Below are 72089 nucleotides of genomic sequence, written 5' to 3'. Positions count from 1 at the left end.
ATTCAACAGAAGTGGAAGACTCCATTATGGATCCCCATTTTAATAGATTGGTTGAGGAAATAATGAGGACAAATACACAATATTTTCTACAAGTAATGGCACAATGTGGAGCCAAGATCTCTTATGATTTTGACATGTCTCAAATAATGGAAAATCGACCTTTGCAAGAACCTCAACTCAACATGGATCAAAGGAGGCCTAATAGTGAAGGCAATAGAGGACCACATCTTGTGCCTGAATCACCATCATCTTTGTTTTAAAAACATGAGGTCCCACATACACATGGTCAAGCATATGATACTCACCTTCGCAGACCATTATGGAAGTCTTATGCAGAAAAATATACTCAATCACATACCAATGCTAAGGACCAACCATCAAAGCAATTGGATATCCAAAGGCATGCTCAAAATTTGGACACAAGGAAACCCCTTGTCAAATTTGGGGGCAACACATTAGAACAAACTCATGACATGCTTGTGGAGTATGGTATACATGGACAAAACAAAAATTCCATTCCTCATCATGACTCTATACCAAGTGGTCCCTGTATGTTGGTATATGATGAAGCGGTGACAATGTATGTTGTCATTATTGTCAATAGGTGAACCGATATGAACTGGTATGAATATTGGAAGTGTTTATGGTCAACCGAGATGGAGTGGACCGGTGTTGGGGTTCACTAAGTGTGACTACCGGTTGGTAGTCTCTGTTCAGCTCTAGGGTTTCTGGTTTGGCTTATGCGGTGAAACCGATGACATTCTGTGATGAGTTAGTTAACATATAAGGATGAGATCATGATTCCATGTCAGTTATGTGCATGTGAAGGATTTCTTTGAGGATCTTGCGTGTGAAGATCAAATGCATTGAATGTCTACCTCGAGAATGCGCATTGTTCTGAGCGGTGTATGAAGAGTGCGTGATGGGTTACTAATTTCCAGATGCGGTGAAGATCAGATGATGTAGAATGACTTGAGATCTGTTTTAGATCACTTCATTCTATGCAATGGATCTAATGGTTAGGATTGGACTGCTTGTAATTGTAAACCTAAAATGTTTAGGGTTTAGGGTTTATGATATCGACCTAATTGTTGTCTATATGGTCGATGATGTCTGTTATTGTAAGTGTTGGTAAATGATGTGTCTGTGTCTGCATGTTGTGATACTTTCTAAACCAAAGTGTGGAACTTGCAGAGTGTGATTGCAGAGGAGAGGAGCTAAAAAGGATCTGCCTTAGCAAGCAGTGATGTTATCAGATCAAAGCTTTACCTATTGACTTCTAACCATTTCAATAGAAGGAAAATCCCTTGACCGGGTAGCTTTAACAGGCTTGTTGCAAATCCTCTAACCAAGTGACTCAAGTTCATTGAGTTCTTTAAATCCTCTAGCGAGGTAACCTTTAACAGGGTTTATAGCCATCCCTTAACCGGGTGATGTCTAACAAGATCGGTTCCTAACAAAACCTTATTGTAAAGTCTTTAACCGGAGTAGGATCCTAATAGAGCGAATTTCAAAAGAGTTCAAACAAGCTTGTGGGTATTCATCCCCACCGTGGTTTTTCCCATTTGGGTTTCCACGTGAAAAATCTATGTGTTATGGGTTGTGAGTTTTCATGTGATGATTGAGTAGTTTTTTATTAAGTTAGTTATGCACGTAGTACTAAATGATTGTGGTATTGTTGATACAACTCATGCTTGATTATATTAGGAAATACTCATCAAGATTTAAGATCTGTTAAATGTTGTCTGAAGTATCTGTGTTTAACCGGTATACTCATGGTTAAGTTCAGTGGTGAAGACAACCGGTCAACATTGTTTTAATATGATAAAGTGTTGAGAAAGTTTTTGTCTATATTGATTCACCCACCCCCTCTTAGTACTAGTTAGGGTATTATTTGTTCATCATTATTCATCAATTGGTATCATAGCAACTCAAGGTTCTTGGTGATATAAGCTTAACCGCTTGAGGCAAAATATCCTGCTTTAATGATGAAGAGGGAAGGTCCTAAGTTCAATAGGGATAAATTCAAAGTATGGAAGGATGAAATGAAGATTTATATCAAGAGTTTGGGTGCTCAACACTAGAGCTATGTTGATAATACCTATGTAATCCCCACTGGCACTCTAACCGATGATAAAAAAAGAGAGATTCAAGAAAATGGGCAAGTCATGGAAGCCCTTATTAGTAGCCTTTCTGATATTGAGTTCATTGATGTACAAGATAAGGACACTCCTAAGGATGTATGGGACACACTGGAAACCATTTATGGTGGTGATGAGCATGTCAAGCAGGCTAAGGAAGAAAGCCTCAGAGGAAAATTTGAAGACATGAGGATGGTTGAAGGTGAGACCATTCAACAATATGGCATGAGGATCAAGACTGTGGTTGGAGATATCAAGAGCACTGGTGGAACAAATGATGATGCCACCATTTTTAGTAAAGTTATGAGATCATTGTTATTGGTCTATGCAATTAGGGTTGCCGCTATTTAGGAGTTAAGGTCTATCGACAAGACAAAGGTATCTCTAGACTCTATCATTGCAAAGTTGATTGCATATGAATTGAATAGCTATGATGGTAGTGTTCAGAAGATAGAGTCAACCTTTAGAGCGTCTATTTCCTCCGTACCAACCAAAAAAGGAAAAGAGGTCAACACCAGTTATGAATCTAGGCCAAATAGAGACATGGATTGTGAGGAGATTCTGATGGAGTTTGAAGCTCTTCTTGCCAAGAGACTTCCAAAAGGCACCAAAAAATACAGAGGTAAGCTTCCTCTAAAATATTTTTCCTGTAATAAGATAGGATATATAGTTGTTAACTATTCTAACAATGACAATAAGGATAAACCAGAAAGGTTTAGAAAGTATAAAGAGGAGGTAGGAGAAATTGTCTTGTTGCAGTAGATGAAGGTGTTACTGATGAAGAATCTGAGGATGAAGAGAATGAGGACATAGTGTTTGTAGCTATAAAGGAAGAGGTGTCTGATCAGAATTCCCTTGTCTCTCGCATTGACAACTCTAATGAGTGGATCATTGCTAGCGGATGTTCTCACCACATGACTGGTGACCGGAGAAAGTTCCTATCTCTGGAAGAATATGATGGATGTGTTGTCAGGTTTGGCAACGATGCACCTTGCATGGTGAAAGGAAAAGGATCCATCTCACTAAATGGAAAAAGAAGTGTAGATGATGTTCACTGGGTGGAAGGCCTTAAGCACGATCTTTTGAGTGTTTCTTAGCTAAATGACAAAGGACTCATTTCGGAGTTCAAAGGTGGAGTCTGTAGAATAATTGGAAAGAGTGGTGAACTTATTGCCACCGGTAAGTAGACTAGTGGAAACTTGTTTTAGCTGAATGCCAAGATTAGTCATTGTCTGATGGTGAAGTTTGATGATAGTTGGATATGGCATAGGAGACTTTGTCATATGAATTTTGATAATATTGTAAAGGCGAGTAAGATCAAGGCAGTAAGAGGATTACCTTTGCTGAACAAACCGGAGAATGCTTTATGCAGAGAATGTCAACTTGGGAAGATGTCTTCCTCAACATTCAAAGGTAAGTATTTTTCAACAAAGAACTTACTTGATCTTGTGCACACCGATTTGTGTGGTCTGATGAAAACTAGAAGTATTTAGGGAGATCGATATTTCATGATTCTTATTGATGAATGATCAAGAATGATGTGGGTCACATTCTTGAAAGACAAGTCTGAGGCGTTTGGAAAGTTCAAAGCCTTCAGAGCATTGGTGGGAAAGGAGAGTGGCAGAAGAATAAAATGCCTAAGAAATGATCAGGGAGGTGAATTCACTTCTGATGAATTCAAAAAGTACTGTGAAGAGAACAATATCAAGAGGTAGTTGTCTACCCCAAGGACAACACAACAGAATGGCATAGCAGAAAGGAATAACATGACTATAGTTGAAGCAACGAGAACTATGTTGATCCTAGGAAAGGTTTCTCACACTTTTTAGAGAGAAGGGGTGAGTATTGCAGTCTATACCATGAACCGGGTACTCATCAAGAAAGGTAAAGGCAAAACCCCCTAGGAGTACTGGAACGGGAGAACTCCCAATGTGAGTTATTTCAAAGTGTTTGGCAGTAAGTGCTATATCAGGAGAGGTGAGCATCTGAGTAAGTTTGATGCTAAATGTGACGAAGGAATATTTTTGGGATATTCCACTAAAAGAAAAGCTCTCAAATGCTACAACAACAGGACTCATAAATTTTTTGAGAGTATCAATGTCAGGGTTGATGAATCCCCTGAGGAGCTTGAGGAAACCTGCAGCAAACAAGCAGAAGATAAACTAGGTGTAGCCTTTTGGGAATCAGTTAAGAAGGAAATTGGTTGCAAACCTGAGAAAGACCTCAGTGTTCCTATATCGATAGAAGCTGTAGTAGGTGAAGAAGAAGATGAAGTGGAAGAAGAAGAGGAAAAGCAAGCATAACCAACTAGGGTCATTCCTAGGTATGTGGAACTGCATCATGATCTGAAGCAGATCATAGAAGATAAAGAGGCAGGGATACTCACAAGGAGAAAGGTGAAAGAAAACTCTTGCATGATTTCAAAATTTGAGCCTAAGACCACCAGAGAGGAACTTACCAATGAACACTAGATAAAGGTAATGGAAGAGGAGCTAGACCAGATAGAAAAGAATGCAACATGGTCCTTAGTACCCAAGCCATAACACAAGAATGTAATAGGTACCAAATGGGTCTTCAGGAATAAGCTAAATGAAGAAGGCACAATGGTAAGGAACAAGGCAAGACTTGTATGCAAGGGATATGCTTGGGAAGAGGGAGAAGACTATGGAGAAACCTTTGCCCCAATTGCTAGACTGGAAGGTGTCTGAATGCTACTTACATTTGCAACATTCAAAGGATTTAAGGTATACCAAATGGACGTGAAGTCTGCATTCCTGAATGGAATCCTAGAAGAAGTGTATATTGAGCAACCAGATGGATTTGCTTTGTCAGAAGATAGTGGTGTGTAGATTACACAAGGCCCTGTATGGATTGAAACAAGCACCAAGGGCATGGTATGAATGGTTACACTCTCATCTTGTGAAGATAGGATTTCAGATAACAAGTGAGGACAACAACATCTACCTAAAGTCTGAAGGTGATTAGATTCTGATCTGTGAAGTATTTGTAGATGACATAATCTTTGGAGGAGATGATGAAATGAACCATGCATTCACAGATGAAATGAAGAAATAGTTTGAGATGTCTCTGGTTGGAGAGATAAAGTTCTTCATTGGTCTACATATTCAACAGATGAAGGAGGGTATCTTCATTACCCAGTCCAAGTATATCAAAGAGGTATTGAAGACCTTTGGCATGGAGGAGAGCAAACTGGTTGGAACAATGATGGTGACTGGCTGCAAACTGACAAAGGAGGATGTTATAGCATTGGTGGATGAGAAGGAGTACCAGTTGATGATTGGTAAACTGAACTATGTGGTGCACAACAGACCAGATATTTCTCATGCAGTGGGCATAGTAGCCCATTTTCAGAAGAGTCCAAGAGAATCCCACTTGGTAGCGGTAAATAGGATTCTTAGATACCTGAAAGGGATAGTTGATTATGGATTGTGGTATCCATACAATGGTGACTTTGGTCTCAAAGTGTTTATCGATGCAGATTGGGCAGGTAATGTGGACGACATGAAGAGCACAAGCAGTGGAGTGTTCTTCCTTGGTGGAAGACTAGTCTCATGGACGAGCAAGAAACAGAGCTGTATTTCCCAGTCTATAGCTGAAGCAGAGTATGTGGTAGCTTTTATGAATCACACTTAGGCAATATGGATGAAGCATGTATTGAATGGCTTCAAAGTGCCCATATCTTAACCGGTGAGTATTTTCTGTGATAATGCTAGAGCAATCAATATTTCCAAAAATTTGGTATTGCATGCTAGGACAAAGCACATTGAACTCAAGTATCATTTCTTAAGAGAAAAGGTTATGAATAAAGATGTTGTATTAGAACATGTTTCCAGTAAGGAGAAGCTAGCAGACATATTCACTAAGCCCTTACCGAAGACTACATTTACCTATTTGAGAGGTGAATTAGGGGTTCTGCCCCTTCATGAAGTAAACTAAAGTTGTGTGATCCACATCAGTCGGGTACTACCATGTTAGATCTTACAGGATTGATGTGTTGAAGGATGCTACTCCATAGGGGGAGCAACATAGTTGAGCTTGGAAGCTTGTGCCTCCACTTTGGCATTGTTGTCAAAGGGGGAGAAGATATCTTATGAAGAAGATATATTGTTTGGGGAGAAGATATTGAGAATGTACACATTGACCAGTCCATATGGTGGTGGTAGTGATTGTTTGAAACTGAACCGGATGTTACTAAGCAATGATACACTGAGTATTGCCATCAATGCCAAAGGGGGAGATTGTTGGCATATGATGAAGCGATGACAATGTATGTTGTCATTGATGTCAATAGGTGAACCGATATGAAGATTGGAAGCGGTTATGGTCAACCGGGATGGAGTTGACCAGTGTTGGGGTTCACTAAGTGTGACTACCAGTTGGTAGTCTCTGTTCAGCTCTGGGGTTTCCAGTTTTGCTTTTGCGGTGCAACCAATGACATTTTCTGATGAGTTAGTTAAGAGATAAGGATGAGATCATGGTCCCATGTTAGTTATGTGCATGTGAAGGATTTCTTTGAGGATCTTGTGTGTGAAGATCAAATGCATTGAATGTCTACCTCGGGAATGTGCGTTGTTCTAAGCGGTGTATGAAGAGCACGTGATGGGTTACTGATTTCCAGATGTCATGAAGATCAGACAATGCAGAATGACTTGAGATCTGTTTTAGATCGCTTCATTCTATGCAATGGATCTAACGGTCAGGATTGGACTGCTTGTAATTGTAAACCTAAAATGTTTAGGGTTTAGGGTTTATGCTACCAACCTAATTGTTGTCTATAAGGTTGATGATGTCTATTATTGTAAGTGTTGGCAAATGATGTGTTTGTGTCCGCATGTTGAGATACTTGCCAAACCAAAGTGTGGAACCCGCAGAGTGTGATTGCAAAGGAGAGGAGCTGAAAAGGATCTGCCTTAGCAAGTAGTGCTATTATCAGATCAAAGCTTTACCTATTGACTTCTAACCATTTCAACAGAAGGAAAATCCATTGACCAGGTATCTTTAACAGGCTTGTTGCAAATCCTCTAACCAGGTGACTCAAGTTCATTGAGTTCTTTAAATTCTCTAGTGAGGTAACCTTTAACAGGGTTTATAGCCATCCCTTAACCGGGTGATCTCTAATAGGATCAGTTCCTAATAGAACCTTATTGTAAAGTCTTTAACCGGACTAGGCTCCTAACAGAGCAAACTTCAAAAGAGTTCAAACAAGCTTGTGGGTATTCATCCCCACTGTGGTTTTTCCCATTTGGGTTTCCACATGAAAAATCTATGTGTTATGGGTTGTGAGTTTTCATGTGATGATTGAGTAGTTTCTGATTAAGTTAGTTATTCATGCAATACTAAATGATTGTGTTATTGTTGATACAACTCATGCTTGATTGTATCAGGAAGTAGTCATCAAGATTTAAGATATGTTAAATGTTGTCTGAAATATTTGTGTTTAACCAGTATGCTCATGGTTAAGTTTAGTGGTGAAGACAATCGGTCAGCATTGTTTTAATATGATAAAGTGTTGAGAAAGTTTTTGTCTGTACTGATTCACCCCCCCCCCCCCCCTTCTTAGTACCAGTTAGGGTATTATTTGTTCATCATTATTCATCACTATACGCAACATCATTATAGACCTCCTCCATATGAACATATTTATGATCAATACCATCCATATATGCAACATGCTCCTCCTCCACCCGGTGGATCAGGCATAGGATATGGTCCAAGAAGTCGATCTCCACCTAAGAACAATTTGGAACAACAAATAAAGGATTTACAAAAGAAAATGGAGGACATAAATACATTGAAGCCAACTTACACAATGAGAGACCTATGTCTCTATCCATTTGACAAAAGCATTCCAATGCCTCCTTTTCCTACACATTTCGTGACACCTAAGTTTGATAAGTACATAGGCAAAGGAGACCCTAAGACACATTTAAGATAGTTTTTCATAGCTTGCATTAGCATCAGAAGAAACATACTTGATGAGATTATTCCCACAAAGCTTAGGTGATCAAGCTATGGAATGGTTCTCTCAACTCCCACCTAGAATTAAGTCATGGGGTGATTTAGTAGAGGCTTTTATCCAACATTTCTCATACAACATAAAGATAGACATATCAGTCACCGCTTTGTGCAACACCAAACAAAAGGATGAAAAATATTTTTCATCATTTTTACAAAGATGGAGAAATCTAGCCAGCAGATGCTCTTGTGAAATTCCACAAAAATAAATGGTAGAGATGTTCACCCAGAATGTCAACAAAGACAATGGTTATGACTTGAGAAAAGCTTGTTTTTCCACCTTCAAGGACATCATTGAAAAAGGCTTAGCAACAGAGAAGGTCCTAATTGAACAAGGAGTAATTAAGATATTCAAAGAAAACAAAGAGGACTTTAAAGGAAAAGACAAGCCAAGATTTTGGAACAAAAACAAGAACACAGTAAATGATGGTGTTGTTGATGCTAATACAGTGCGACCCAAAATTATTCTTTCTGGATCAAGTTCTACAAATAACCAAGTGAATACTCAAACAACTTCCAAACCACGAAGGAAATATACCCCATTGGGAGAACCACTTGAATCAACTTTCAAGAAGCTAGTGGCAAACAAGATCATAACAATTCCTGACAATCCTCCATATGAACCAAAGGTCAAACCAAATTGGTGGAATGATGATGAGTACTATGAATATCATAAGAGAAAAGGACATAAAATAGGAAATTGTCATCATTTGAAGAATATCATACAAGATCTTATTGATAGAGGTGACATTGAGATCGAAGGACATTCATCCAATCAAGAACATGAGATGCTTAAGGAACCATTCACTAAACATGACAAGGGAAAATCCAAAGCCACAAATGAGCAAACCAACTATACCAGAGTGTCCTATAACTATGATTCAACTGTTAATCACATTTTGATGGACAATTATGTCTCTACCATTATCATAAAGGACAAAATGCTTGAAAATTCTACCCAAAGACCCAAGGTTGTCCTAAAAGGCATTGGACCTTCTTCTGAATCTACCTCTGAATGTAATGTCACAACTCATCAAGGAAAGGTCACTTTGCAAGGTTCTCCAGCTAAAAACATCACTTCCTCATCAGCCAAACCTGAGTACGACATAGTAGAATGATTAGGGAAGACGCCCGCGCTTATCTTCATCCTTGAGCTTTTACACATATCCCCTGCACATAAAGCCATTCTTGATAAAACTTTGAGAGACACTACTGTCTCCACTGATTTGAACGTGGACCAATTTCAAGTCATGGTGGGATACCTGTCCATTCCACATTCCCTTACATTCACTGAAGCTGACGACGCATCCATAAGCCAACCACATAATGCACCTTTACACATTGAAGCCTTCCTACACAAACATCGAATAAGACGAGTCCTGATAGATGGAGGAGCTGGTCTCAATATATGTACATTGAATACTCTTAAGAAATTGGGATATTTTGAAAAGGCTGTGAATGCTACAAACAAAATCACCATTAAGGCATATGATGTGTAGCGTCCTAAAATTGTGACACTTGCAATTTCGACTGCATTTCGGTCTTCACGATGGCGACGCAACACGCAACCTGAATGGAGACCCCGAAACCTGATTATGACACTGAAAACTGCATTTTTCAAGCACCCTGGCCTGAACCTCCTTACACCCTGCTGTCCCGGGAGGTGGGACCAGAGCGCCCAGTGCCCTGGTCCCCAGGACCATGGCGCCCAACGCCCTGGTCCCTGGGTCCTATTTTGGGCCCGGTCTCTTTTGGACTTCGGGTCTTTTTTTGTTTGCAATTTGGAAATTAACTTTCCCTGGTCGGCCTAAGGTCGGGAAAATCAGTCTATCAGCCCTAAATGACAAGTATATAAACTAGATTTTCCTCTTTCATTTGATATGATGGAAAAGGCGTGGAAACTATACTCAAGCATTCAAGCATTCCTTCAAGCAATTGATCATTTTAAGTCTCCATTCAAGGCTAAGTGTTGCATTCAAGACAAGGATTCAACCATTGAAGAGGAGATCACATACTACATGCTACATACAACATACTACTACAACAACAACATACAACATCTATACCTTCGCACATAAGGATACAAACATCCTTAGAACAAGGTATTAGTACTTGTTTTACAGTCATTTACATTTACAACACTTGCTCATTTCTTGGTTAATTCCAAAACTGGGGTTTGACCTAAAGGCAAACCCCTAATCCCTAACCCCCCAATCATCTTCGCTTTTCTGTGTGTAGGTTGCAGGTACGCGGCTGAAATTGAAGATCTGGAATCCTTGTGCAGAGACGAACAGATCCCCCTTCGTTTCGCAGATTTTTCGGAGGACCGTGGCGCCAGGCGCCATCGTCCTGACAACTTTCGCTCAAATTTGCAGGACAGCGCCATATCGACATTTTACTGCTAATTCTAGGTCCGCAGCTTCATACTGTATTCCTATCTCAGTTTATAAGCGAATCTTTCTCACTTTCTATGCATTCCTAGCTTAATTCCTCTATGCACATTCTTTACAAAAGAGGGTAGCCTTGCTGTCTTAACCCTTGAAATGCATTTAGCATCCAATCTTGCATTGTGTGGGATTGGATCTTGTGGGTTTCAACCCCTCTTTTGAATGTAAAGTCTCTCCCCTAAGTGAAAACCATCAACCCTAGCGAATCTCCCTTCTCTCTCCTTGGAGTTGGAAGAGGGGAGAGCAACTAGGGTTCGATCGTGATTTTCCGCTTTACATTTTGGTGAACCCGATGTGAACATTCTTTCTGATTATTCATGGTTAGATCTGAAAATTGGATTCCTTGATTACATTTCCATGTTTGATCTTTTGCAAAATTTTAGAGGTGATTGCATAAAAACCCTAAAATTTCTTTTTAGTAATTAAGCTTGTGAAATGTTTAATTGTTAATGCTTGTTTCATATCTGCCCTGCTATTACAAATTATCAATTCATATTTGTGCTTTAATTTTGAAAATTAAGTGGTTAAGTGTCAAAACCCTAATTTTTGAAACCCTCTTGATTCAACTTTTGACTGACAATTTGACCGATCAAAACATCTCCAAATCAGCTGTAACTTTGGATTCCGCAATAAAATCACAATATCTTTCATCCCTGAAAATTTGGAAAAAAGTTGCGACGACCGTGTGCACTCCAAGCGCCATCGTCCCCGACATTTTTTCCGAAATTTCGGGAGCTAGATCTTACTGTATTTTCTTGCTAAAATCCAGAATTTTGGCTGATTTTATCAATTTTAACACCTTCAAAATTAAAGTCAAAGTTGGTCTAGGGATTGCTTGGATTAACGCTTCTAATCATTCAAAAATCATTGAAACTGAAATTTTGTGTCAAAATTGTGTTCTTACTGTCCTAAATCTGAAAAGTGTGTGTGCATTCATTCGAAATTTCAGTGCTTTATTCAAATTCTTGCAATTTGTGACTTTTGAAATTAAGTGCTTAATTACAACAACTTTAATTTCCGCTTTCAAAATTGAATTTTGCGTGAAATTGAGTCAATTTTTAAATTTTAAAATTTGCATTGCTCTTGACATTCCCTCTAAAATCATAAAATTCAAAATTTCAGTTTCCCTCTCTTTTTCAAAATTCAAATTTTGCATTTTTCGACAATCTTGGTAGGGTTCAATTTTGAGATTGCAACTTTAATTTGGCCTATCTACAGATCGTAAAATCACTCAATTTTTTCAGATTAGCTTTAAAATCATCATACCTTTCATCCCTGCAAATTTCGAAAAAAGTTGCAAGGACCGTGTTGCACTCCGAGCGCCACGGTCCCGGACATTTTTTCCGAAATTTCGGGAGATTGTCGTGATTGCATTTAACAGCTTAAATCCAGAAGATTGACTGATTTTACTGAAAATTGCTACCTCTAAAATCAAAATTTTCTCTCCCTCTCTAGTGCATGAGTTTTACAACAATAAGCCCTACTTACACTATTCCCATTAGACGAAGTCGTAGAATTAAGTCTTTCCGAGGTTTAATTACCGAGGAGATGGAACCTAATTTGAATAGCCTTTTTAACGAGGACATGGGTAATTCCTCTAATCCTCCTAATGATGAAGAAGCTCTCCACGAGGTTTCTGAAGAACAAATTTTGAAATTGGATAACCAATTTGATGATTTTCGACAATGGATGTCTCAAGAATACCCCGATAGTCAAGCTCTTCCTTTAATTGAGGGTCTAAAACGTATGCTTCAAAGTGATAAGAATGGGATTGATATTTTGCGTGGTATTGCACACATTGTGGATTCGAATGTGATGCCTATGAAGAGTTGTGCTGAAAGTTTGGGTTATACACAACCTCCTACTCAAGTCAATCATTCTATTCCTTTGATGACTTCTATTGCTAGCATACCTACCTTTACATCAAATATAATGGCTACTTCTACACAAGACATTCCTCCTGTGATCACCAGTCATGGGGGCAATCCTTCTTCTTCAATTAACCCTCTTCCTTCATTCAATCCAACTTCTTCATTCATTCCTTCAATGAGTGTCCCTATTATATCTCCACAAATGAACGTGATGCAAGGGGGCAATTCATTTAACCATTCCATTCCTCCTTGTAGTGTTCCTCTTGTCCAATCATCCCCTATAATTGACTATCATAGTGTCCCACCACCTTACTCTTTGCCTTCTTTCAATAACATAACACCTCCATCTCAATCTAACACATCTAATATGAATTCTTCGACTGAAGCGACCATTAACAATCTTGCACAAACTGTCTCTTCTTTACAGCAACAAATTGCCTCTATGAATCAATCTAAGTTTAGTGTGCCCACATTTGATGTTGCGAGCCCACTTTCTCTTGACATTGTTTGAGCTATTCCCCCTAAACATGTTGAAATTCCACATTTGGAGCTTTATAATGGTAAAGGTGATCCTCTAACACATGTTAAGACTTTTCAAACAATATGTACTGATTTTGCTTATGACCAAAGGTTGCTTGCAAAATTGTTTACTAGAACATTAAGAGACAAAGCCCTACAATGGTATTGCTCGTTGCCTTCTTATTCTATTACTTCTTTCGAACAACTTGCAAATGCTTTCATTCAACAATTTCAAAACAATATAAGTCCTAAAGTTACTTTGATTGATTTAATGCATTGTAAACAAGGTGTTAAAGAAAAAGTGACTGATTTCATTGGTAGATATAAGCATTTGTATGCTCAAATTTCTTTTCCAGTGCCTGACAATGATATTCAAAGAATCTTTATTTCTAATTTACAAAAAGATATTCGAGACAAACTTCTATTTTCTGAGTTTACTTCTTTCCAACAGTTGTGTGCAACTCTTCACAATTATCAACTGACTGTGAGTCAAATGGAACAATCACATCCTATGGCTCCGAGTGATAAGGGTGATAGCAGTCAACAACCATTTGGGAAGTTTAAACCGAACAGAGATTCCATCAAATTCAATGAAAACATCATCAACAACAATGTGAATGCAGCATCAGGTGTGCCTCCTATTTCTAAATTTTTCAAGAAAGAAAGAAAGTATACTCCTTTGAATGAATCATTGCATAGTATTATGAATAAGTTATTGGAACAAAATGTGCTTACTCTTCCTCCTATAAGACAAATTGATCCTGCAAAGATTACTTCACCTTATTTTGATAACAAAGCTTTTTGTCAATTTCATCGTCAGCCTGGGCATGATACTGAGAAATGTTTTTCTTTAAAGGGTAAAATTCAAGATTTGATTGATAATAATACTATTTCTGTTTCTGGAGTGAATGATAAAGGCAACACATCTGTAGCTCCTCCTAATCAAAATCTTCAGATTTTCACTGATCCATTACCTTCTCATACCTCTAATGCGATTGAGACTAATGATTCCTCTCTTTCATCTGATGGTCTTGTGTCTATGACTCCGAATGTGATTAACTTTGTAGAGCAGCAAGAAAACCCTAAAGAACCTTCCATCACATTTGATTCCAGTGAAACCATTAGGGCACCTGATGGTCCTTTATACATAGTTGCAAAAGTCAAGAATACACCTTGCCGTGGAGTGCTTATTGATCCTTCGTGCATGGTTAATGTTATTACTGAAGAATTTCTTTTTACTTTGCAATTGAATCAAGTGATATATGACAAAACAGATGTGATTGTGAAACTATTTGATGCATTTTCTTCTCCTGCAATTGGTTCTATTACATTGCCTATTGAGGTCCATAACAAATCCCTTGATGTGAACTTTGCTATTATTCCATCTTCTGAACAATTTCATGTGAAGCTTGGCTATCCTTGGCTATCTTCCATGAAAGCTATTGCTTCTCCTATTCATAAGTGTTTGAAATTTCCCCATAATGGTGAAGTTGTTACTGTCAATCATAGTCTCTTTAAACCAGCTGAAAGAACTTCTAGCGTTCCTATTGATTACTTTTGGCCTAAACAATTCCAATCTCTTCCTCCACGAAGTGATCATCTTTTCAAATCTTATCAAAAGTGGAAAACAAATATGATCCTATCTCTAAGTGAACCTAGAACACCCAAACTTGACATTCCTATCATTCTTGAGAAGGAAGTTCTTCCTTTGAAAGATAAAACTAATGTCTTTCCTCAAGAAGATTCCCAACCCATCCCTATGGATGTGACTATGTCTATATCTAATAAACTTCCTAAAAGTAGACCTATACCTCCTCGTCATGATGGACTTGGTCTCCTTCCTAAACCGAATATTCCTCCCTTATATGGAGCAGTCCCTCCTCCTTCTTTTTATAGAGAGAAGAGACCTTCTTCTTCTCCTATTATCCAGCCTAAGAGACCACAACCTAAACACCCAAGTGATAAGGATGAGAACATTCCTCCTCCTCAATCTTCTTCACTTTCTACTAAGACTAGACGAAATCGTTCTGCATGTGAACGCCGATGAAAGCATCGTCTTAGAGCTCAAGCAGCTACTTCTCAAACTTTGCAATCTCCAAAAACACCTTCAACAAGCATTATTCCATTTTCTCCAAAATCTCCTAAACATAAGATGCATGATGGTCTTGATCCTGTGCGAGTTAAAGATCCTATTTTTATAAATCTTGATGATGATATAGATGAAAATGTTATTCATGATGAAAATGTTACTTCTCTTGCTTCTGATAGTGAATATGAACTTGTTGATATTGATAACCATTTATCTAATGAATTTTCTAAAGCACTTATCCTAGCTCCTAGACAAGAACAACGTGGCTTGGAACATGAACATAGCCTTTGTTTGGATCTTGTGATAGCTCCATCTGCTGTGTTGGATGTTCCTCCTCTAGCGTGTTCCCTGCCTTCCCGAAACATTGATCAGTAAGATCGGGGGGTAGATGACATGCTAGACCAGTTACATTAGCATAGAAGATTCTCTCCTCCTCTCTTGTGTTACTTCTTCTATATGTTATTCTCATTCTTCTATTTGTTGTCCTTGGTGTTGTCTACTTGAGGACGATGCAAAGCATTGAGATCTCTCGATCTCTCTCATGTTGACTCAAAAGACACATGTGTTCCCTTCTTCTAGGTGACCTTCCTTGATTGGGGAATGAAGAACAATTATGCATACATACATATGATATATATACATGAATTATCATACAGCATACTGACCCCGAGGAAAGTGAAGTCACCTTGTGCTTTTTGTTTTGTGTCTATTATCCTTGGGCTTATCTCACACTTGGGGGCTAAATCCTTGTGATAACATGCTCCTTTCCCTTTTCATTTTCTTATATGTATCACTACCTTAAAGCAATCACCCCCGGTGAGGCGTGTGCGATCGCTTTAACGTAGGGGGGCATACATCCCGTTCATATCTTTTCAAGATACTTGAAAATTTCTTGACAAATTTAGCTTTGCCTTGAAAATTTTTGATATCTTTCTTGCATGACTCATAGTGAGGGAACCTTACTACTGACAGTCATGGTTCTCCCTCATGATCTTCCCATTTACTTTGTCAATCGAAGTCGTAAGATCCTTAGTCCACTGGGGGCTTGGTGTATCTTGCCTCCTTGACGTGGTGAAAGTCTTTCAATGTTGTTTCCTTGTACTTTACCGGAAGTATGAGCATACGCCTATACTCCCGCTAAAGTGGGGGCTAAATGTAGCGTCCTAAAATTGTGACACTTGCAATTTTGACTGCATTTTGGTCTTCACGATGGCGACGCAACATGCAACCTGAATGGAGACCCCGAAACCTGATTATGACACTAAAAACTGCATTTTTCAAGCACCCTGGCCTGAACCTCCTTGCACCCTGCTGTCCCGGGAGGTGGGACCAGAACGCCCAGCGCCCTGGTCCCTGGGTCCTATTTTGGGCCCGGTCTCTTTTGGACTTTGGGTCTTTTTTGTTTGCAATTTGGAAATTAACTTTCCCTGGTCGGCCTAAGGTCGGGAAAATCAGTGTATCAGCCCTAAATGACAAGTATATAAACTACATTTTCCTCTTTCATTCGATATGATGGAAAAGGCGTGGAAACTATACTCAAGCATTCAAGCATTCAAGCATTCCTTCAAGCAATTGATCATTTCAAGTCTCCATTCAAGGCTAAGTGTTGCATTCAAGACAAGGATTCAACCATTGAAGAGGAGATCACATACTACATGCTACATACAACATCTATACCTTCGCACATAAGGATACAAACATCCTTAGAACAAGGTATTAGTACTTGTTTTACAGTCATTTACATTTACAGCACTTGCTCATTTCTTGGTTAATTCCAAAACTGGGGTTTGACCTAAAGGCAAACCCCTAATCCCTAACCCCCCAATCGTCTTCGCTTTTCTGTGTGTAGGTTGCAGGTACGCAGCTGAAATTGAAGATCTGGAATCCTTGTACAGAGACGAACAGATCCCCCTTCGTTTCGTGGATTTTTTGGAGGACCGTGGTGCCGAGCGCCATCGTCCCGACAACTTTCACTCAAATTTGCAGGACAGCGCCGTATCGACATTTTACTGCTAATTCCAGGTCCGCAGCTTCATACTGTATTCCTATCTCAGTTTATAAGCGAATCTTTCTCACTTTCTATGCATTCCTAGCTTAATTCCTCTATGCACATTCTTTACAAAAGAGGGTAGCCTTGTTGTCTTAACCCTTGAAACGCATTTAGCATCCAATCTTGCATTGTGTGGGATTGGATCTTGTGGGTTTCAACCCCTCTTTTGAATGTAAAGTCTCTCCCCTAAGTGAAAACCATCAACCCTAGCGAATCTCCCTTCTCTCTCCTTGGAGTTGGAAGAGGGGAGAGCAACTAGGGTTCGATCGCGATTTTCCGCTTTACATGATGACAAATATCATTCATCTAAAGACATAGTCACCTTACCTCTTAGAGCTGGGCCAGTGACGAAGGATGTGGTCTGTCAAGTCCTTGATTTAGATTTGACATACAACATACTTTTGGGACATCCATGGATTCATGAAATGAGAGTCGTTCCTTCTACATATCATCGATGTATCAAGTTCCCACACAATGGAGTTGAAGTCACCATCAAAGGTGATCCGTATTCATTCATATATTGCAACAATATACAACCTAGATCAAAAATAACAATCCTAGTCAATCGACAAGTTGTTTTTTCATCGACATATGTTGATCCAGAATCCTTGAAACATTCTACATCAAAACAAGAAGAGATCAAAGAAAAGTTCAAGATTAAAGACATGGGATGTGGTGAGTATAGCTTTCATGTTGATCAAATCCCACTATTTCCTAAGGTATTCAGTCAACAGGAATAATCTATAAATAATTTGCAAGGAATTGGGTGTGAACCACCTAGTGTTGTGGCCACTAAGTTTGCATGCAAATATCCTCTAGTGGTGCAAGCAACTCTTGATATCAATAGTCCTAAGAGTGGTTCCGACAAATAATCTATTGAGCGTATCAACAGCCTTCTTGAGAAATCACATAGCCTTACTATTTCATCCACTCTTTCCATTTCCACTCCACTTCCAGACTTGGATCAACAAGAATTACAAAAGCCCTTACTCATTGGGGATCAAAAACCAAGCTTGGAAAAGAAAAATCTAAAAGTTAAAAATAAAGAAAAGTCCTTTAGTCCAAATCAAAATCAAAAGCTATTGGACTCTGAAAAAATTAAGGTCAAGGATAAAAATCCTATGAAAGAAAAAGAGCAAGAGTTGATCTCCCCTAATATCAAAATAACTGGGGGCAAAAGTTCTACAATTTCAAGTCAAAAAGCATACTTGTTGATCCTAAGTCTCCATCATGTCATCTTACTTTCACTTCTTTTTGCAATCATAAACCTTCATTACTCATCCACTTATTTCACACATTCATTCCCTTCTAGCGATACATCATGGACCTTTAATGGAGCTTCCTCGAGGGATTGTTTTCAAGGATGCCCAAACTTCTTTACGTGACATGCATATGGGGCTATGTAGTCCACACACTAGTAATTCTATCTCAGTTCCTTTACCAAGGAAGATAGTCACTCGAGCTACACATCATTCATTCAAGGAACAATGCAGCTATAATCATAAAGTGAAGCCTCATACATTTGAGGTAGGCGACTTAGTTCTCAAATAAAATCCTAAAAATCAGCAAGACAGAGAGAAGAAGGGCAAGTTAGAACCAAATTGGCTTGGTCCTTACATCATCACAACAGCCTATGGATCTGGTGCATATCAGCTCTCAACCACAGAAGGCGAACCTTTGGAGGATCCTATCAACAACATGCACCTGCACAGGTTTTACACATAGCTCTTCAGAATATCCAAATTCAAAAATACAAAAAATTAAAAAAAATACAAAAATACAAAAAACTCAAAAAAAATAAAAAATTCAAAAATACCAAAAAATTATAAAAATAAAAAAATCGTTAATTGGTGAAAACCTGGCAAACAGGCGCCTTGTGACACAAAAAAAATGAAAAAAAAAAAAAAAAGTAAATGGAAAAATAAATTCGTCCAACGGTGAAAACCACTTCGGTGGCACCCTAGGTAAGTATCATGGTGAAAACTGGGTCACCGACGCCATGTGTAGAGACATTGCTCCTCCCTCCTTCAGGATTCAATCTCATCCTTTCACTTTGCACACACTCACAACCTATCCATCCATAATACACTTACCCATTCCCATCATGGCTTGTTATTGATCTACCTAAGATTGGTTAGCCATTCATAATAATCCTTCCTTTTCACCCCTTTCCATCCATAATAAATCAGCTCTTATATGTGGCTAAGGAAAATCCTAAGTCTAGTGATGGGTGTGGAACTAAGAGCATCACACATTCTGAGGAGTACAGTTTCTTCCAGTTTTTCTTCAGTCAATCCATAATAAAGCAACACTTGCATCACAATCCACAATAAAGCAACACTTGCATCACAGATCCACAATACAGTTCCACCTTCTCCACAATAAAGTATCAGTTTCATGGATTCAATCTGTTTCAGACGAGACACAACAACAACAACAACAATGGGTTTCAACAAATCAAATCTTTCAATAGACTCAAACAACATTATGGTTCAGTGCTATCTATCCTTTTGTGAAAGTAAACATTGTGACCACAATCAAATTGACCTATACAAGTGACAAGAGACACTAAACTTGAGGACTACAGTGAATGTGGGCGTCGAGTCTTGATTTTCTTTTGATTTTATCTTTTGGTGACATGTCTTTTAGCTTTTCTGAGATGTCTCTGACTAGAGATTAAATCTCCATGATGTCTTTGACTAGAAAGGGGAGGATGGGGTATCCTCACCTATTTTTTCTTTGTTGTCTGTGGATTGTCTCATATTAATGCTATGAATTGTCCAAGGATATGAGGACACTGTGAGTCTAGTGTGAACTGGGGCATTCCTTGTTTGCTACTGTCTGATTTCCATGTAAACAAGTACAATAACTTTCTAGGTCGAACATATACCTTGATTGTCATAACCTATTTGCCATAATAAATCTCAATGATGATAATAGCACAAGAAGCTCTTTCACTTCCATATCTTCTATCTTTCATCCCCCTTTCTTGATTGACCTCCATCATCCTTCTTGAGTCTGTGTAGCCTGCTATCACATGACTGAGCAAAATGACACACCAAAAATATTTTCATTTCATGTAGTTTGCACCTGCATCACCACATATTAGCATTTCATACATACATATCGATATCACAATTGCATCACATCTTGCACACAACACATGTTAGCACATTTTGTATTCTCATCATGTGAATAATCATTTGCATTATCATATTCATTTGTATGTCATACATTTGCATTTGCATAATATATTAAAAACATAAAAGAACAAAAATATTGCATTTCATCATGTACATATTTGCATCCATATCATAAGCATCAAATAGAAACACGATCACATAGAAGCATCATCACATAGGTACACATGCATATAGCTGCCACAATGATGAATCATCTCATAGATATATATCAAAATCACAAGTGTCATGATACAATGATGTCAAAATACATATGGCTACAATCACCCGAAGGTGTCTACATCATCATACAAAATGGTACAAAACTGATACATAGGGAGCCCTCTATGGCTATGATAAACTCCCTCCCTCAGAGTCGACTGGCCTCGATGGAGTATGAGCCTTGGAAGGACCCACCCCAGGATCGTCTCTCCTATCCCCTCTATCTGGTGGTGGTGGAGGACCCATGACCCCCCCCGCTAGATGCCTATCTCTTGTCTCTCCCTCCAGTGGTTGTCACAGTCCACGATGGTCTCTGGAAGCTCCTAGCCCGTTGATTTGGTGGCACCACTCCATAATACAGGTCTCTCCAGTAGGCTATCTCCTCCCCTACCCATAGAACATAGGTGTATCTGGCCCTTATGTCCTCTGCTACCTACCTCCCTTCCCTCAGTGCTGTCTCAGCCTTCATATAGCACTGAATAGCTTGATCCCTCTCCCGCTCAGTGTCCCTCAGCCATCTCTTGAGTCTATCTGTATCCCTCTCCAGATCTTGGATCTCATGTGCCTGTCCCTGGCAGATCTCCCTTAAGGATAGTAGCTCATCCTCCTCCTCTCTCCCCTCACCTTGTCCCTGTGGCTGCTCCTATGGCTGCTCTTGTCCCTATCCCCGTCCCTATACCTGTCTAGGAGCCTGTACCTATCTGGGAATCCGTGCTGCTGGCACCTATAATGGAAATCCACCTCTTCCCCTCACTACATGAGCATGCTGAGCCTATCTCTCCTCTCTTCCCTCTCTCCTTTGAGCCACTCTCCTCTCTATAGCTGTGCCTCGTCTCCGTCGTCGACCTCTACCTCTGCCATCTCCACTATCATCACCATCACCTCCACCGTCTCCATCTATCGACTCCCCTAGATCTGTCAACCATGGACATGGATGCTCTACCTAATATGCAGTATACTCTACATCCATCCCTGCATCCTTTACATCCACCCATATGTCCCAAGGCATGGGAACCATCTCTAGTAGTTGTGTCACTGCCTGATCATACGACAATAATGGCCCTAAATGCACTTGATCCCTCACTGTCAGTGCATACATCCCTAAACCCTGTGGCATCCGTTGTATCCTACCAAACTGCCTGCATACCCTATCTATCAACTGCCTCTCAATAATACATGTGTCCAACCGATCAGATACCTACTCCGAAACACATATGGTAGCTCCACTGCATCATCCTCCCACTCCTCACAGTCTAAGTAAGGCCTCCATACCACACTGTCTATCTCGTCAATAACTAGATGCCAACACTCTTGCCTCCCAATCTGTGGTTGTGACGTAATCATATCATACAGATTTACATAACTATGCCCATGTCCCCTGCCTCTAAAGTGTATCAGACATGTAACCGACAAATGCTCATATGCCCATATTTGTAGCAATGTCACTCCACATCCTAATCCCGTTGATCCATGATACAGAAACTGATGCAGCTCATAGTACAAGTGTGCCAACAAACACGACTCCCATGCAAACCTAGTGTGCTTAGTCACCAATGTCTCTAGATTCCTCCCCCATCCCACTGCCAACCCTCGTGTCGCCCTATCTGGACATAGGAACCCACTGATCACTCCTGCCAGCACCATTGGTAGCACCAATCCTGTCGCTGTCATGGTGTCCCAAGCCACATGTCTTGCCCTCATCTTTAGTCCTAGATCCTGGAACACTCATCTCAATGCATCCCTATCTCCATGTTGATCATAAGGAACTAACTCCCCATTGATCGGTATCCGCAGTATCCTATACACATCCTCTAAGGTGACTGTCATCTCACCCATTGGCAAATGAAATGTACATGTCTGTGAGTGCCATCTCTTAGCTAATGCAATCAGCAAACCCATGTTTGCCCAAAACTCAAGCACATACAAAATATATCGCAGTCCCATGACCTCAACTGCTGCTCTATCCTCGAACATCAACTTTGCTCGCAAACTCTGAGTCGAAGGGAATCTCTCTCGTGACTCCAGCAACGGTAAGTCCTCCTGCAATCAAACAAATTAACTATGTCAATCCTAGTGGTACTCCCTGTTCATCACAAAGTGCTTCTTTTTATCCTAGTGCTTATATCTATCATATGACACTCTATCCTAGTGGTACTCCCTGTTCATCACAAAGTGTTGCTTTTTATCCTAGTAGTACTCCATGTTCATCACAAAGTGCGCTTTTTATCCTAGTAGTACTCCATGTTCATCACAAAGTACTGCTTTTTATCCTAGTGCTTATATCTATCATATGGCACTCTATCCTAGTGGTACTCCCTGTTCATCACAAAGTGTTGCTTGTATCTTTTAGGGCACCTACTTGAGTGCATCCTCTTGAATAGCTTATCCAATTGACAACGTATGTTCTATCACAAAATTATCAATTTTAGCCTAACCCAATTGGCAACATATGTTCTACCATAGAATTGTCAATTTCTATGGTACTCCCTGTTCATCACAAAGTGCCTCGATCTATCCTATCCTAGGGCCTCTGCTTGAGTGTATCCTCTTGAGTAGTTTCCTGATTGGCAACTTATGTTCTATCACAAAATTGTCAATCTTAGCCCTATCTGTTATCCTAGTCTTCCCTAGAGGACTTGCTTGAGTGTATCCTCTCAGCAACTTATCCAATCAACAACGTATGTTTATCATAGAACTGTCGATTCAAACTTGAAGTTATAAACGCGCATTCATGACACAAATTCGCTTACATACTTCACAGGTGTTTCAGAATTTCACAGATGTGCTTGAAACACACAAACATGCCTCTGTTTTGCACAGACACGCCTGCCTTGCATAGACACGCCTACATTTCGCAAATGTGCTCGCATTTGACATAAACATTTTTCGAACCATAGATGTGGTTACATTCGACGCAGATGCGCCTAACCTACCCAAACACGCCTGGCACCATTGCAGATGCGCCTTTCATCTTTTGACCCGCTTGACATTTTTGCAACATACCTAATGCGCATTTATTACCCTACCTGACATGCATTTATGACAACAATTAATGGAACAAGGTACAAGGAGGTTTTCTGGTACTCACTGGCTCTCCTGCATCTGCTGGCCTCTGATATCAGCGAACACAATCGAATTTATGCACCAATGCCATCGCTGCTGACTACTCTCTGCTCTCTCTGTACTATGTTCTCTTTGGTGTGTGGATGATAATGAGGATGTTTTCCCTCATAGTCTATCTTATAGACTACCATAGCCCTAGTCTCTCAAGTCTATCTTCTTTATCCCGTGACTCTGTCACTCTATCCTATCTTGTCAGTCCTTTCTAGCCCTTCTCTCTTATCAAGAGATTGTCTGTGATCCTTTCAGACATTTTCATCCAATCTCTCAAGGGGGCATATAATTCCCATCTTGGGGCAACTTTGTATCAATTCCTCTTATCTTCTTTGAAACAATGCGACAAGTTGCATTGTCTCAAAGAGGGGCAAAATGTAGACACCTAAACTTGTCCTATTTAATTAAATAAATATTTTTATTTATTTAATTATTTTTAGCCTAATTCTTCTATTAATTAAAATAAATCTTTATTTATTTAATTAATTCATTTATCCTCTTCTAGCCTTATTTCTCATTTAAATAAATACTCTTGTTTATTTAAATAGCCCTTTTCCTAAATTAAATAAATATCTTATTTATTTAATTGATCCCACTTCTTTTATTAATTAAATGAATCTTTATTTATTTAATTAATTCATTAGTCTTTTCTACCTATGACACATGCCATTCATCTCTTAATTCCTACACTACCTACCCTCTCATTATTTTCTTATTTCCTCTACCTACCCTCTAATCCTAGCCGACCATTTATCTTTTACACCTCTTAATCTTATCCCTCCATTTCTTATAGTGTCTTCTATATAAGGAGATACTTCCTTCATTGTCAACCCTAATCAATCCTTGAGGCATTCTAGCATTCAGACTTTCATATGTGATCTAGCTATCAATCACATTTCCATTCTTTGTTGAGCTCTTGTGTACACATAAAATCTGAGAGGAAATATATCAAACAAGATCAATGGAGATAGGAAGAATGGGGATCCAAACCCTATTGGACATGTGATGGTATAATCTTTATGGTTTGTTGATTTACATTATCTTAGGTAATCTTCATATGTTATGGTGGATCTTTGTTGTTGTTAGACTAGGGTTTCGTGGTTGAATTCATTTAGTCTTTCAATATTGTTGTTTCCATTTTTACCATAAATAACATTATTATATATATGGATGACTTGACAATATTTTTTAAGGTCAGAGAAGACCACCCAAACCACCTCCAAAAGGTATTGGAAAGATGTCGGAGATATGTGATCTCCCTTAACCCCAAGAAATGTGTATTTGGAGTGGCTGAAGGAAAGATACTTGGCCACATAATATCTGAGAGGGGGATATCTATAGACCCAGATTGGGTGGAAGTGTTATTAAAGTTACAAATGCCCGATAGTAAAAAGGAGATGAGATCTTTCTTTGGGAAGATCAATTTTGTTAGAAAGTTTATTACTATGTTTGTAGAGATATTCAAGCCGTTGAATGAAATGATGAAGAAGGATACCAAGGTTGAATGGACAACTGAAGCAAAAGAGGCTTTCGCCCAGATCAAGAAATCCATTGTTGAAGCTCCCGTGTTGACCAGCCTTGACTACACTCTGCCTTTTTACATATATTCTTTTGCTTCATTACATTCGGGAGCATCCGTTTTGACGCAGAGGTAAGCGAGGGATGAGAAACCCATTGCATTTATGAGCTCTCCTTTCAAAAGTGTTGAGGTTAGATATTCCACTCTTGAAAAACAAGCTTTTGCATTAGTGAGAGCAGTCAAGAAATTCAGGCATTATATCCTTAGAAGTAAAATTTATGCAATTGTCCCTGATCAAGTGGTGTAGTCACTACTCATGTAGTCCGAGCTGGGAGAATCGAGGGAAATGGATGGCAATATTGTAAGAATTTGATTTAGAGATGCATCCAATGAAGTTGGTCCGAGGCCAAGGATTGTCTCAGGCCATAGTGACTGACATCCCTCAAATCCCATGCCAACAGTATACGTTGGAGTCATTCACTCAGGACCCATGGTACACTGATTTGGTATTTATATTGCTGAATAATAGGTGTCCTGAGGGGTTGATAGCCACACAAAGATGAGCATTGAGGCTCAAAAGTGCCAATCATATGATCAAGGATTCAACACTTTATAGAAATAATTTTGAAGGTATTTACCTTTAGTGTCTTGATCATCAAGAAGCCCGTAATATGATTGAGGAATTTCATGGGAAATAAGGTACAAGTCATGGGTTAGCGGATGCCACTGCACATTAAATTTTGAAGGCTAGCTATTACCAGCCTATCATATTTAAGGATACTCATGAGCATGTTTGTCACTATCATACGTGCCAAACCACAACCTTCAGAGAAAGAAATCCCACCATGCCTCTCCAACCAATGTTTGAGGTAAGACCTTTCGCCCAATGGGTACTGGATTTTGTAGGTGTTATTAATCCTAACTCATCTGTAGGACATAATTTTATTCTTACTGTGACAAATTATTGCACCTAGTGGACAGAAGCCATTGCATGTTGGAATGCTACTACTGAGGTATTCTTGAAATTTATTGAAGAGCACATCGTCACCAGGTTTGGTATGTCGTTAGCTCTAGTATGTGACAATGGCCAGGCTACTTTTACTTCTGCACAATTGATGCAATGGTCATACAAATATAAAGTGATATTGAAATTTTCATCCAACTACTACCCACAAGGTAACAGAGTACCTGAATCTGCAAACAAGAACATACTAGATGTCATTAAGAAGCTACTTGAGAAAAATCCCAGGGATTGGCATAATTAGTTGAGACACGCTTTATGGGCTGATCGAACCAGAGTAAAAGCCGCCTTGGGAACTTCTCTGTATTACCTTGTCTATGGCCAGACCCCTATCTTTCCAATCAAATACCGGTCCTCCAATTAATGAAACAGCTTGACATTGAGGATCAAGTAGAGGTTTGCCTCTTAAATTTATTAAGACTTAATGAAAAAAGGATTAATACTCTACAACACTTTGCCAAGCACAAAGTCATTATTAAGTGATGGTTTGATAAAAGGGCTAAGGTGAAATCTTTTTGGATCTCTAACCTAGTCCTGTTATGGGACAAGGCCAAGGAGAAGAAAGGTGATCATCACAAGTTTGAAAGGTTGTGGTTAGGTCCTTACCAAATAGCCGAAATTTTAGGCGAAAACACCTTTAGGTTAAGCTCTTTGACTGGAGAACTTGTTGTTGGTATTTTGAGTTTGTTGGTATTTTGCATAGAGATTGCATCAATGATATGTTGTCATTGATGTCAATTGAACCGATAATGGTATTTATGTTATTGTTGATATTGTTGTTTTTGATATTGGCTAGTAACCGGTAAAGAGAGCTTTGTGGAAGATGTTGTAAACCTATATGTTAAGTTTGTGAGATAAACCGGTGTAAAGGTGTAAGGGTTAAACCTTTCTATGTAATGTAACTGGTAAACCCTATCAACTGTTAAACCCTAACCGATCAAGTTTGTTGGTTTATATCTGATGAGCGATAATGATGAAGACACGTGTGATCATTGAATGAGGATATATTCAAATTGTTTTGGCATGTTTTTATTGTTTAGGGAAGGAGAAAAGTGGATTGCATTTAATACACAACGTGTGATGAGTTACAAAGTCCAATGGAGTGGTGATCATGGAGAGGTTGGAATTTTCTTGAAGAATGCGAAGAGATTGTCATGATTTCTAATGGTCAAGATTGTAACGACTTGTTTGTAATCTCAATAATGAGAATTAGGTTTTTGTTGTGTTACCGACCTAATTGATTTCTATTTAAGGTCGATGAAGTTGTTGTAAAGGTTGTTGGCAAGGTTGGTAGAAAACCTGTTGAGTGTGTAGTTGCCCAACCAGTGAATGGATCTACACTTTGAGTGAAGGCATATTGAAGCTTAGAAGGATCTGATCAAGCAAATATAGTGCTACTCAGACAGATCAAGAAAACCTGTTGTTTTCTAACAATTACAACAAAAGTAAAATCCCTTAACTGGGTAAGCTCTAACAGGCTTGGTTACTCATTAAATTCTCTAACAAGGTGGTCCATTATCTTGGATTCTTAAATCGTCTAGTGAGGTTACTCATAATAGGGTATTGTGCTTTTAATCAAGGCATATTTGTAAATCCCTTGACCGGGTGATTCCTAACTGGAATTCGTTCTTAACAGGACTTATTGTAAAGCTTTAACAAGCTTGGCTCCTAACAGGGCAAACTTCAAAAGAGTTTAGATAGCTATGTTGTGAGTCTCATCTCACCGTGGTTTTTTCCTATTTGGGTTTCCATGTATAAACATTTGTGTCAAGTGGTGAATGCTTTTGTGGTTGTGATCTTATTTGTTGATGTGGTTAATTTCTGATAAGGCATGTCAAGTAGAAGCATTGAGAGACGAATATGTTGAGTTATGATTAAGCATTGTTGGTGTTTACAAGATTTAAGTTGTTTACTGTTAAAGTTGTCATAACAGTTAAACTAGTTGATGTCAAGCATTCTTATGAATATTGATCTTGACTGAGATATGGTTACTTTGTTTGACTGAGTTTGAGTTTGGGAACTTTGTATCAGTTTTTCAATATATTGATTCACCCCCCCCTCTCAGTATTCTACCGGATACTTATTCTTTCATCATACCATCAATTGGTATCAGAGCAACTCAAGTCCTCTTAATCTAAAAGCCTAACAACTTGAGGAAAAGATCTTGTAGATCATGATGAAGAAAGAAGGTCCGAAGTTCAACAAAGATAACTATAGAATATGGAGTGACTGAATGAAGATTTAATTTTAGTCTTGGTATTCAATATTGGGATCATATAGAAAATAAGTATACTACACCTACTGGACCCCTGACTGATGATCAGAAGAAAGAACAACAATAAAATCACCAGGTATTAGAAGCTATTATCAGTTCCCTGTCTGATGCTGAATATGTAGATGTTCATGGTCTTGAAACTGCATATGAAGTATGGAAGAAATTAGAAGATATTTATAGTGGTGATGAACATGTTAAGATTGCCAAAAAAGAGAGTTTAAGAGGAGATTTTGACGACATGAGGATGTCTGAAGGTGAGAATATCCAGCAGTACAGTCAAAAGATTAAAGAGATAGTTGGTGAGATAAAGAGTGCAGGAGGGAAAGTGGAAGATGCCACAGTAATCAGTAAGGTACTTAGAACCCTGGTATTGGTCTATGCTATCCGAGTTGTAGCTATTCAGGAGCTGAAATCCATTGACAAGACAAAGGTAACTCTTGACTCTATTATTGGCAAATTTACTACTTTTGAACTAAATGGCTATGATGGTAGTGTACAAAAATTATAATCTGCATTTAGATCTTGTCTCTAACCCATCTATGAGAAGAAGTAGAGATACCGACCATAACTATGAATCTAGATCCAACAGAGATGCTGAAGATGAAGACAACTTAGTGGAACTTGAAGCATTGTTGGCAAAACGATTGCCTAGAGGCACTGGTAAATATAGAGGTAAGCTTCCTTCAAGAAAGACAAATTTAAGAAGTATAAGGGTAAAGTCAAGAGCGATTGTCTTGTAGCTATTGATAGTGGTATTACTGATGAAAAATCTGATGATGATGCTAGTGAAGATATTATGTTTGTAGCTATTAAGGAATAAATATCATATCATATGGCACTAGTATCCAGAATGGACAACTCTGATGATTGGATCATTGATAGTGGTTGTTCACATCACATGACCGGTGATCGAAGCAAATTTCTTTCCCTAAAAGAATTTGATGGTGGTGTTGTCAGATTTGGCAATGACTCACCTGTATGGTTAAAGGTAAGGGAGTTATTTCTCTTAATGGGAAGAGCAGTGTTGACGACGTCTATTGGGTTGAAGGCCTAAAGCACAATCTGTTAAGTGTGACACAACTTGATGACAAAGGATACCAACTTGAGTTCAAAAATGGAATGTGCAAAATCTTTGACAACAAAGGTGAATTGATTGCAACTAGGAAATAGACCAGAGGTAATCTATTTCATCTCAATCCTAAAGTTAGTAACTGTTTGATTGAAAAAATAGATGATAGATAGATTTGGCATAGGAGATTTTGTCATATAAATTATGACAATATTGTTAAAGTGAGCAAGTCTAAGATAGTAAGAGGTCTGCCTCAACTAGACAAACAGGTTAATTCTCTTTGTGAAGAATGTCAACTGGGAAAGATGACTTCTTCAACTTTTAAGAGCAAGTCCTTCTCAGTAGATAATTTGTTAGATTTGGTTCATATAGATCTATGTGGACCAATAAGAACAAGAAGCATTCAAGGTGACATATACTTCATGATCTTCACTGATGATTGTTCAAGGATGATGTGGGTCACATTCTTGAAGGATAAGAATGAAGATTTTGGTAAATTCAAAGCATTCAGAGCCTTAGTTGAGAAAGAGAGTGGCAAAAAGATAAAATGTATAAGAAAAGATCAAGGTGGTGAATTCACTTTTGCAGAGTTCACTAAATATTGTGATGATAATGGTATCAAGCGACATGTTTATGCACCAATGACATCACAACAGAATGGTATAGCAGAGAGAAACAACCGGTCAGTGGTTGAAGCGGCTAGAACTATGTTGATACAAGGAGGTGTATCAAAAACATTTTGGAAAGAAGTTGTAAGTACATTTATTTACATAATGAACCGAGTTCTGGTAAAAAGAGGTAAGGACAAGACCCCATATGAGTACTGGTATGGGTGATCACCTGATGTTAGCTATTTTAAGATATTTGGATGCAAATGTTTTATTAAAATAAGTGATTACATAAGCAATTTTGAAGCTAAGAGTGATGAAGGCATATTTCTTGGCTATTCTACCAAGAGTAAGGCCTACAAATGCTTCAACAACCGGACACAAAAAAATGTTGAAAGTGTTGATGTTCATGTAGATGAATGTCCTAAAATTTAAGAAGGAACCAATTTTGAGAAGAAGGATGAAGATCCTTGCATTTTTCTTTTGGAACCTGAAATTGTTAAATCAAAAACCAGTAAAGCAAATCCCAATGTACTTGTTCAACCGGAACAAATAAATTCAGAGGAAGATGATAATGAAGAAGCTAAACCTAAAGAGAATGATCATGTTATTCCTAGTTATGTGAGATTGAATCACAGTCCTAAACAGATAATTGAGGATAAGGATTCTGGAGTACTAACTAGAAGGAGAATAAGAGAGAACTCTTGCATGATATCCACCTTTGAACCTAGAAGTGCTAAGGAGACATTTGGTGATGATCATTGAGTGAAAGCTATGGAGGAGTTGGATCAAATTGAGAAGAACAACACTTGGACCTTGGTACCCCGACCAGTAAACAAGAATGTTATAGGTACTAAATGGGTGTTCAGAAACAAATTAAATGAAGATGGTGTTGTAACTTGCAATAAGGAAAGATTAGTATGCAAAGGTTATGCGCAAGAAGAAGGAGAGGATTATGGAGAAACTTTTGCACCAGTAGCAAGACTGGAAGGTGTCAGAACATTGCTTGCATTTGCAGCTCATAAGAAGTTCAAGGTATACCAGATGGATGTCAAGTCTACATTCTTGAATGGAATACTGGAAGAAGAGGTTTATATAGAGCAGCCTGATGGTTAAGCATTGATAGATAAGGAAGACATGGTATGAAAATTGCATAAAGCCTTGTATGGATTAAAGCAGGAACCTAGAGCATGGTATGAACAGCTTCATACTCATCTGATGAAGATAGGCTTTGCTAGAACCACAACATTTATCTCAAGTCTGAAGGAGATGATATACTATTGAGTGAAGTATTTGTAGATGACATTATATTTGGAGGTAATGATGACATGAGTAATTGTTTTACAGATGAAATGAAGAATGAGTTTCAGATGTCATTAGTAGGGGAAATAAAAAAATTCATAGGCTTACAGATACACCGGATGAAGAATGGTATTTTTATTACTCAATCCAATTATGTGAAAGAGGTTTTGAAGACTTTCAGTATGAGTGACTGTAAACTAGTTGGAACCCCAATGGTTATAGGTTGTAAATTGTCCAAGGAATATGCATCTAAGTCTGTAGATGAAAAGGAATACAAGTCAATGATTGGCAAACTACACTATGTTGTTCACAGTTGATCGAATACTGCCCATGCAATTGGTATTGTTGCTAGATTTCAGAAGAATCCAAAGAAGGCACATCTGATGGAAATCGAGAGAATTTTTAGATATCTGAAAGGTAATATTGACTATGGATTATGGTATCCATATGGTGGAAATTTTGATTTGAAAGCATACACAAATGCTGATTGGGTAGGAAATATTGATGACCGAAAGAGTACTACCGGTGGAGCATTCTTTCTAGGAGGAAGGATAGTCTCATGGAGTAGTAAAAACCAGAGTTGCACTTCACAATCTATTATTGAAGCCGAGTATGTAGCAACTTATATGAATTGCACACAAGCTATGTGGATGAGGCACATTTTGGAAGGTTTGAAGATGGAAATCTTAGAACCAATAAAGATTTTGTGTGATAATACAAGTGCAATACACATTTCTAAAAATCCTGTTTTGCACGCAAGGACTAAGCACATTGAATTGAAATATCACTTCTTGAGGGAAAAAGTTCAAAGTAAAGATGTTATCTTGGAGGATGTTTCTACCAAGGAGAAGCTTGCAAATATCTTTACCAAACCTCTGCCTAAGACCATTTTCGAGTATCTTAGAAGTCAATTGGGGGTTGTCCCTCTTCATGAAGTTGGTTGAGCATGATGCTGATTGCATCAGTCCCTGAATTACTTGCAAAATTTTACATGGATTTATGAAGAAGTGGATGTATTCCACACGGGGAGCATTAACATCACAGTGAGAGAAGAATTACATGTTTTACTTTCACTTTGGCATTTTTGTCAAAGGGGGAGAAGAATTATATGATTGGGGATAAGAATAATGTGATTGAGGAGAAGAATTATGTGTCTGATTAGGTGAACAAGCGGCAGGCTAAAGACAGACAGAGCAAGGTGAATACTTGGTAATGTAAACCAGGATTCCTATTCACCAATCTTAGTAGCAGTCAGAGGCATTGATATTTGTATTGCCATCAATGCCAAAGGGGGAGATTGTTGGTATTTTGCATAGAGATTGCATTAATGATATGTTGTCATTGATGTCAATTGAACCAGTAATGGTATTTATGTTATTGTTGATATTGTTATTTTTGATATTGGCTAGTAACCGGTAAAGAGAGCTTTGTGGAAGATTTTGTAAACTTGTATGTTAAGTGTGTGAGATAAACCAATGTAAAGGTGTAAAGGGTTAAACCCTTGTATGTAATGTAATCGATAAACCCTATCAACTGTTAAACCCCAATCGATCAAGTTTGTTGGTTTATTATCTGATGAGCGGTAATGATGAAGACATGTGTGATCATTGAATGAGGATATGTTCAAATTATTTTGGCGCGTTTGTTATTGTCTAGGGAAGGAGAAAAGTGCATTGCATTTAATACACAGTGTGTGATGAGTTACACAGTCCAATGGAGTGGTGATCATGGAGCGGTTGGAATTTTCTTGAAGAATGTGAAGAGATTGTCATGATTTCTAATGGTCAAGATTGTACCAACTTGTTTGTAATCTCGATGATGAGAATTAGGTTTTTGCTTTGTTACTGACCAAATTGATTTCTATTTAAGGTCGATGAAGTTGTAAAGGTTGTTGGAAAGGTTGGTAGAAAACCTATTGAGTGTGCAGTTGCCCAACCAGTGAATGGATCTGCACTTTGAGTCAAGGCAGATTGAAGCTTAGAAGGCTCTGATCAAGCAAATATAGTGCTACTCAGACAGATCAAGAAAGCCTGTTATTTTCTAACAATTACAACAAAAATAAAATCCCTTAACCGAGTAAGCTCTAACAAGCTTGGTTACTCATTAAATCCTCTAACAAGGTGGTCCATTAGCTTGGATTCTTAAATCCTCCAGTGAGGTTACTCATAACAGGGTATTGTGCTTTTAATCAAGGCATATTCGTAAATCCCTTAACCGGGTGATTCCTAATCAGAATTAGTTCTTAACAAGACTTATTGTAAAGCTTTAACAGGTTTGGCTCCTAACAGGGTGAACTTCAGAAGAGTTCAGATAGCTATCCTTGTGAGTCTCATCTCACCGTGGTTTTTACCTATTTGGGTTTTCCACGTATAAACATTTATGTCAAGTGGTGAATGCTTTTGTGGTTGTGGTCTTATTTGTTGATGTGGTTAATTTCTGATAAGGCATGTTAAGTAGAAGCATTAAGAGATGAATATGTTGAGTTATGATTAAGCATTATTGGTGTTTACAAGATTGAAGTTGTTTACTGTTAAAGTTGTCATAACAGTTAAACTGGTTGATGTCAAGCATTCTTATGAATATTGATCTTGACTGAGATATGTTTACTTTGTTTGAATGAGTTTGAGTTTGGGAACTTTGTATCATTTTTTCTGTTAGGATTCCCAAAGATACTGAGAGGGGGGGTGAATCAGTATCTAACTGATTTATGAATTTACTTGATTTAAAACATGTAAAGCATATCAATACTATGTACCGGTAAACCAAAAATAGTGCAGTAAACAAGAATAACAACAACCACATGAAAAGCACACCATAACACAGTAGTTTAACAAGGAAACCCGGTGTGGGAAAAACCTCGGTGGGATTTGTGACCCACAATATTCACTTATTGGCCAATAAGGGAATATTACTATTTTACAAGAGGGGCCTGCACATGCAGGAAGGCCAAGTGCCTAGAGCTCACTGCTCAATTACAAAGGAAGTCACACTGACTTTTCAAAAATAGATTATACAAATCCAATGTCTTGTACTGCTTCAAATTAGCATCTGCTATGCCAGATCCAGTACCAGTTTTAGCTCTGCTTCATACATAAACCCTTAACCTATAATTCACATATTAGGTCTGTGTAATTTTACCTATCACATTATTTCTAAATGTTCTACAATGATCTCATACATATATGAGTCATATTACAACTCGCCATGTTGGCTTACAATGATTTTATAATTAATTACAAAATATATTATCAACAAAATTCCTGTCGGCCAGAGTGCCAGTATCCATCCTTTCACTGCCGATGTTCTGTGTGTCGGTGTAGAGTTTATCGTACTGGTATATTTGTCTTGTCGGTATCATATGATTGCAAGGTTTCCATCAATGACAAAACCTTCAATCACCTACAATTTCTCATTGGAGTGTGCATTTGCCAACAATCTCCCCCTTTGGCATTGATGGCAACACTCATGAGAAAAATAAAAAAGTGTTCAAAAATGATATCCAAAAATAGTCTGCCAAAAATGTCTTACCAAAACTGTATGCTCCCCCTGAGCAGATGAACCATTTTTCTCATTCCTCTACTCCCCCTTTGACATCAATGACAAAGGTTGTCATTCGCTATCAGTGGAGTCCTGCCTGGATTCTTGTAACTGATGGGTTACAATCTGAAAAATGCCTGTCAAAACTAGATTTATTTCATTGCTGAATGTTTTGCAGTCTTTTATGGTTTCTTGAGTCCTCTGCACTGTACCGGTGAGTATGTGCATTTTCTCTTCCGGTGTCTTTAGTCCAGGAACCAAAGCTGGGGATATTTCTTTTCTCAAAGAAATAAGATACTCTAGTCTTGGACCAAGTCTACATTTTAAGTCCTTTGCTTTGTCCTTTATTCTTTGTTTTTCATTTTCCAGTTTCTTGATTTTCTCTTCCTGCTCGGTAATTTTCTTCTCTAATTCCAAAAATGAGTATGATGTTCCAATCAAATTATCAACAATATTATTAATCTTATCCTGTGCTTTTCTGATTTCTTTGTCAAGATCCTCTGTCAATACATCCGTTTTGCAAGTGTCCCTGTACAATTTCTTGAAGTAAAAAATGATTTCACTGAGTTCTGGTAAAAGAGTATCCATTTCCTCTTTGTTCTTATTCAAAATTTCCATAAAGAAGTTTTCTTTCTCTTTTATCATTCTTTCCTTAAATGTATCCTCGTTCATTTTGTCTAGTGTTATTAGGTTGCCGGTTATATACTTAGACAATGTGTCTAATTGGCTCAAAGAATCTTTATTCTCAACACTGCACTTTGGTGCTATCATCTTCAAAATTGGTAAAGTTTCATCTATAGCCTTATAGGCTTGTGCATTGCACTCTGTTATTTTCTTTATTGAATCTAATAAGACCTCAGTTACATTAGTAGGTCTGAATTCTATCATAGCTATACCAGATGTTTGTCCAATAGTTTTTACAATCTGTAATCCACCGGTTGTAGTTATAGATTTGCTTTCCTCTTTCTCTGGAGGATCTGTTTGAGTTTGCATTTCTATAAATAAAATTTTAGGATTTTTATTTTGGGTCGGTGGCACTGTCTTTGTTTGTACCTGTGAAGGAGCCTATTGCTCTACTTATTTCTTTGTGTTTTCCACTGCCGATTTTTATTCTATGTTGCCTATTGTCGGTGACTCAGTTGGTTTTTCAGTTTCAGTAGTTGCTGGTGGCTCAGTGGATGCATCAGTATGCACATCTGTGGTTTTTGCCTTTCCAGTGTCCGGGGGTTCAATTGATCCTTCAGTTTGTTTTAGTTCCCCAATTTCAATGTTTTCCACTGCAATATTTCCTGTTGGTGGCTCTGTTGCCACATTTGATTTCTCAGTTGATTACAATATTGACTTCCTGAGTGTCAATGTTCATTGTATATAACACCTCAGAATTATGATTTGTATCCTCATGTGGTGTGTCCATACTCTCAGTTGCCGGTTGATTATCAGTAGTGTCTACTGGTGGAGTATCTAGAGGCGGTGGGGGTAAGTTGTCTGTTATCTTTATACTGAGAGGTCCACCTACCTTACCTTTTCCTTTGTCCCTGTCCTTTTGATATACCTTGAAGGTTTTAGGTTTTTGATACTCTTCCTATTCTCTTTTTCTACCAGGAATATGTCCCATGCATCTGTTGTTTCCTCTGTTACCTGATTCACTCTTCCTGCCATCAGTGCTACATGCCAGTGAGTAGTTGAGAATACTGACCGGTTAGCCTCAGAGATTAATTGATCTATCTCATCAGGTGAGTTAACAGGGTGCACTGCAAGTAGTTTTTCAATCTTTATTTTCCTATCTAGCTCAATAATAACTACTCTTCTAGTTTCTAGTCTATTATATAGATCTGTTGGTATTTCATCAACAACTTGCATAAAAAATTTCTTGAAAATATCTAAGTGTAAGATTACACTGTTCTCTACTTTCTCTTTGTCATCAGTGGATAGTGTGTCATATAATTTGTTGATGTTCTTCAACTTTCCATCCTCTGTAATTTCATTGAGAAGTTTATCAATGGGAGCAATTGTTTTTTGTGTCTTCTTCTTAGGAGTCATCTTCTTTTTCTTTGGAGTTAATTTCTTTGCTGGGGGCCTCACTGCCTGTTGCTTCTATCTTGTCCCCTTTGGTGTAGGAGAAGGTGCCAGTGAAGGTTTTCTTTTCCTTTCAACTCTCTTAAATACAATAGGTATGTCACTTTCTGAAGAAGTTCCAACTGGTGAAAGGTGAGTTTTTAGTTGAAGTGCTTCCAACTCACTTTCAGTTATACCGGTTTGTTTTAGCACATCTTCTTTAATAGGTTTTGCCTACCGGGTTTCTTTTCTAACAGTTTCCTCAACCTTCTTAACTCTTTTCCTTGATTGAATTTGGCTTTCTATAGTTTCAGCACTACCAAATACTTTTTCTTCTGGTTCCTTAGGAGCTTCTAGGAGGACTTTTGCATAAGTTTCTATTATGTTGTCATCAGTCTCATACCCCATTTCAGTAACCCAGATGGTTCTAGGAATAACTGCCTCCATCCAAATTTCATCTTTCTTTATCACAAAACAAATTTCCTTTTGGTACTTATCCACAATAGCTTGTGATAGCCTTACTCTTGTTTTCATTCGAGCCTTTAGTGCTTGAAAGTGCTCATTTATGGTTTTCTCCCTGTTCTCTCCCATATTGTTCGACAATTCTGATAGTTGTTTTCCTACCGGTATATCAAATCCAAAATCTTTGGCACCAATACTAGGTACTTGTTTGGTTATGTATAGCATTAGACAAACAAGTAGGTTTCCAAATCTGAATGTTCCTTTCTTTTCCCTTTTGATATTTCCTAGATTGTCTATTAGCTCATCTTTAAGCCATTCACATATGTCTATCCTTGCATTATCATTTACCATATCATAGGCACTCTTAATACATAGGCTAGAAATTGAGTTTAACCTATTTGCATGTGTAGCCTTGTAACCTAAGATCATACTGATAAATATGATATTTGTATCCTTTACATCGTTTACCCTTAGTGATCCTTTATCAAATGTTGCATCGGTTAGGTTTGTCACTAAGTCATTTGAGACCTTCTTAGTTTTGTCAAGTTTGTTGCTGTTGGAGGGTAACCTTGTTACTACCCTTATCCCTTCTTTTGTGATCTTGTGAATAGAGTCTAACCAAAAAAATTCACCATGTACTCTGCTTAACACAATCCTTATGATATCCTTGGGGAAATCCGGGATACGAAGTATTTCAGTGAAACCTAGGGTTTCTACTATCTTGTGTTCAGGTTTGACATTTCTGGATTCATCACAGATTATAGTCTCATACATATTTTTAATTTCATCATCACCTAGTTCATCAATATGATAATGTATATACATTCTAGGGTCTTCAGCATATACTACTCCTTTAGGGATTTGGGAGAATGCACCTATGCTGTCATCTTTCTTAGCAATTTCGGGAACTAGCTGAAAAATGGGTCTAGGTCACTTAACAACTTCAACAACAGTAGGGTTTGCAATAAATTCAAGAGTGGATGAAGATGCCATAGTTATAAATACCTCAATCTACCTTAAGGACGAATACTTTGATGGATTGCTTCACTTCTTTGCTTGGAGTACCTTCGCTCAGGAATTTTTGCACTCTTGAAGATTTGAATGCTCAGTGAATGAAAAAGAGCCAAAACACTTGCTTTATAATGTTATTTTTGCCAACTACCACATTTAATGCTTGCTGGTTAAGTTACAACTTAACTCATCTGCTAGTATAGAAGTAATTTCAACTTCTCACCATCAACCGAGGGAATAATAGCATGTTTTTCATTTTGTTGCTAAACCCCCAAAATAATTTTCTTCATTTAGATGAGGAGTTTCCTACTGGTGGAGTGTTACTCTGTTCTGCCGTGGAGGTGTAATCATATCAACATTCTGATCTGACTTTCTGATCCATTGTTTTGAAAATTCTTGCTTTACCTCTTCAACTTTTTCTTTACCTTTCAAACTAGGACCTTTGTTATTTGTCGGTGATGCCTTAATGCTGCAAAATTTAGCAATATGTCTGATCTTGTTATAGGCCTAATAAGTCTTGTGTTTTCATTTCGAGCATCATTTAGTCTTCTGGCCAAGTCTTCTTCATTCTTCTTCCTATCTTCAATTTCTTTACAAAATCTCATAGTCATATTCTGCATCTCATTCTATGTTGTACTGATCTCTTGTCTTAGTTTGTTTACCAAATCATTAAGAGTTTCCTTTTCAATATTCTCATTCTGCATCTTTTCACAAAGTTCTCTTCTCTTATTTCTTGTAATGGTAAGATTTTCTTGGAGCGCTTGAATGATATCCTGAGCAACCTTTAGATCATCTTCAAGTTTGGTATTCTTCACCTTTTCTGCATCATAGTCTGAAAGAGCTGTTTTCAATTGTTCTCTCAAGTTTTCCATCTCTACCGGTGACAAGATCTTCCTCAAGTTGTTAGGCTTCTGAAAATAGAGAACCAGACTCTGATACCAATTATTAGGATTCCCAAAGATACTGAGAGGGGGGGGGGGTGAATTAGTATCTAACCGGTTGATGAATTTACTTGATTTAAAACATGTAAAGCATATCAATACTGTGTATTGGTAAACCAAAAATAGTACAGTAAACAAGAATAACAACAACCACATGAAAAGCACACCATAACACAGCAGTTTAACAAGGAAACCCGGTGTGGGAAAAACCTCGGTGGGATTTGTGACCCACAATATTCACTTACTGGCCAATAAGGGAATTTTATTGTTTTACAAGAGGGGCCTGCACATGTAGGAAGGCCAAGTGCCTAGAGCTCACTGCTCAATTACAAAGGAAGTCACATTGACTTACAAAAATAGATTATACAAATCTATTGTCTTGTACTGCTTCAAATTAGCATTTGCTATGCGAGATCCAATACCGGTTTTAGCTCTGCTTCATACATAAACCCTTAACCTATAATTCACATATTAGGTCTGCATAATTTCGCCTATCACATTATTTCTAAATGTTCTACAATGATCTCATACATGTATGAGTCATATTACAACTCACCATGTCGGTTTACAATGATTTTACAATTAATTACAAAATATATTATCAACAAAATTCCTATCAGCCAGAGTGTCGGTATCCATCCTTTCACTGCCGGTGTTCTGTGTGTCAGTGTAGAGTTTGTCATTGCTAGTGTCAGTATATTTGTCTTGCTGGTATCATATGATTGCAAGGTTGCCATCAATGATAAAACCTTCAATCACCTACAATTTCTCATTGGAGTGTGCATTTGCCAATATTTTCAATATACTGATTCACCCACCCCCCCCCCCCTCTCGGTATTCTACCAGATACTCATTCTTTCATCATACCATCACTTATACCATTGCTCGTCAATGGTCAGTTCTTCAAACATTAATTCAATTAATCCTCAGTGAAGCTTGACCTGTTGTATATAGTAGATTAGTTGTTTCTTTTGTTTTGCTTTGTTGTTTGTTTGCTGTGTTTTTGTTTTGTTGCATGCTTGTTTCCATTTTGTTTTGTTTGTTTTGCTTGTTTGTTTGATTGCTTGTTTTGTTTGTTTGCTGTGTCGGGATGTACATATTCTATTCTCAAAGAATCTGAAAGGAAGGTATCCTTTGCATAACATGTTGTCAAATTCTGAGAAACTTCGACTCTCTGTTATTTACAACTTCATTGTCATTTGGTTAATTTTGAAACTTTTGTCTATACTCGTTCAAGGTGGTATATAATCGTTTAAATATGATTTGAGTTTTTGACTTTCAATTGGAAAAGGCTAGCTTGATAAACTCAGTACTACCGTCACATTAAGATACATCAAAATTTTTTGTAAGATATCGAATAAACTGGTTTTCAAGTGAAAAAACCAAAGTCAGGATGTTTAACATTATCCACCGTGGTTCCCAACCCAGTCATCAAACTTTAATGTTTGAAAAGTTGTTTTAAGGGTTATTAAGGAAATAAGTCATTCTATGTTCTATAATGTTTTCAAAAAAAAAAGGGAGAGAAAATAAATGATCCTCTTAAAGCAACTAAAATGGGTGTCTCAAGTAACCTCCACCGGGCCTATGGACGCTTGGTTGGTAGTGGAGCACTGCTTGACGGGAATCAGAGGTATCTTTGTTGGGGCTATAGATGCCTGGCTGGCAGTAGAGCTATGCCCAGTATAACATTGCATGAAACACATTGGTTGGCTTCACCTACATAGCTTGTGTCCAATTTCCTCTAATAGCCTTAGGCGTTGGGTTAAACAAAGATTCTAAAATTCTAAATTGCCTAAAGTCATTTTTCCCAGATAGTTGCTGATGCTCTACAAAAGGGATTAGAAAATCTGCTTGATGGCAACACACAAAAGAGCATAAGAAACAAACGTTAGTGTTAGTAACAAAAGATTATCCTAAACAGGCATATCAAAAGAGATATTAAGCATGAAATAGAAAGCATACAAACATAGAATAGATAAACTATACTCCTCCAAATGCTAATCAAGATGCTCATAGTTGCTCCTCCCTTGTTCCTCTCCTCTCCAAGTCCCGCGTGAGTGTAGCTCTCAACTTTTAGCACTAGCCATGGATCCCATATGGAGATTCAAGATGGTTGAATATGATAAGAAAATTCTATGCAAGTGTAGATAGTGATGCTATGAAAAATCTCTATGCTAATACTAGTATAACAACAATACTCTAATTCTTCCTCCTTTGCTTGACTAGAAGGGTTCTATTTATAGAAGAAATGGGGAAATGAAGGGTTAAGATTGAGCAATCTTAACAAGGGTTAGGATTGAAAGATATTCAATCCATGTGAGACTTTCAACCCAATCTCATGTTGACAAGTGTCACCATGAGGAGGCTTGAGAGGAGAGATAAGGAGCATTAAATGCTTGAGGGGGCATGATGGTTACCCTAGTCAAAGAAATAAATGCTTGAAGAGACCCATGAGTCAAAAGGATGGTTAAGTTAGAGGAAAGTCTCTAACCAAAAGTAAAAGGTGAGTTAACCATAAATGGTTATGTAAGAGCCTTTAATGGTTTGGAAGACTTTAGAGCTTAACCATTTGAAGACTTAAAGCCTTAAATGTCTTTCAAAGACTTTGAAGGCTTTGAGAAGTGACTCCAAGTTGCTTAGGAATGTGACAATATTTAGGGGATGGATTAGGCTAATTAGAAGGAGTTAGAAGAATCTAGAAGAGATTTAGGCATGCAAGTGGATTTTGTAGGAGAATGCAAGTGGGAGGAATTTTGGGATTTTCAATTAAAATAAAATCATTTATTTCAAATAAATGGTGTAATTTGCATTTGGGTAAATATTCAAATAAATATTAATTTATTTAAATGAGAAAAAGGAAGATAAAGCATTAAATGCTTGAAGACTTTAAGGGAAACCTTTAAAGGCTTAAGAAGACTCCAGAAGGAAGCCATTAAATTTGAAGACTTTAAGGGAAACCTTTAAAGTCTTAAGAAGACTTTAAGGGAAGCCATTAAGTTTGAAGACTTTAAGGGAAACCATTAAAGGTTTCAAGTGGGTGAGGATAAATAGGATTTTAAATAAATAATTTATTTAAAATAGTTGTGCAACTTGCATTTGTAGGAAAACACAAGTGGGTGGAGGATAAAGGTGATTTAAATAAATAATTTATTTAAAATAGTTGCGCAACTTGCATTTGTAGGAAAATGCAAGTGGGTGGAGGATAAAGGTGATTTAAATAAATGTTAATTTATTTAAATGTAAGAGATGAGATTTTGGGGGAATTTAAATAAATATTATTTTATTTAAATGTGAGAGAAGATTTAATTAAATAAATATGATTTATTTATTTAATTAATGGTATGAATTTGGTTAAGTGAATTAAATCAAATAAATTGAATAATTTATTTAATTAATAGGAGAAGAGGGTTAAGATGAATTAATTAAATATATTAATTTAATTAATTTATTGATTGATGGTTAAATAATCAAATAAATACTAAATATTCATTTAATTAAGTGGACAGATTTATGTGACTACAGTCGCCATTTGTTATGCCTTGCATATCCATTCCCCATTAGTTTCCTTGTGTTACAATATGGGTCCCCTGTTGTTGCTCTCTTTTGCTTTGTTCTTTTCCTTTTTTTCTTACCTTGGAACTCCAAAGTCCTGAGGTCTCTCTTTTGTTCTTTTGCTTTCAATAACCTCAGAACTTTAGACCCCCGGAGTCCCGAGGTTGGTCTCCTTCTTTGCGTCTTTTGTTTTCTTGTTCTTTACCTCGAAACTTTAGGATTCCAGAGTCCCAAGGTGTGTCTTTTATTTGATTGTTCTTTTCCTCAGAACTTTGGAATTATAGAGTCCCGAGGTATGTGTCTTATGTGTGTATGTGTCCTTTACCTCAGAACTTCAGACCCCCGGAGTCCCGAGGTATGTGTTTGAGTTCTTTACCTCAGAACTCCGAACCTCCGGAGTCTCGAGGTATGTGTGTGAGTTCTTTACCTTGGAATTCTGGAGTCCCGGAGTCCCGAGATATATGTGTTTGATTCATCCCGGAACCCCAGAGTGGATCTTGGTTTACTTGCCTTCCTACCTCGGAACCCCGGAGTCCCGGGGTAGGATGTTTTGTTTGGTGTTTTGTTTGTTGAGCTTGGAACCTCGAGACCCCGGAGTCCCGAGGTCCTGATTAAATTGCTCGTACAGACAGGTTTTGGGAGGGGGTATAAATAAGAATAATGAACTTTTAAAATTCATTTGTGCATTTAGAGCTCCTTCTTGCTTGCCTCCTAACCGCGAGCCTCCGAACTGCCTAGCTTCCTTTTGCATTCTTGGGCATTTTTGATCCACCAGGTAGGTGATTTTTTTTGCCCTTTTGGTCCTTTTTAGGTTAGATTTTCTTTCCTTCTTGTTTTTGTTGTTTTATTTTCTTTTTGGTTATGTGTGTCTTTTGTGTATCCCGTGTGCTCTAATTTACCTACCCCTAAACCCCGAAGTTTCGGGTGGTTTGTTGAAACTTGGTTATCACTGACTCCGAAACCCCAAAATCTTGGAGTTCCAGATTATTTCTTTACGAGGGAGCCCTATCATTTACCCCAGAACCTCAGAACCCCAAAGTTCTGGAATCAAGTGCTATCTACCCAACTCAAAACCCTAGAGTTTCGGACTGCATCCATGAGTACCTACCCCAGAACTTCGGGGTTCTGGACCCTGTTATAAAAAGAAAAACTCCCTACTCCGGAAGCCCAAAGTCTTGAAGTGAAGGAACTTTTTACGTTTTTTTTGTAAAGAACTGATCCTCATTTTCTTCTCACAGGTTCAAGTACTTGGGTTGACTCATCTTCTAGCAAAAGAAGCAAAGATATTGACAGACTTCCTGCTACCATGAAGTACCACTATCAAGGACAAGTCTACTCTTCAAAGTTGGATGATCAAGTCAAATGGGTTACTGACACGGAGATTGGCCATATTGAAATTGAAGATATCATAACCCAGTTAAATAAGCCCAAATTAGAGGCCCTGCACAGGAGAATCAAAAGATCAGGCTTAGTGGAGACAACTATTTTTCCACAATAAGTGCAAGCACTAGAATCTATAATGACAATTGCTCAATTATACAACCCGGACACTAGAACTTGTGCATTGACGCACAGGGAATGACAGTTATAGACTTGTCTCTTGACATGCTGGGATTCGTGTTTGGTATCCCAACCAGAGAAGAGATATTCCTCTCAATTGAAGAGGAGGCCTTGAAGGCATGGAATGAAAAAGTTGCAGCAAATAAAAGGCACATGAATGAAAATTGGCTAGAAGAAGAGAGGAAAATAGGTCTCAAGGCAATAGAGATCCTAAGGGCAGACTTCAAGGAGCCCCAAAGAGACTTGATTAATATGCTGAGCAGGGCCTTTGGCAAGCCTAATTGTAAGCATTTCCATCCATGGATGTTCTAGTTTATGACCACTATCCTAATTGGAAAATAATATTTTGATTAGCCATAGATCCTCTCTGACAACATTTGCAAACAAATGAAGGAAGTCCACCAGACTCAAAAGTTATTTTTCACATCTTATGTCATTTGGGTGGTTGCCAAAACTGGAAAGTTTCCAGGACTACAAGTGGAGGGTTAGCTAGGAGATGAGGAATGATAGAAGAAGGTATGGGAATATTATTCCCAACTACCCCTAGCCAATGCAAAGGCTTATTTCAAAAGAATTAACGATGCCTTCATTTTTCCAGTAATAATTAAATTGACAGGAGACATAGGATACCAGATTAGCCTATAGGCCATGACTATTATCCGAGAGTGGGCATGTTGGTTTATCCAGAACCCCCGCTCTACTTACATTAGGGTCAGCGGATTCATAGGGAACCCAATGTTGCTTCCCAGATACTGCAATGATAGAGTAATCTTATTGGAATATGTAAGGGAACTATTGGGCCTCCAATCTCTCTTATCTTCAAAACATAAAATAGGCATTGATTTTTCAGTATCTATTGGATACTTCTCATGTTCTAAGATACAGGTTGCAAAGATAGCAAAGCTAGAGATTCAAGATTTGAACTTGAAAGAGTATGATTATGCAAGGGAGTTTTATGATCCCTACGGGAAGCTCAAACAAGCTATGCCTAAGGCATATGAGGGACACAGGCTAAGATTGGAGGATTTTTGGGCCAACTTCTAGGACAATTTTGAGGTCAGAGAGAAAAACTATAATAGGTTATCTGTTCCACAGATAAGAGATTTCAAAATTGAGATCAATCTCCCAAAAGACCTCAGGGATGATGGAGACTTGCTTGATGCAGCTTATAAAGTATTAGAAATTGATAAGAACCCCCTCTCCCCAATAAGGTGGTCTACAAATGAGGATGTGAATATTGAAAAGGTTCTCAAGTGGTCATCAATAGGACCAAGCAATGGCTAAGCCAGAGGGTAAGGTCGAGTGCCTCAAAGGCGAAATAGATGGAATCCACTTCAGGGGTACCCCAATCAAGGGCTTACAAGGAGTATGCTCGGAAGACGAGTTTAATCTCAAGACAAAATACATCCACTGATCGTGATGAGGGGGAGAAACCTCAAGAAAGCACTGAGGACTTGTTGAAGAAAATCCAAGAGAAGATGAAGGAGTCTGAGTTGTTGAAGAAGGCAATGGACCTTGGAGTGATTGATGGATTAGGAGCAGTACCATTGGCTAAAGTCCTCCCACCAAGGACAACTATAGGGAAGACTACAAGAGAGGGTACCCAAGAGAAGGAAGAAGAAATATAAATTACTAAAGATATACTTACTCAACCACCTTCAACAAATGCCACACAAGATCTAGGTACCAACGCCCCTGCACCACCACCAGTTAATATACCCACAAGGAAACCTAGAGTGCAAGGCTTCTGGTCTACCACCAAAGGAATAAAAGTTAGGAACATTGAATCTGATTCAAATGAGGAAGAAGAGGATCTTAAGTAGCATTGGTTGCTAGAAGGCGAGAAAGAAGGGGATGAGGCAGAGGATCTATTGAATGAAAGACTAGTTCTAACCCCTCAAGATCAAGAGGACCTCCTCAAGGATATAGCAACTGAGCAAGGTGAAACAGAGGCACGTGAGGAAGAGATGACATTCAATGAAGAGGTCAGTGGAAAATTGGGAGAGTTACATAAGCAACAGGCTCTTTAAACCAATCTATCCCGCCAAGTTACCTCACCTCAAGATCCCGGGCAAACAGAGGCAGAGGAAAGAGATGAAGCAGAGAAGCAGGTAGAGGTCCATGCTATAACTATAGATATAGCGTCACATCAAGGTGACAAGGATGAAGATATACCACAATGGTTTGAGTTCACTTTTGAGAAGAAAAAGAGAAAAGCGGAGCTTCCTAAGGTCACTTTACAACAAGTAATCACTGAGGAGCCACAAAAGGCTAAAAAGCTAAAAACAGTTCATTATTTATAAAAAATGGGCTCCGGTGAAGTGATTGCAGATGTGAGAGTTCCACTCCAAGATGAGTGACAAGCTTCCCCCAAGTATCAAATATCCCAGGTAAATTTGGGTAAACAAACCAAGTGAGGAGAGCTAGATATTTTGGAGCTAGCCACAAGTGTTGTCAGGGGGCATGTTGAAAAAGAGCATACTTCAAACATGGAGCTCAAAGTGCAACTAGGGAAATACAAGCAACTCCTAATTGAAATGAGAAAACCTCTAGACTCTTGTGGCGTTGATGATATACCTTCGACCTCATCACTGCCAGAAGGAGAAGTGAAGGCACTAGTGGAGGTGAGACGGGTGGCCGCTATAGCCAAATTATGGACCCAAGTAAATGCAGCTAAGATTAGATTATTTATGTAGGATACTATGAGGATATACCAGAGGGCAGTGCAGGCAGGTGGAGCTTTAGCTTCTTGTTCTACGCAATGGGAATGAAAGATAAGCATTTTTAATAAGCAGTTTTGAATTTTGAATAAAGTATTGCGGTTAGGGGAAGAGACAATAATGGAGGAAGAACTTTTAGGAGGGGACAGTTGTGAAAACTTGTAGTCCTATGTGTACATTTTGGAGCTGAAGATTGAAATGTTTCAGTAGTATATGACAGAGATTCGGGTCCCTCTCCTCAGAGAAATTTTGTCATATGAGAATTTTGTAAAACACATGCTTGGAGCCTTCGGTTTAGGATTAACTAGTACCAAAATAATGGAGCAACAACAAGTTTTGAATTAGTGGGATGCATACGAGGCTCAACACTTAGGACCTTCGGCCTATTTTGATGTCACCCTCATGGAAAAGTACACATACTTGATCACTCAGTGTCAAGAGGTGGCAGAGACAATAGGGGAGCTAGAGAAAGGAAAGAAGCATGCAGATGCAGTTTTGAAGAAGTATAAATTTAGAATTAAACACGTAGCCAATCCTCCTGTCCAAGTAGTTTCATGCATAGTGGATAATTATAGAGATTTTATTAAAAATTGAAGGATGAATATATAGTTACTAAAAATAGTAGGGTTTTTGCATGACCCCAATTTTGTATTTTCAAGCTGCAGCTCCAACTCAGGTTCCAATTTTGAGTAAAATTCTGGTAGACTATGAAAATGTGGCTCATCCAACATGGTGTTTTTAGTGGTCATGAAACCCCCATTTCGTAGTAGTTAATTGGAGTATCAAGGTAGAAACTTGCAAGTTAGCTGCGAATCCTAGTTTCAGCTCTTAATTTAGGTTAGATTTACTTCCTAGATAATAGGGCAGAAAACTTCTATAAATTGAGAAGTTGGATTCATTTGTAAGGGTCCCCAAATTGATGATTTGTGGCCCACTTAGAGATTTTAGAATATTTTGCAGATTATTAAGAAGTTGAGTTATTTTGTTATACATTCATTGAGATTAATATAAGAAGCAACTTGTAGATTGTCTGATCTACGTCTATATTCTACTAAATTGTTTTGTGTAATTTGGTAATGTCTATTATTTGGAGTTAGCAACGTGTTTTGATCTTTTTGTTTATCACTTTATGAATCATATTGCGCACGTCAGTGGTGTATGAGAATTACTGTGATAGGCCATATTGTTGATGATTTTATTTCCATAAGTCTGTGAAATTGATGATTTTTTAGGTTTTCTGGAGGTCCGTTGTTGAATGCTAACTTGGATAATATTTGATAATTTATTGGATTGTAGGGAATTAACTAAGTAGTTCATTAAGTTCGTATTGTATTGGTTTTATTATTATTTTCTTGTTCCCTTTTATTCTTCGCAGTTTATTTTCCAGAGAATCTAAAATCATAAAATACAGAAAAAGGAAGTTCAACCATTCACGACCAATGAGATTTAGTTTCAACCAGCAGGCCCCCTTTACAGGTACAACCAAATCAACCATTTGGCTTCCCATCACCATCATGACCCAGCTATAGAGTCCTTGGGGTAGTGAGTTTTCCCAAATTTATTGCTTTTCAAGAGAGGTGGTGAGTGTTCACATTGGCTACCTAGCTGTTGGCGGGTGTTTCAAAACAGTCGTCAACACCACCAACTTTAAAATACTCCTTAAACATCTAGGTAGTACCCACAAAAACATTTTAGAGAGCCTCCCTTCAATACTTTATAGATCGAATAAGCATAATAATAAAATTCATGAGACCACCAAATTCTCTAGATTTCGGAGCTTAAACTTTTAAGCTAAATTGCTCAATAAAATTCATAGGACCACCAACTTTAAAATACTCCTTAAAGATCCAGGTAGTACCCACAAAAATGTTTTAGAGAGCCTCCCTTCATCATACCATAACTTAAATCAACTTTTCTATTACCACTTCAATTGTGACTAATTCCAATACTTGGAAAGTTACATTCTTTAAGAGTAAAAGCCAAGAAGAGGTTGGTAGCACATCCTCTACATATGGGTCTCTTATGACTTTCATCTAAGCATGGAAATGGTTGTGATAGCCTCCTCTCTTTCCTTGGCAAAGAAAACCCTCAAAAATCATGACCATGTCTATTCAAGGTGGACAATGATAGAAGCAACCAAGACCCTTTCCCACGATGTCTTTTGTTATTGGCTTGATTAAGGACTTCATTGGAAGAAAATTTGACATATTTCTTCCACTAAGCTCATGACTACCAAAATAATGGAGGCCCTACAATATCAATAAGAGACAAAATGATTTGGATAGTTTGGATAGAAGAAAGAGTGTGAAATCTATTAGGCAACATGATTGTTAGCACATGTGTTTGACCCTAATAAAGATGCATCATGTTAGATATTTATTTGAGGTATTTCAAGCGATAAAAAACAATGAAATATAAAGGAAATGTAGCCTCAAAAATTGAACTGGATGATAAATTCATGGTCTTGAGTTAGCTTAGATGCCCCAATGATTCTAGCATTTCATCACTCAATCCATTGTTTCCAATATTCAATAGCTTTAGCTTGGACAATTGTCCCAATTGTATAGAATAATGCCACTGAACTCATTCATGAATATATCTATGAAGCTCAAGTTTTTGCAAAGCCCAAGGCTCAATAGAATTATTCCTTTCAACTTATTTCCCTTCATTTTTGAGTGGTCAATAATAGGAATGGAAACTATGAAATTGGAAGGAATGAAGTTAGATAAACTAGTGTAGTCAAAATCAATTGCCTCAAGCTTGAACATTCCCCAATCTCTGGAGGATGTGGCCTTCTATCTATTTTCCTCTTACATGTTAAAGCTCTAATTGTCCTAAGGAGAAAAATGTTGGAGATATTATTGTTTATGGTGAAAATGGATAACAATAATAACGATATTGAAAGGCTAAATGAATTCAACCACAAAACCCTAGCCTAACAACAACAAAGATCCACCATAACATATGAAGATTACCTAAGACAATGCAAATCAAATGAAATCACAAAGATTATACCATCACATGTCCAATAGGGTTTGGATCTCCATTCTTCCTATCTCCATTGATCTTGCTTGATATATTTGCTCTCAGATTTTATATGCACAAGAGCTCAACAAAGAATGGAATGTGGTTGCAAGTAGGATCACATATGCCAAGTAGTCAATTGATCAAGTAGTTTGGATGATTGATTAGAATGATTGATTAGAATGCATAGAACAATTAGAATGATTGATTAGGGTTTGATAATGAAGGAAGCATCTCCTTATATAGAAGACACTATATGAAATGGAGGGATAAGATTGAGAGGTGTAAAAGGAGGTCGGCTATGATTAGAGGGTAGGTAAAAGAAATAATAAAATAATGAAAGGGGTAGGTAGTGTATGAATTAAGAGATGAATGACATGTGTCATGGGTAGAAAAGGTTAATGAATTAATTAAATAAATAAAGATTTATTTAATTAATAGAAGAAGTGGGATAATTAAATAAATAAGATATTTATTTAATTTAAGAAAAGGATAATTTAAATAAATAAATGTATTTATTTAAATGAGAAATAAGGCTAGAAGAGGATAAATGAATGAATTAAATAAATAAAGATTTATTTAATTAATAGAAGAATTAAGCTTAGATAATTAAATAAATAAAATATTTATTTAATTAGACTGGACAATTTTGGGTGTCTACAATTATTTTATGAGATTGTTATAGGCACCCAATGTGAGAGGCATCGATCCAAACTATAGGTTACCAAATAGAAATACATAACTGAGACTCTCTAGATTGGTAATCTCTTGTGATATGCTTCAATTTTATATAATTACACTTGTTACATAATATTTTGTAATTGAAAAGTTATAAATAGATTTGGTTTATTGATGAATTAATGTCTAGGAACAAAACTTGTAAATTATACAAGTCGCCTAGTACTAGAGGAAAGAGCCCCCTTAACATTCCCCTTAACATGTTTTTATGTAACCTCAAATCCTTTAAGAGGCTGCAATTTCCAAAATCTATAAGGATGTTGTCAAATAGGAAATGTTCATTCAAATAAAGTTGGGTCAAGCAATGTAGTGATTAAATAGAGGATGGTACATGGGTCCTATGAGTTGATTTTAGGTTGTAGATATCATTGTGAGATTGTTGCACTTGCCCAATTCCCTCAGTAACTATCTACTTTTATTAATTAGGTTTTAAGTTTTGGAGAAAAGGATATCTAGGTCGACCACTATTCAATATCTCATTGTTCCAACAACCTTATTGATGCCATTGTGGCTTGAATTGTCATCACCATTCCAAATAATTTGTTCACCCACCATGATAGGGTCACATTATTTTTTAATCTAAAGTTGCTTTTTGGGTGTGGATACATCTCTATAGTGGATTTAAACATATATAGGTCCATTTCAAAATAAAATCAACCAAGTTGCCATGGGCAAGGGGAACCACTCTATCATAATTGTATAAATTTTAAAAATTAAATCTTAATCATATAACATCTTACATTTTTTTATATCTTAGGTCTCAATAATTTTTCTTGATGTTCAGATAGTGGATTTTGTGCATCTCCCTGATCTAGAAAACATCTTGTTGTTGGCATAATTGATGGAGATGAGAAGATGCCTGGTAAAGTTGATATGTTCAAGTATATGATGTCAAGGAGGAGATCGTTGACTTGATGTAATAAGTTGTTTGATGACTTTATTTGTGTTGTCATTGATGACAACCATGTTTGTTTAGTCATCTAAGTCATCTAGACCTATCGGTATAGCCTAACCGGTAGTGGAACTGGTTGACATCAAGGTAAACAGGAACAAAATGATGATCAAGAGATTAGTACGGATGATTGGAGAAGAGTTACAAGTTACAGTTTTACAGGAGTGTTGAAGACAGGTGCATGTATCTATGTTCCAAACCGCATCAGTTGATTCAGTGTATTGAGTGAGTTATGATTCACTGTCATAAACTCTGTGAAGAAGAATGCATACTCGTAACAAATCTTTAACTGGTAATGATTTAAGGTTTGGCGGTGGATCTTAATATGTTCATAACTTAGTGACGACGTGTCAGAATCCATGTGTAAGGATAAGATGGTGTTTTAGCACGTACAAGGATCAAATTTCTTGGGAAACAATAAAGTGCTTAACAAAATGTGACAAGGGTTTGATTGCTTATCAAATCGATGTGTGGTGATATGTGGTGATCATTCTACGACAAAAATTATCTAAAAATTTGTTGTAATGATCTATAATGTATTTTGGCTGAGTGTTTTGCCGCGCTAAATGTAAATTTATTGTATTTTGATGTAATTAGGGTTATGTAGCCAATCTAATTGAAAAGTGTATTTAGGTCTAGTTGGAGAAGGGTTTTTGTGTCGGTGGTTTGAGAAGAGAGTGTTGCCAAACCAGATTGAAGTGTCTGCATGTGTGTAGCAGAGTTGTGATGTAAAGGATCTGTACTAGCAAGCAAGGAAGTGTTGTAATCAGATCATTTTCCCTGTTGTTCCCTAACAGTTACAATAGTTTGAAATCCCTTAACAAGGTATAATTTAACAGGTATGATATTGTAAATCCCTTCATCAGGTGTCTCATTAACTTGAGTTTCAAATCCTCTAGCAAGGTTACTCTTAACAGGGTAGAGCTCCTAATAGGGCTAAGGCAAAATCCCTTGACCAGGTGACTCCTAACAGGGTTTGCTCTTAATCGGGCTAGGCCTTTAACCAGACACATTCCAAAAGAGTGAAAATATTTTTTGGGTGCTGATTCCCACCGTGGTTTCTCCCATTTGGGTTTCCATGTGAAAAATCTTTGTGTTCATATGGTGATTGCATTGTCGATGTGCACGTTTGATATCTTTACTTTGTTTACATATTGATGAACACTTGAATGAATGATTGGTTAAATCTTCTTAAAGAGATTGTTTAAGTAGTTACCAATACTGGTTTTTGATGTATTACAAAATTGTTTTAATATTGATCACCCCCCTCTTAGTAGTAATTGGATCCTCATAATAACAATTGGTATCAGAGCACTAGGTCCTCTTTGTGCAGAAGCTTAATCGCTTGAGGTAAAGATCCAAGATGTTGAAGAAGGAGGGTCCTAAGTTCACAAAGGATAACTACAGAACCTGGAGTGACAAAATGGAGATCTACATCAAAGGAATGGTGCCACAATTTTGGGAACATGTTGTTAATCAGTACACACCTCCGACCGGTACTTTGATTGTAGATCATCTTAAGGAGCAATAGGAGAATGTTCAAGCATTGGAAGCCATTGTAAGTACTCTTTCTGATTTTGAGTATATTGATGTCCATGGTTTAGAAACTTTTTATGAAGTTTGGGAAAAGTTGAAGTTGATCTATGGTGAAGATGAGTATGTGCAAAGAGCTAAAGAAGAAAGCCTAAGAGGCAAGTTTGAGGATGATGGAAGGTGAGAACATCACACAATATGGACAAAGAATAAAAGAAGTAGTTGGAGGAATCAAAAGTACTGTTGGAACCATTGCAGAAGATACAATGGCAAGTAAAATACTTAGAACCCTAATTGCCTGCTTATGCTATTAGAGTATATGCTATCCAAAAATTAAGGTCAGTCAGCAAAGATACAGTTACGGTTGATTCTTTGATAGGAAAGCTTACTACTTTTGAATTGAATAGCTTTGACAATAGTGTACCTAAAGAAGAATCTTCTTTCAAAGCATCAATATATAATGCACTAGTAAGAAAAGGAAAGGATATCTATCATAACCATGAATGCAAGTCAAGTCATCATGACGGTGGTAATGAAGGAATGGATAATGAACATAACTTGATGGAATTTGAGGCTTTATTGGAAAAAAGACTTCCTAGAGGCATCAGTAAGTACAAAGGAAAGCTTCCTCTTAAGTGTTTCTCATGTAACAAAATAGGACATATTGTTGCTAATTGTCCTAATTATGATCAGAAGGAAAAGTTTGGAAATTTTAAAGGAAACGACAAGAAACAATGTTATGTTCCAGTAGATGAAGGTGTTACAGATGAGGAATAAGAGGATGAAGATAAAGAGGAAATTGTTTTTGTAGCAGTTAAGGAAGATCTCTCTGACAAGAAAGGTTTAGTGTCCTATATCGATAATAGTGATGAGTGGGTCATTGATAGTGCTTGCTCACATCACATGACCCGTGACAAGTACAAATTCATCTCACTAGAATAATTTGATAGTGGAGAAGTGAGATTTGGAAATAATACACCATGCTTGGTAAAAGGTAAAGGTTCTATTTATTTAAATGGAAAAAGTAATGCTGATGATGTGTATTGGGTTGAAGGATTAAAGCATAACTTGTTGAGTGTTGGTCAGATAAATGATAAAGGTTATCATCTTGAGTTCAAGAATGGAGTGTGCAAGATTTTGGGAAGCAAAGGAGAACTGATTGCTACTGGTAAACAGACAAAAGGTAACTTATTTCATCTGAATGCTAATTTTAACAGTTGTTTGGTTGCAAAGGTTGAGGACACTTGGTTATGGCATAGAAGATTTTGTCATGTGAATTTTGAAAACTTGGTCAAGGTCAGCAAGTCAAGTATGGTTAGAGGTATGCCATAATTAGTTAAACTAGACAATGTGATTTGTAAAGAGTATCAGTTGGGTAAGATTACTACTTCCTCTTTTAAAAGCAAATCATTTTGTTCTGAAAATATTTTAGATTTGTTGCACACTAATTTATGTGGTCCGATGAGGACTAGGAGTTTTCAAGGTGATAAATATTTACTGATGATTATTCAAGAATAATGTGTGTTACATTTTTGAAGGAGAAGTATGATGCTTTCAACAAGTTTAAGGCATTCAAAGCCTTAGTAGAGAAAGAAACTGGTAAGAACCGAAAGTGCCTGAGATCTAACCGGGGTGGAGAATTCACATTAGTTGAATTTGTGAAATACTGTGATGAGAATGGAATCAAGAGACAACTATCTACACCAAGGACACCAAGGACACCACAACAAAATGGGATTGTAGAAAGGAGGAACCAGACCATAGTTGAAGTAGCAAGAACAATGTTGATACAAGGAGATGTACCTAAAATGTTTTGGAGGTAGTATACACAATGAATCGGGTATTGGTCAAGAAAGGTAATGACAAAACTCCCTATGAATTATAACTACTCCTAATGTCAGTTATTTTAAAGTTTTTGGCAACAGGTGTTACAAAAAGACAAATGAGTATACTGGTAAATTCGATCTTATAAGTGATTAAGGAAATTTCCCTGGTTATTCAACTAAGAGTAAATCATTCAAGTGCTTGAACAAAAGAACCAAGAAGGTTGTGGAAAGCATTAATGTGAAATTTGTTGAGTATTCTGACAAATCAGATGATGTGAACAAGTCTCATGTAGTAGATGAACCAAGGCTAGTGATCATTGAATCGTAAGTTTAAAATGACGTTGCATAGGATAGTGCAGAGGATACCGCTTAACCGGAAGAAAATGAAGATGAAGAAGAAGAACAAGAAGAGACTTATATACCAGAAACTGTTATACCTATATATGTAAAGTTGAATCACTCAACAGATCAGATAATTGGAGACAATAATGCTGTAGTACAAACAAGAAGAAAGATAAGAGAAAGTGCTTGTCTGATTTCCACAGTTGAACCCAAGACAGTGAGAGAAGCTCTCAAGGATGATGATTAGATAAAGGCTATGGACGAAGAGCTTGATCAAATAGAGAAGAACAACACTTGGTCACTTGTACCCATACCAGCTGATAAAAATGTGATTGGTACTAAGTGGGTGTTTAGAAACAAACTGAATGAAGATGGTGAAGTGGTTAGGAACAAGGCTAGACTAGTTTTCAAGGGATATGCACAAGAAGAAGGTGAGGATTATGGATAACCTTTGCACCAATTGCTAGACTTGAAGGAGTTAGAATGCTAATTGCATTTGGTGGTTTTAAAGGATCCAAAGTTTACCAAATGGATGTGTAGTCTACATTTTTAATGGAATTCTAGAAGAAGAGGTTTGTATTGAACAATCAGATGGGATTACATTGACTGAAGACAAGGACATGGTGTAAAAACTTCATATAGATTTATATGGATTAAAGCAAGCACCAAGGGCATGGTATGAGAGGCTCCATTCACACCTAATAAAGATTGGATTTCAAAGAACTAGTGAGGACAACAGTATTTAATTGAAGATTGTAGAAGTATTTGTAGATGATATCATATTTGGAGGAGATGATGGTATGAGCTTAACTTTTGCAGAAGAGGTGAAAAAGGAGTTTGAAATGTCTTTGATAGGCGAAATCAAATTTCCCATTGGTTTGTAGGTCCAACAGATGAAAGGTGGTATCTTTATCAGTCAGTCCAAATATGTGAAAGAAGTATTGAAAACCTTTGGAATGGAAAACTCTAAACCAGTTGGAACCCCTATGGTTACTGGTTGTAGATTATCAAAGGAAGATGATTCAGATCCAATGGATGAAAATGAGTATAGATCTATGATTGGTACCTAAATTATGTTATTCATAGAAAACCAGACATTGCTCATGTAGTTGGTATAGTGACTAGATTTCAGAAAAGTCCTAAAGAGACTCATATTGTGGTAGTGAACAAAATTTTCAGGTATCTTAGAGGAACTATTGATTATGGACCGTGGTATCCATACAAAGGAAACTTCTCTTTGAAGGTGTTCATAGATGCTTATTGGACAGGTAATATAGATGACCAGAAGAGCACAACCGGTGGTGCACTCTTTCTAAGAGGGAGACTGGTATCCTGGATCAGTAAGAAACAAAGTTGCATTTCTCAGTCTACAATAGAAGTAGAGTATGTGGTTGCATCTATGAACTGCACTCAAGCAATACAGATGAGACTATAATGGGTGAAAAAGGGTGATGGAGAAATCAAGAGGAAAGATTTTCTCTCATCAAGAGAAGGAGTGAAAGTTTCACAAAAGATTCCCTTGAACCTCTCACACCCATTACATATAAAGGAGGGGGGAGAATTCACTAGATCCAATCTCAATGGAAAGGGATTGAATGCTAAGAGAATTGACAATGAATTTGGGATGTGAAAGTAACCCTCCTTTAGAATGGATATGTTGAATTATGCGGTTTAAGACTAAGTGTAAAAGCAACAAAGAAATGATTATAATTTGAGATAGAAATGTGGGATGAAGCTGTGCACCTGGAATAAGTAGTAAAAGGGTGAGACGAAGGCCCCCTGTAAATTTGGGAAAAATTTTTGAGGATCATGTTGAAAATGTACTCGGTCATCCGAAAAATCCGGGCATCAAAAAGAGTTTTTCCATCTTTGAAAATAAAGTCCAAATTTGCAAATATAGTCGCGCACCTGCAACCTACACACAGAAAAGGGAGGAGATGTTGTTGGGATTGGGGGTTTTCCTTCAAGTCAAACCATGACTTTGGAATTAACCAAATAATGAAAAGTACTTGCAAGTAATGAAAGTAAATGACTAAAATGGAATTCACCTCGAGAGAGGGTGCAATTGAAATTTAGAAAGAGTTGCTTGAAAGGATATGTAGAATTGAATGTCAAAAGAGATCTCCACTTCAATGGTTGAATCCTTGAATTGAATGCAACACCTAGCCTTAAAAGGAGACTTGAGAAAGCTCAGTGCTTGAAAGAATGCTTGAATGCTTGATTTTGCTTAGGATCACAATTTCTACTTATTGAACTCATATATCAATAAGAGGGGGAAAATGCATCTTATATATTTGTCAATTAGGGTTAATTGACTGATTTTTTGTTATAGGTTGACATAGGGAAACTTTTACCTCTTTCCAAATTCCAAAGCTCAATGCAAAGTTTGAGTGGAGGGGGCCCAAAATAGGGAAAGGACAAGGGCGTTAGGAAGTAGCAAAAGGGAGTGTGGGGTGCGAGGAAATGCAAGCTTTGGGTAGTGTGAGCATTTCTGGGGTCTCCAATCAGGCTTGGGGATTCATTTTGCCAATGTGAAGACTCAAATGTGGTTGAAAATTGCATGGTTGTAATTTTGTGATGCTACATTTAGCCCCCACCTTAGCAGGAGTATTAGTGTACACCAATACTATCGATAAAGTACAAGGAAACAAGATTGAAAGACTTTCACCATGTCAAGGAGGCAAGATACACCAAGCCCCCAGTGGACTAAGGATATTATGATATCGATTGACAAAGTAAAAGGGAAGATCAAGAGAGAAGAACCATGATTTCAAGTCGTAAGGTTCCCCTCACTATGAGTCATGAAAAGTGAGGGTATCAAAAATTACAAAGCAAAACCAAGTTCACTAAGTAGCTTTGAGTATCAAGAAGGAAAATATGAGCAGAGTGTATGCCCCCATGTTAAAGCGATTGTGAATGCCTTATCGGGAGTGATTGCTTTAAGGTAGGATACATCCAAGAGAGAAAGCACGTTATCGCAAGGATTTAGCCCCTAATCAAGGAATAAAGCCAAGGATAATGAACACAAAACACAAAGCACGAGGTATTTTTTCTTTCCTCGGGGTCAGTATGTTGTATTATAACTCATGTATATCATATATATATGTGCATAGAATACTCGTCATTCCCCAAAGAAAGGAAACTACCTTGGAAGAAAGGGAACAAAGGTGTCTTTTGAGTCAACATGAAAGAGACCAAGAGAGATCTCAATGCTTTGCATTGTCCTCAAGTAGACATTACTAGGAAACATAGAAGAACAAAGATACACATAGAAGAATGGTCACAAAAGAGCAAAAAAAGAGAGAGAGGTAGAGGATCTATGATGCTAATCTAGCTAGTTTAGCACAACATCCACCTCCCGATCTTGATGATCACTATTTTGGGAAGGCGGGAAACATGCCAGAGGAGTGACATTGAGCACAATAGATAGAGCTATCACAAGATCCAAACAAGGACTATGCTCATGTGCTAAGTCACTTTGTTCGATTCTAGGAGCTAGGATTAAGGATTTTGAAAATTTTGTAGATAAATGTTTGTCCACATAAACACATTCATAGTCACTATCAGAAGAATTAGGAGTTTTATTGCCATCATGAATAAAATTTTCACCTATTTCTTCATCAATACTTATATAAAGAGGAGAGCGAAGATGAAAAGGTGTAAAACCATCACATGTTTTTTGTAACTTATGATTTGGAGATGTAGGTTAAACATCTTGCTTAAGAGAAAAGGGAATCATGTCAACTATTGGAGTTTTGGGAGATTGAATGTTTTGAGGCACAACTTCACAAGCTTGAGCATGACGCTTTCATCGACGTTCTTTCGCACAACGATTTTGTCGAGTCTTAGCAGAAGACTAAGAAGGGGGAGGAATATTCTCACCTATAGTAGTTGGAGGTTTAGGTTGGACCAGAGGAGAGGTGGGTCTCTTCTCTCTATAAGAGAAAGGAGGTGGAACTACACCATATAAAGGAGGAATGTTTGGTGTAGGAAGGAGACCAGATCCATCATGAGGAGGAGGTATAGGTCTAACCTTAGGAGGAATATTGTTGTTCTTCTTAGGAGAAGGAATAGTTTCATCCATAGGAATAGGTTGGGAATCTTCCTTAGGAGGAAGATTAGTTCTATCCGTCAAGGGAAGAACCTCATATTCAAGAAGGATGGGAATATCAATTGTTGGAGTTCTAGGTTGGCTGAAGGATATGATCATACCTTTCTTCTACTTTTGATAAGGTTGAAAGAGAGCATCACTTCCTGACAGAAGAGATTGAAATTATTTAGGCCAAAAGAAATCAATAGGAACACCTGGGCTTCTTTTGACTGGTTGAAATAAGCTATGGTTAACAGTTATGATTTCTCCATTGTGGGTAAATTTCAAAAACTTACAGATTGGAGAAGTAATAGCCTTCATGGAAGATAGCCAAGGGTAGACCAATTTCACACAGAATTGCTCGGAGGAAGGAATGATAACAAAGTTGACATCCATAGATTTAGTGTGAACCTCAATAGGAAGTATGATAGAACCAACGGTAGGACAAGAAAATCCATCAAATAACTTAAATGACTACATTTGTATCATCATAGACTGGTTTTTGCAAACGTAAAGTGAAAAGATACTCCTAAGTGATGACATTAACCATGCAAGAAGGATCGATAAGCATACCACGACAAGGTATTTCCTGGATCTTCGCAAATATGTATAGAGGTCCATCAGGTGCTCTAATGGTCTCACTAGGGTGAAATGTGATAGGCAAATCCTTAGGTTTTCCTTATTTCTATACCATATTCACCAAATTTTGAACTGTGGTAGTCACATCAGAAGGAGAGAAAGAAGTATGTTGAGTCTCAATCACATTAGAGGTATGAGAAGGTAAAGGATCAATAAAAATATTAAGATTTTGATTAGGAGCTACTGATTTGTTCCCTTTGATAGTTCTGATACTTAATGTTAAGTACAGATGCCAAGCTAATAATATGAGAGGGGGGGGGGTGAATCATACAAACTTAATCTTCCATAAAAACAACAGATTCAACCTCGGTAACATATACTTCAGTAATATAACCAAAACTGCTAAACATGCAAACTCAAAAGCATATAAACATCATAACACTCATAACACCGGATTTAACGTGGAAACCCAAATAGGGAAAAACCATTGTGGGATTTCAGACCCACTAAGAAATATAATCTTCTAGAGTATGCTCGGTTAAAAGCAAATCCTGTTAAAGATTACAAACACATTGCTAGATGTGACCCGGTTAAGGGATTTCCCTTAGATCTGTTAGGATCTTCACCTTGTTAGAAGTGACCTTGTTAAAGGATTTCAAACACTCAATCAGAATGTCACCTTGCTAGAGGGTTTTACAAATAAGACTGTTAAGTCCACTTGGTTAAGAGATTTTCTGTCACTTTACAAAATAACAGTAATAAAAATCTATCTGCAACTTCACATCTAAAATGCTAAAGTAGATTCTTATTTGCTCAATACAATATAGACATAAAACTAATCTTGTCCATCTGCTGGGCTCTATACTCTGTTATTCAAATAGGTCTTCAAGCTTCTGTGCTCGGTAATCATTGTGTAGCATCCCTGTGCATACACTTGCCTGCATACATTGTTTATCAACAGTTCCTTATTTATAAACAATTTGCTAATCGCTTAATCTCCTTGATCACATTTCCCATGATCAATCATAGTCATCAGATCTTCAAACTTTGACCAGGTTCAATGTATCCTTAACCTGAAAATGTTTTACCCTAACTTGGAACTTGCATACATTTCTTAGAACTTGTGCTAGGGTATTGCGGTTCAATCTGAGCTGTAGATCTTCCTGCCGATTTTCCTTTGCCATAGATTCTTAATCAAACTTCATTCATGACATACCAATCATTTAATCATAGCTAGCTCACCAGCTTCCTTCATTAAAAAATGCTTTTATTCATTCAATGCATTCTATTATTACTTGGTTGCAACTCGGTAAATACTAAGCTTCACTCGGTAGACATACTGCCTTCATTAATCGATAGCGATAACCTTAGGGTTTATTGACTAGGTTCCTTAGGGTTTACTGACTAGGTTCTTTGCTTGGTAACATAGTATAGTATTAACCTTACAATCAATAACATATGTATGATATCAAAACAATCTAAACATCATGATCTCATCATTGTCTTACTCAGTAATAGTTGCCCATTGAATAACTTATTTCTCCCCTTATTCATCATATTCTTTCTGTGTCTTTTACTGACATCTTTATACTCATCAAATCATACTTCTCAAGATATGGCAACATCATACTAAATTAGAAAATCAATTTCTTGACATCAATGACAAAATAATGATATTAAGACAGTAAACATCCTTAATCAGTTATATCCATAATCATCAACAACCTTCTCAATATCCTTATTGAAATGCCAACAATCTCTCCTTGTCTATTATAATGCCAACAATCTCCCCCTTTGGCATTGATGGCAAAACCAATTGATTTGACCTAATTGATTCGGATTGCTATTCTGAAATGCTCTCCCCTTGTCATCAGTCTTCTCCCCCATACATTAGTCTTCTCCTCTTTTCTATAGTCTTCTCCCCCTTTGACAACAATGCCAAAAAGAACTAAAACATAATTTCTTCCTGTATGAAGTGATTTCCTACTGTTGTGTGTCAACTTAGTCTTAGTAAGAGCATTTTGTCTTCAAAAACTGTTCCCTGTATTATTTCCTACACACCTTTAGAAAACATCCTAAAGTGTGTAAATCAGCATCAACTCCTAAAAGATATTCGGTAGAGTCATCGAATTGATGCTTTCACCGAACTCGGTCAGTGAGTAGAAGATAGGGGTAGGACCCCTAACTTACTTCTGAGATACTCAAAAGTGTCCCTTAGTAGTGGCTTGGTGAAGATATCTACTATTTGTTCCTTTGTGCTAACATACTCCAACACCACTTTCTTCTCCTGAGCTTCTTCTCTAAGATAATGATATTTGATAGAGATGTGCTTTGTCTTAGAGTTCATAACAAGATTCTTTGAAATGTTAATGGCACTAGTATTGTCACAGAATATAGTTATTGGCTCGGTAACTTTCTCATTTATACCTTCCAACAGTTGTTTGATCCATGCTATGTTGGTACAATTCAATGCTACAACAACGTATTCAGCTTCTGCTGTTGATTGTGAAACACATCCTTGTTTCTTGCTAAGCCAACTCACTAGCCTTTCTCCTAAAAAAAAAGCTCCTCCACTTGTGTTTTTCTTTTCATCAATGTTGCCTGCCCAATCAACATCAGTATAAACTTTTAAATCAAAATCATTTCTTTTTTGATATACTAAGCCATAATCCTTAGTGCCTTTCAAGTATCTGAAAATTCTCTTGATTGCTGTCATGTGTGTTTCCTTAGGATCTGTAGAGAATCTTGCAACTATACCTACTACATGTGCTATGTCTGGCCTACTGTGAACAACATATTGCAACTTTCCAATCATGGATCGGTAAAGTGTCTCATCAACAGATGCAGATTCATCATTCTTTGATAGTTTACAGTTGGTAGTCATAGGAGTACTTATTAGTTTTGAATCCTCCATTCCAAATTTCTTCAAGATTTCCTTTATGTACTTGGATTGAGTAATGAAAATCTCATCTTTCATTTACAGTATCTGTAAACCTATAAAATACTTTATCTCACCGATCAATGACATCTCAAATTCTTTGCTCATTTCATTTTCAAAGTTCTTACATACAGAGTCATTTCCACAAAAGATAATATCATCAACAAATATGGTTGAGATTATTATTCCATTTTCATCTTTCTTCATGTACATGTTACTGTTTTTACTTGTTCTTATAAAACCAATCTTGATTAGATAAGAGTGCAATCTTTCATACCAAGCTCTAGGTGCTTGTTTCAAACCATATAAAGATTTGTTCAATTTACATACCTGATCTTTATTCTTGTCTTCAACAAATCCTTCAGGTTGTTCAATAAAAACTTCTTCTTCTAATATACCATTCAGAAATGCAGATTTGACATCCATTTGATATACCTTGAAATTCTTATAGGCAGCATATGTCAACAATGTTCTTACTCCTTCAAGTCTTTCCACAGGTGCAAAAGTCTCACCATAATCAATTCCTTCTTCTTAGGCATAACCTTTGCAAACTAGTCTTGCTTTATTTCAAATGACCTCACCTTTTTCACTAAGCTTGTTTATGAAAATCCACTTTTTACCGATTACATTTTTGTCCTTCGGTCTTGGGACTAGTGTCCATGTGTCATTCTTCTTGATTTGATCAATCTCTTCTGTCATAGCATTTATCCAATCTTCATTGTTAAATGCCTCTTTCACTATTCTCAGTTCAAATTCAGATATCAGACACGTGTTCAGTCTCAGTTTGTTCCTTGTCATCAATAGATCATCCTTATCTCCTATAATCTGACTTGATGCATGATGTCTTCTGACATACTTGGCTAATACAGGCTTGGTAGGCTCTGTATGATCTTCTTCATCACTCGGTAACTGAATATTCTCTTCATTTCCTTTTGCAGTTTTTTTGGTAGGACTTGTCGGTTGAACATAGACAAATTCATCATAATCTTCTGGTTCTTTGGAATTTCCTTCATCATTTCTTTATGCAAATTCATCAATTTTCACATTTTCACTTTCTACTATTTTGTTAGATGATTTGATCAGACATTTAAATGCTTTACTTCTAGAAGAATAACCAAGAAATGTTCCTTCTTCACTTTTATGATCAAACTTGCCATTTCTATCATCTTTGTGTACATAGCATCTACTTCCAAAGATTTTAAAATAACTTACATTAGGTTTCTTGTCATACTAGATTTCATATGATGTCTTCAAATTTCCTTTCTTCAGTTGTACTCGGTTCAAGGTGTAAACTGCTGTGCTTATTGCTTCTCTCCAAAATGTTTGTGGCACTTTCTTTTCAATCATCAGGGTTCTGGCACAATCCACAATAGATCTGTTTCTTCTCTCAACAATTCCATTTTGTTATGGAGTTCTCAGTGCAGAGACTTGTCTTTTTATACCATGATCATTGCAGAATAAGTTGAACTCATCAGATGTGAACTCTCCTCCTCTATCTGATCTAAGACATTTCAGTTGTCTTCCTGTTTCATTTTCAACTCTTGCCTTGTACCATTTAAACATTTGAAAAGCTTCTGATTTTTCTTTTAAAAACATAACTGACATCATTCTTGAATAATCATCCACAAATAATATGAAATATTTATCACCATAATAACTTTGAACTTTCATAGGACCACAAAGATCAGTGTCCACAAGATCTAAAATTCCCTTAGAGGTGTAGGACTTACTTGTAAAGCTTGATCTTGTCATTTTAACCATCTGCCATCCTCGACACATAGCGTTCTCAGGTTTCTCAAGACTCAGTAGACCTCTTACTCGGTGCTTCTTGCTTATTTTGATCAGATTATCAAAATTTACATGACAAAACCTTTTATGCCATAACTAGGTATCATCTATCTTTGCATACAAACATTTATTCTGAGTTGAGTCAAGGTGAAATGTGTTACCTTTTGTTTGTGTCCCGGTAGCAGCTAACTTTCCATTCATGTCATGAACTTTGACAATTCCTTTCTGAAATTTTATTCGGTATCCTGTATTGTTTAGCTGTGCTACACTCAACAAATTGTATTTCAAACCTTCAACCCAATAAACATCATTGCATCTTGCATTGTCAAGAAGTGTTATGGATCCTTTACCTTTTACCAGACGTGGTGCATCATTACCAAATCTTACATAGCCTCCATCATAGTCTTCTAACATAACAAACTTGTGTTTATCACCTGTCATGTCATGTGAGCATCCACTATCTATGATCCAAGAATCATTAGTATTTATGTGAGATATTAGGGGTTTTTCTTCATACCTTTCTTCATTTGATCCATCTTTGATAGCCACATAAACTACTTCCTCTGTATCAGTTCCATCTGATTTATCATCATTGGATTCCTCATCGGCTATTGAGCATGACTTTCTATCTCTTCTTCTGAAGTCTTGATGTCCTCTATAATGATTATCTTTCTATTTATCATCTCGGTAATCTCTCTTTTCAGTAGAATCTTTGTTAGGATAGTTAGAAGCCATATATCCTATCTTATCACAATTGAAACATTTCAAAGGTAGTTTTCCTTTATACTTACCTTTGCCTCTCGGTAACCTTCTGGCTAATAGTGCTTCAAACTCTTCTTGCTTTCTGATTTCCTCATACAGTTTGTGTACTTCCTCCATGTTCTTGCGAAATCTTTCACTTGCTCCACTATGATCCCCTTTAGTGTACTTACTCATTCTATCATTGTAATCATCAGATTCACCAATATGAAAAGAACTAAATGCAAATTCAACTTTATTTACCGATGACCCACTGTTATCAAAGTTACTTAACTCAAATGCATGTAGCTTACCAATAGTAGCATCTAAAGAAACTGGCATATTGGGTACATACCTCAATTCATTGATTACAGAGACTCGGATTGCATAAGTCGGTAGAAGGGTTCTTAACAACTTACTTGTTATATCCTTTTCTTCAATAGTTCCACCTGCTCCTTTGATTTGATTGACAATCTCCTTTAGTTTTGTACTGTACTGGATTATGTTCTCACCTTCATTCATCCTCATAGATTCAAGTTGTCCTCTTAGACTATCCACTTTTGCTCTTTAAACATGTTCATCTCCACCATACACTGATATGAGCTTGTCCCACATTGCCTTTGCATCATTGCAACTTTCTAGATCATTAAACTCTGAATCAGTCAATGCAGATGTTATTTCAATCATTGCTTGAATAGGTTCTTGCTTTGCCTTTATCTCTTCCATTGTCAATGGATAGGTGCTCGGTGTGATGAAATCATTCTCCAGATAATATACAACATATTCTCCAACTCCTGATAGGTGCAACTTCATCCTTTTCTGCCATGTAGAGAAACTTGACTTGTTCAGCTTCGGTGCATCCCTCTTATATTAGAAGTGACCTTGTTAAAGGATTTCAAACACTCAATCATAATGTCACCTTGCTAGAGGGTTTTACAAATAAGACTATTAAGTCCACTCGATTGAGAGATTTTCTGTCACTTTACAAAATAACAGTAATAAAAATCTATCTGCAACTTCACATCTAAAATGCTAAAGTAGATTCTTATTTTCTCAATATAATATAGACATAGAACTAATCTTGTCCATCTGCTGGGCTCTATACTCTGTTATTCAAATAGGTCTTCAAGCTTCTATGCTTGGTAATCATTGTGTAGCATCCCTGTGCATACACTTGCCTGCATACATTGTTTATCAATAGTTCCTTATTTATAAACAATTCGCCAACCGCTTAATCTCCTTGATCACATTTCCCATGATCAATCGTAGCCATCAGATCTTCAAACTTTGACCAGGTTCAATGTATCCTTCGATTTGAAAATGTTTTACCCTACCTTGGAACTTGCATACATTTCTTGGAACTTGTGCTAGGGTATTGCAGTTCAATCTGAGCTGTAGATCTTCCTGTCGATTTTCCTTTGCCATAGATTCTTAAACAAACTTCATTCATGGCATACCAATCATTTAATCATAACCAGCTCATTAGCTTCCTTCTTTAAATAATGCTTTTATTCATTCAATGCATTCTGTTATTACTCGATTGCAACTCGGTAAATACTAAGCTTCACTCGGTAGACATACCACCTTCATTAACCGATAGCGATAACCTTAGGGTTTACTGACTAGGTTCCTTAGGGTTTACCAACTAGGTTCTTTGCTCGGTAACATAATATAGTATTAACCTTACAATCAATAACATATATATGATATCAAAACAATCTAAACATCATGATCTCATCATTGTCTTACTTGGTAATAGTTGCCCATTGAATAACTTATTTCTCCCCTTATTCATCATATTCTTTTTGTGTCTTTTACCGACATCTTTATACTCATCAAATCATACTTCTTAAGATATGGCAACATCATACTGAATTAGAAAATCAATTTCTTGACATCAATGGCAAAATAATGATATTAAGACAGTAAACATCCTTAATCAATTATATCCATAATCATCAACAACCTTCTCAATATCCTTATTGAAATGCCAACAATCTCTCCTTGTCTATTATAATGACAACACCCTTATCATTCACACCTGGCATAGATATAGTATTGTTATCAATCAAATCTTGAATCTTACTTTTTAATGCAAAACATTTCTCAGTATCATGACTAGGTTGATGATGAAATTGACAAAAAGAATTATTATCAATGTAAGGTGAGGCTGCCTTAGAAAGGTCAACTGGTTTTATTGGAGGAAGATTGAAAGCATTTCTTTTTAACAACTGAGACATAATTCTATGTAAAGATTCATTGAAAGGAGTAAATTGTCTTTCTCTTTTGAAAAATTTAGAAATAGGAGGCACACCTGTTGTAGCATTCACATTGTTGTTGTTGATGTTTATTTGGTTTAAACTTTGCAAACAGATGTTGAGCACTGCCACCCTTATCACTCAAAGCCATAGGAGTGGATTGCTCCAGTTGACTCACAGTTGGTTGATAATTGTGAAGTGTTGCGCACAACTGCGGAAAGGAAGTAAACTCAAAAAGGAGAATTTTTTCTCTAATATCTTTTTGAAAATTAGAAATGAAAATTATTTGAATATCATTATCAAGAATTGGAAAATAAATTTGAGAACACACATGCTTATATCTACCAATAAAATTAGTCACTTTTTTTAACACCTTCTTTACAATGCATTAAGTGTTGGCATTATAACAGACAAAGGGAGATTGTTGGCATTCCAATTACAATGAGAGATTGTTGGCATTTCAATAAGGATATTGAGAAGGTTGTTGATGATTATGGATATAACTGATTAAGGATGTTTACTATCTTAATATTATTATTTTGTCATTGATGTCAAGAAATTGATTTTCTAATTTAGTATGATGTTGCCATATCTTAAGAAGTATGTTTTGAAGAGAGTTAAGATGTCGGTAAAAGACACAGAAAGAATGTGATGAATAAGGGGAGAAATAAGTTATTCAATGGGCAACTATTACCGAGTTAGACAATGATGAGATCATGATGTTTAGATTGTTTTTTGATATCCTACATATGCTATTGTTTGTAAGGTTAATACTATACGATGTTACCGAGCAAAGAACCTAGTCGGTAAACCCTAAGGAACCTAGTCGGTAAACCTTAAGGTTATCGCTATCGGTTAATGAAGGTAGAATGTCTACCGAGTGAAGTTTAGTATTTATTGAGTTGCAACCGAGTAATAATAGAATGCATTGAATGAATAAAAGCACTATTTAATGAAGGAAGTTGATGAGCTGGTTATGGTTAAATGATTGTTACAACGTGTATAAAGGTTGTTAAGGATCTATGGCAATGAAAGATCGATAGGAAGATCTACAGCTTAGATTGAACCGCAATACCCTAGCACAAGTTCCAAGAAATGTATGCAAGTTCCAAGGTGGGGTAAAACATTTTCAGATCGAAGGATACATTGAACCTGGTCAAGTTTGAAGATCTGATGGCTACGATTGATCATGGGAAATGTGATCAAGGAGATTAAGTAGTTGGCAAATTGTTTATAAATAAGGAACTGTTGATAAAAAATGTATGCGGGCAAGTGTAAGCACAGGGATGCTACATAGTAATTACCGAGCACTGAAGCTTGAAGACCCATTTTGATAACAGAGTATAGAGCCTAACAGAAGGACAAGATAAGTCCTATGACTAGATTGTATTGAGCAAATAAGAATCTGCTTTAGCATTTTAGATGTGAAGTTGCAGATAGATTTTTATTACTATTATTTTGTAAAGTAACAGAAAATCTCTTAATCGAGTGGACTTAACAGTCTTATTTGTAAAACCCTCTAGCAAGGTGACATTCTGATTGAGTGTTTGAAATCCTTTAACAAGTTCACTTCTAACAAGGTGAAGATCCTAACAGATCTAAGGGAAATCCCTTAACCGGGTCACATCTAGCAATGTGTTTGTAATCTTTAACAAGATTTGCTTTTAACTGAGCATACTCTAGAAGAGTATATTTCTTAGTGGGTCCAAAATCCCACAGTGGTTTTTCCCTATTTGGGTTTCCACGTTAAATCTGGTGTTATGAGTGTTGTGATGTTTATATGCTTATGAGTTTCCATGTTTAGCAGTTTTGGTTATATTGCTGAAGTATATGTTACCGAGGTTGAATCTGTTGTTTTTATGGAAGATTAAGTTTGTATGATTCACCCCCCTCCCCCTCTCATCCTATTAGCTTGGCATCTGTACTTACATTAAGTATCAGAACTATCATTAAGTCAGTCAAAGTGATTTTAGGACATATGTTGTTTTGAAATTGTTGAAGAAAAGCATTTGCTAATTGTTGAAAAGAAGTAATAGAATAAGAAGGCAAAGAGAAATACCATTGTAAAGCCTTATCTCTCAATGTTCTAGTAAATATTTTGGCAATCAATCTTTAATCATAAGCAAAGTCAGTACATAAAATTTGAAATGTTTTGACACATGTTAAAGGATCACCTTTTCCATTATAGAGTTCCGATTGAGGGACTTCAACATGTTTAGGAGGGACATCTCTAACAATATCAAGAGAAAGTGGGCTCATAACATCAAATGTGGGCACACTAAACTTGGATTGACTCATAGAAGTGATTTGTTGTTGCAATGATGACACAATTTGACCAAGGTTATTAATGGTTGCTTCGGTTGAAGAATTTATGTTGGACATGTTTGATTGAGAAGGTGGTGTGATGTTGTTGAAAGAAGGCATTGATTGAGAATAAGGTGGAGGAACACTATGGTAAGTAGGAATAGGAGATGATTGAGTAGGAAATGGGATACTAAAAGGAGGAATAAAATGATTGGATGAATTTCCCCCTTGCATCACATTTATTGGGTGAGAGTCAAGATGAATACTTATTGAAGGCATAAGTAAGGATGAAGGGCTGATTGAGGAAGATGGATTGCCCCCATGACTAATGGTTGTAGGTGTAACATTTTGAGTTGATGTAGCCATGATATTTGAGGCAAAAGTAGGGATGCTAGCCATTGGAGTGGTCAAATGAATAGAATGTTTGATTTGTGTAGAAGGTTGTGAATAGCCTAAGTTCTCAGCACAACTATTTATAGGCATGACATTAAAATCAATAATATGAGAAATGACACACAATATATCAATTCCATTCTTATCACTTTGAATCATGCGCTTTAGACCTTCAATTAATGGAAAAGCTTCACTACTAGGGTATTCTTATGACATCCATTATTGAAAGTTGTCAAATTGATTATCCAATTTTGAAAGTTGATATATGGAAACCCTAGTCAGAGCTTCTTCTTCATTATTGGAATCATAAATTGGATAAATAGAGATGTTATTAGGATGGGAAGAATTAGCATTATCCTCATTGAATAAGTCACCCAAATTAGGCTCCATCTCTTTGGTAATTAAACCTTGGGAAGCCTTAATTCTAATGCTCTTTCTAACGGGGATAGTATAGGTAGGACTAATAGTGGTAAAACTCATACACTAGAGGGAAAATTTGAACTTTGAATGTTAGGAACAAAGTTTACAAATTTGAATAATGCAAAATTCAAGGAATTTACGATTATGCAATTTAAACTTTGTTGAAAGGAGGAATGACACAATTTCCAAGAAAATTTATGAGAAAAAGAAATTGAAAATTGAAAATTAGGGCTAATGGGATACCACTTAATTTCAAAATTAAAATTTAGAGTTTTAAAATTAGGGCAGATTATAATTAACCACTTAAATTTAAATGTTTCCTTGAAAGTTATAATGTTGAAGCTAGAAAGTATTATTTATTGTAGAGGGATCAAAATTCGAGAAAATCAACCAATTTTCTGGATTTAAGCAATTAAATATAGTCATAATAGTCTCTCAAAATTTCGGGAAAAAAGTCGAGGACCAAGTTGAAAGTGCACTTGGTCCTCCCAACTTTTTTGGAAATTTTCAGGGATGAAAGTTATGACGATTTTAAAGCCAACCTCATAAAATTGGTTGATTTTACGGAGTTTAGATAGGTGAAATTAAAGTTTGATTTTGAAAATAGGACCCTATTAGGGTTTTGAGAAAGATAAGAAATTGAATGGTAAATTTGAAAAAAGGTCAAACCTAATGGATAGGGCTACCTTGAATAATGTTTAGAAAACTGAGATTGATTGAAATTGATTGAAATGTGCACAAAATCCAAGTAATTATGAAAATTACGGTTTTAAGACCTAACCACTGAATTTTTAAAATTTTGAATTTTGGAAAAGGGAGGGAAATTGAAAAGTTGAATTTTAGGCAAGAAGACAAATCTGAAAATT

This window comes from Cryptomeria japonica, chromosome 11, assembly GCF_030272615.1.
Source record: "Cryptomeria japonica chromosome 11, Sugi_1.0, whole genome shotgun sequence".
NCBI classification, from domain to species: domain Eukaryota; kingdom Viridiplantae; phylum Streptophyta; class Pinopsida; order Cupressales; family Cupressaceae; genus Cryptomeria; species Cryptomeria japonica.
Note: the sequence above shows the minus strand (reverse complement) of the source record.